Source organism: Peromyscus eremicus, chromosome 14 (assembly GCF_949786415.1).
Source record: "Peromyscus eremicus chromosome 14, PerEre_H2_v1, whole genome shotgun sequence".
Taxonomy (NCBI): Eukaryota; Metazoa; Chordata; class Mammalia; order Rodentia; family Cricetidae; genus Peromyscus; species Peromyscus eremicus.
In genome coordinates, this window is record NC_081430.1 from 62,653,796 (window position 1) to 62,725,884 (window position 72,089).

The following is a 72,089-nucleotide window of genomic DNA, read 5'->3' on the forward strand; positions in this document are numbered from 1 at the left end:
TCCCCAAAATATTGTTTAGGGTCCTAAAGATCAAATATCCTTCATCTTTACTGATAAGCCTTTCATGAACTAATATCCTATCCAGCAGCAGCAGGAATCCATTCTGGACCTTGGTGGGCTCACTATGAATTTTATTTAACAAATAACCTCTCCAGTGTTGTAGCATGGAGATCTCACATGTTAACTAAAACATGGTCTTTGAATGTAATGAGACTGGCAATGAAGTCACAGAGGCTGTTAAATCTCCAAAGTGCACATCATTATTTGTTTCTGCTGTCCTTTACTTCTTTGAGACTTGATGGATCCACAGTGCCCCCTGCTGGTTCTGAGAATGACCTTGTAAAAGCTCTCACATACATGCCCCTCACTATGATTCTTATTTCTCTTCTTTAATGTGCCTGGTGAGGCTGAGTAGATATTTCATGGACAGGTGATGAGCTGTGCCTCAAAGTTTGTCTCCATAAACCACAGTCCTTTCTCTAGGGGCTGTTAGATCTTGCTTTAGCAGTGACCACTGGTGATGAAGAGAGTTATCTGAGACGACACAAGTGATGGACAGGATTCACAATTGCTCTACAATGCAATTTCCCCCCTCCTGCAGATGCACTTGGGATAGAAACCTCACAAAGCCTGGAAGGAGAACAAATGTGTTAGTTAGAGATCAGTTCTCATCTACAGAAAGTATTTCACATTTGAGAAGTGACCAGAATTTGGGGAAATTTGTACTATGATCCAATTTGTTTACTAATTCAGCATTTATACCATGGATGGCCTTTTAAGTCATGTGTAAAGACTGAAAAGGGATTGTTTGTCCCTTTGCCATGCATCTTTCTGGATGGAAATACTGGCTGTGTTCCCAGGCAACATCTTTCTCTCTTTGGGTCTAGCTTCCCCAAGCTCAGCATCCTCCTGTTCATGCAAAGTCAAGGCTAATGATTTTCAAAGACTTGGATGTACTTTCTATAGGCTTAGTGAATCACAGCTTTGGTGCTGAATAACTGACTATCAGCTCCAAGGAATTAGTGGAAACAATATACTATACATATATATCTACATATATATGTATATGTAGATATATGTGTGTGTGTTTGTGTGTATGTCTAATGTGTTTGTTCATATGCATGCGCACATGTGCTGCGTGATAATGCTCTTGTACATTGTAAAGATTTGTCACTCAAATTGGTTTAATAAAATGATGATTGGCCAGTAGTCAGGCAGGAAGTACAGGCAAGGCTAGCAGATAAGGAGAATGCTGGGAAGAGGAAGGGCAGAGAGAGTCAGGAGTCACCAGCCTGACTCAGAGGAAGCAAGATGAGAATGTCAAACTGAGAAAAAGTACCAAGTCACGTGGCTAAACAAAGATAAAAATTATGGATTAAGTGTAAGAGCTAGTTAGTAATAAGCTTGAGCTAATGGCCGAGCAGTTATAATTAATATAAGCTTCTCTGTGGTAATTTTGGAAGTGTCTGCTGGGTATTTATAAATTGTTGATGTAACAGAAACTTTTGCCTACAATTGGTGCTCCCTGTGAGGCATTGATCCACATAGACCTGATAAAGCTTGAAAAGGATTCTTAGTTCACAGAAATGGAGCCACAGTGGGCTTCTTGGTCTCGCAGTCTCATGCCAGCAGCAGTACAGATATGTGTCTCCCAACAGCTGCCTGAAAGATGGAGCTGGGAGCCAGCTGCCATGAGCTAAGTGGTGTGACAGATTTCTGCACTCTCCTATAGGACGCAGTACAAAGAGGATTCTCCTAGCCACTGCCTACAGGCTTGAGAGCATAGTCACAGGCTTAAAAACACAGGCATGCTATTTATTACTGCTTCCCAGACTGGGAAGGTAAGCATGACTTGTTGGTACCTCTGCCATGTTGAGAAGCTGAGCTGGGTGGCACCAGCAGCCAGGGGCTGCCGCTTTGGTCCTAGCCTTGCTGCAGTTGAAAGCAATAGTCAGAAAATGATTACAGTACAAAATAAAATAGATTCAGATGGAAAAAACCTCTAAATGGTTTATGGTACATAAAAATATACATAGGCTTGATAGAGGAAAAGAAGTATAGGTAGATATATAAAGAAATAAATAGTTTTAAAAAAATAGTCTTTAAAGAGACAGTAAAAGTAATATAAAAGTTAAGCCATATAAAGACGGAAAATACACAGAGAGTCTGGATACTGTATGTTATTGTGTTGTCTTTGAATTGTTTGACAGCTGAGGAAGGAGACACAGCTGCTAAAAGATAGATATTTGATTGTAAATGTTACTGAATTAAACTAACCTATATATTTTGAAAGTGCCTTGACTTCAAAATTTAAGTCAAAAGATATGTTACTTTGAAGAAAAGGTTATGCTTTTATTTCCACAAGAAATGAGAAATTATGGATTCATTCTGTGTTAAGAAAAAACAGATTTGATTGAGGAAGAGCCCCTGAAAAATCTCCAATGCGAACAGATGGCCCAGATGATCCAGTGTCCCAGGGTGCCTCTGTTGCAGTGTCCTCTCAGTTCTGCATCCAGAAAGGCTTCAAGGCTGCTGGCTGAGATTATCCAGCCTCACAGACTACTCCAGTCAAGACTTGACCATAATCCTAAATTTTCTCACGGTCCCCATAAGATTAAAGCACCCCCAATCATCAGGAAGTAGCCTAAAAAACTATGCCCACATTCCTAAAACATTCCTGACTTTGTTTAGGTGGTTGGTTACAAATTGTTATTGGTTAGAGTCAATCTCTTTCTAAAAGAAGAAAAGGGGATATAATATAGAAATGTATGATATAGAAATGATAGGATAAAAAGGTAGATTATTAAATCTACTTTAATCCAAAAAACAACTGTTAATCTTACATATTTTATATCAGTATGGATTTTACCTTATTGACACAAATTTAAAGTTAATTTTGTTACACTGTACTATATTTCTGCTCTTGTCTATGATATTATGTTTATACAACTCATTTAAAAATGTAATATGTAATTTAATATGGATTAATAGTCATCTATAATTCCAAACTTATAGCCATGTTAGGTATGTTTTCAAGGTATACAGAGATATATTTCAGATAGATAAGCAATCTTCAAACACTTCAAAGATCTACAGAATAAGGCATTTAAGATGATTTAATAACATAAAATTATTTGTTATGACAATGAGACATGTCTGCTCCTGGCAGCACCAATCTACTTCAGAAAAGATAATGGACACAAAGAAACTCCTTATAGTGTTTACTTTATTTATGGCAAGAGTAAGCCACTAGGCAAGAAAGTGCCCCTGCCTCGACTGCTGACAGTATGCCATCCAATGGACAAGCAGGACACAAAAGAAAGAAATGCCAAACTTTGCCAGAACAAGGTAGGAAGGCCCTTCAGAATCTCCTGGTTTATAGAAAAGTCTGTCAGATATGCTAGCCCTAAAAGCTGAAGATGGAAACCCCAACATTGCAGAGGAGCTTTGGGTGAATGTCCAGGCAGTCTGATGTCCCTGTCATTAGGTAACATAATATCCTTCAGGAGTCTGATAGAGATGAAGACTAGAAAATTATAATTTTCTTTAGTTATAATAAAAGATAAGTTGGATACAAGTACTTTAGACACACCAAGATAAAATAGATAATTAAATATATTCTCAAATTTTGTCAAATGAAACTTGATTGGATATTGTTACTGTAATACTTACTTAATACTATTAAGGTTAAAACCTTCCTTGAATAAGGGGATACAAATTGGAAAGGAAGAAGTCAAACTTTCATTATTTCCAGATTATATGAGACCCAAAAAATTCTACCAAGGAACTCCTACAGCTGATAAACACCTTCAGTAATGTCACAGGATACAAGATTAACTCAAAAAATCAGTAGCCTTCCTAAATACAGATAATAAATGGGCTGATAAAGAAATTAGAGCAATATCACCCTTTTACAATAGCCACAAATAACATAAAATATCTTGGGGTAACTCTAACCAAACAAGTGAAAGATCTGTATGACAAGAACTTCAAGTCTTTGAAGAAAAAAATTAGAGAAGATATCATAAAATGGAAAGATCTCCCACGCTCTTAGATAGGTAGGATCAACATAGTAAAAATGGCAATCTTACCAAAAGCAATCTACAGATTCAATGCAATACCCATCAAAATTCCAATGCAATTCTTCACAAACCTGGAAAGAACTATACTCAACTTCATATGGAAAAACAAAAATCCCAGGATAGCCCAAACAGTTCTATACAATAAAGGAATTTTTGGAGGCATCACCATCCCCGACTTCAAGCTCTACTATAAATCTATAATAATAAAAACAGCTTGGTACTGGCATAAACAAAGACAGATTGATTAACAGAATCAAATCAAAGACACTGACATTAATCCAAACACCTATGAACACCTGATTTTTGACAAAGAAGCCAAAATTATACAATGGAAAAAAGAAAGCATCTTCAACAAATGGTGTTGACATAACTGGATAAATACATGAAGAAGAGTGCAAATAGATCCATATATATTGCTATGCACAAAACTCAAGTCCACATGGCTCAAAGACCTCAACATAAACCCAGTTACACTGAACTGCATAGAAGAGACAATGGGAAGTAGCTTTGAATGTATTGGTACAGGAAACCACTTCCTAAATATAACACCAGTAGCACAGACACTGAGGGCAAAAATTAATAAATGGGACCTCCTGAAACTGAAGAGCTTCTGTAAGGTGAACAACACTGTCATAAGACAAATAGACAGCCTACAGAATGGGAAAAGATCTTCACCAAACCTGCATCTGACAGAGGGTTGAATCTCCAAAATATATAAAGAACTCAGGAAACAGAACATCAAAATATCAAATAATCCGATTAAAATGGGCTTCAAAGCTACACAGAGACTTCTCAACAAAAGAATCTCAAATGGCTGAAAGACATTTAAGGAAATGTTTGACATCCTTAGTTATCAGAAAATTGCAAATCAAAATGACTCTGAGATACCATCTTATACCTGTCAGAATGGCTAAGATCAAAAACGCTGATGACAGCTTATGTTGGAGAGGATGGGCAGAATGGGAGAATACTCCTCCACTGTTGGTGGGAATGTAGCCTTGTACAGCCACTCTGGAAATCAGTATGGTGGTATCTCAGAAAACTTGGAATCAATCTACCTCATAACCAGCAATACCACTCTTGGGCATATACCCAAAAGATGCTCAACCACACCACAAGGACATTTGCTTAACTATGTTCATAGCAGCATTATTTGTAGTATCCAGAACCTGGAAACAACCTACATGTCCTTTGACTGGATAAGGAATGGAAAAAGAAAATGTGGTACATTTACACAATGGTGTATTATGCAGTGATAAAAAAAACAATGTCATTATGAAATTGGTAGGCAAATGGATGTAACCAGAAAAAAATCATCCTGAGTGAGGTAACCCAGACCCAGAAAGACAAACATGTTATGTACTCACTAGTAAGGGAGTTAGACCAAAAGCACAGGATAATCAGGCTACAATCTACAACCTCAGAGAGGCTAGGTAAAGAGAAGGACCCTAAGAGTGGCACACATGGATCACCCAGGAAGGGGAAAGGGTTAAGATCTCCTGGGTCAACTGGGAGGGGGTAATAAGGGGGGTGCCTGGGAACATGAGGGCTCAAGATGGCCAAGTTTGGGGAGAGTTGGGGAGGGAGAATAATGAAAGAGATATCTTGACAGAGTATACCAATAAGGGGATGGGGAGAAATCTGCAGCTAGGGAAAACCCCAGGAACTCACAAGATTGTCCCCAGCAAAGTCTTGTAGAAGTGGTGAAGAGGTGCTTGAACTAGCCTTCCCTTGCACTCATATTGTTTTCTACCCTAATTGTCATCATAGAACCTTTATCCATTGACTGACGGAAGCAGATGCAGAGGTCCACAGGAAGCACTTGGCCAAGATCCTGGCGTTCATTTGAAGAGAGAGAGGAAGGATTATAGGGGCAAGGGAGGTCAGGATCATGGTGGAAAAATCCACAGAGATAGCTGACCCAGGCTAGTGAGAGCTCAAGGACACTGGACTAACTACTGGGGAGCCTGCATGGGGTTGCACTAGGCCCTCTGAATGTGGGTGAAAGCTGTGTGGCTTGATGTACTTGTGGGTCCCCTAGCAATGGGACCAGGACTTATCCCTGGTACATGAACGGGCTTTTTAGAGCCCATTCCCTATGGTATGTTGCCTAACTCAGCCTTGATACAGGTAAGAGGGGCTAGGTCCATCCCCAACATGTCATGACAGCCTGTTTTGACTACCCAAGGAAGGCCTTACCCCCTATGAGGAGGGAATAGGGTTGGGATGAGGAGAGGTGGGTGCAGTGGGAGAAGGGGAGGGAGGGGGAACAGGGGTTTGTATCTAAAAGGAAAGAAAAAATTAAATTAAAAAAAGCCTAAAACTTTCCTTTTTAATTAAACCAAAAAGGGGAAATGCTGTAGGATAATCCCCTTGTGCACTGTAAAAATTTGTCAGTCAATTGTTTTAATAAAACACTGATTAGCCAATAGCCAGGCAAGAAGTATAGGCGAGGTGAGCAGACCAAGAGAATTCTGGGAAGAGGAAGGGCAGAGTCAGGTGTCATCAGCCAGAAGCAGAGGAAGCAGGATAAGAATATGGAACTGAGAAAAGGTACCAAGCAACGTGGCTAAACATAGATAAGAATGATGGGTTAATTTAAGTATAAGAGCTAGTTAGTAGTAAGTCTGAGCTAATGGCCTAGCAGTTATAATTAATATAAGCTTCTGTGTGGTAATTTGGGAAGTGGCTGCTGGGTACTTGAGAGTTGTTGGCAGAACAGAAACTTCTGCCTATAGACATGTGACTTTTAGGCACAAATGTTAACCGTAAAATATGCTGCATATCTGACTGTAGATGCATTTGTTGTTATGTAAGCTGCATGATCATGAGTCAAATGCATTTCACTCCCATACAACTTGGTAATATATTAAAAAGTTTCACAACTCATTCATCATTGGTATACTTTAAATTTATTTAAAAGGCTTACTACACTATAAGAACCTAAATGCTTATTAGCAATCATGTTACATATGAAAGTTTTGCACAAATAATGACATCACTGTTTCCCCTTCTATAAACTATATTCCCTCGGATAACTGACCTGATATCTCACATACTGAGGAAGAGCTACCAATCACAGTATTCCACAAATTACAGTATAGAAATGAAAGGAATTTGAAATTGGAAAGCAATGTTTCTATCTCAACATTTTAGAACTTCTCTATAAGAAATGAAAGTGATTTTGAGACAATTGCAAAGTAGACAAATAATTTTGGGAGTCTAGGTTTTGTAATTCATTAAGAGGGGACCTTAACAAAAAGAAATTTGTCTGGAGGCTGAAACAATACTTGCAAATTGGACATCAAAGTGATGCTCAGGCAATACATTGAGGCTATCATGAGGATGAAAACTGTTTCAGAAGCTGGGTAAGGATCTTGACTTTAGATATGCAAAGCCATGGTTTGCATATGGTTTGACTGTAACTCCAAGTCTTTGTGAAGGAATGCTGTATGGGGATTTTGGTCTTCATGGTGGTAGCATTGGGAGTTACTGTAACACCCAGAAGACAGTGGTGAGTTAAAGGAACATAGTGTGCTCAGAAAGAACTGGTGCATTTCTTGTGGGAGCCTGGTTAGGTCTCAAGACTGGAGGAAGGGCTTGGATTGCCTCTATCTTGGTAAACTTGATTGTCATTTTCTCTCTGGAAAAATGTGGAATTTTTTTTTACATATCAATAAAAGATCCCCCTCTTTCCTCCTCCCACCCTTCAGCCTCCCCTCACCCAACCCACCCCAAATTCCCTCCTATAAGAAGGCAAGGCCTCCCATGGGGAGGTACATTCAATAGAAGAAAGTCCAAGCCCCTCCCCATGCCTCAAGGCTGTTTGAGATGTCACATCATAGGTAGTGAGCTACAAAAAACCCGCTCATGCACCAGGGATGGATTCTGATCTTACTGCTAGGGGGCCCCTCAAGCAAATCAAGCTACATAACTGTCTTGCTATACAGAGGGCCTAGTTCAGTCCCATGCAGGCTCCACAGGTGTTGATCCAAATTTCATAAGTTCCCACTAGTTTGGATTGGTCATCTCTGTAGGATTCCCCATTATGATTTTGCTGTCCTTGCTCATAGCATCCATCTTCTCTCTCTTCAGTGGAACTCTTGGACCTCAGCATGGTATTAAATTGTGGAAAATTTTTAAAGTACTCAATGGAATTTCCTTCTAAACTTTCCATTTGCCCTATTATTTTTTAAACGCTTTTATTTATTATTTGATTTTTATTTTTATTTACTTATTTAGAGTTTTTGAGACAGGGTTTTTCTGTGTTGCCCTAATTGTTCTGGAACTCACTCTGTATATCAGTCTGGCTGTGAACTCAGAGATCTTTGTTGTCTGCTTCCAGAGTAGTGGGATTGAAGACTTGTGCCACCACCACCTGGCTTAATTCCCCTATTATTAATGTTTCTGCTTACTTCTGACACTGAAAATAAAGATGGAATGGTTGCACACAGGTTCTGCTCAGCGAGTTTTTAATACTAATTTTTACTTATCCAAACAAAATTAATTTCATATAGTCATAGAGGTCTAGTTCACACCCTTCTCTAATTAATATTGCCACTGATTCTGTATTTACAACTGTTACCATCCCCATGATACAAATCCCAAATTGATAACATTATCCAAAACTCTGGGTTTTTTTTCAGGCCCATCAAATAATGTTTCATGTCTTCACAATTCTTCATCCTCCACATGTGTGCTTATTCAGGATTTCCTGGGACATTTGAAGGTATTTTAGTCTTCCATGTGTCTTTACTTACACCTATCTAAAGGCCACTGACTGGCACGCTCTAACTTACAATTCTGCTCCATTTCTGCACCAAAATTTCAACTAACCAATAATCAGCAAAAATCCATACTTCTACAATATCCCAATTGTCTACTTTGGGTAATAAACCATTTCCCTGAGGGATTCTCCCCCACAGACAGACGAAATGATAGTTGACAAATGGATGCTACTATAATCCCAGAACTTGGCAAGCAAAACTATGTCCATGTCTTTGCAGATACTTTATCAATCACGACATGGGCAACAGCTCAACCTGAAGAGTCTGCTATTCATGTCATATCACACTTACAGGCTTGCTTTCCTTTATTGGCATTCCTGATATAATCAAATATACTAATGGCCTTGCATACATATCTCAAAAAATCCAAATTTGTTACAATATTTTCATGTTACAAATTAAACTGAGATACCATATACCTCTACAGGACAAGCCACTGTAGAAGACAAACACTGCACTATTAAATATTGAATTATTACAAGATAAAATCCTTTGTCCAGTAGAGATCCTTTATTCTAATAACTCAAGGGACTTAATGTTATTGATACCTCCTGTTTGGTGGTCTACCCTATGCTGTGCTGACTCTATTTGTTGGTTTTATTAAATATTACATAATTGGCTGTGGAATATAGGATGAATGTTTACAATATATACACATGCACACTTAAGTGTGCCGTTTGACTACCGTTTGTGCAGTGGTGAAATGTCAGACATTTATGAAGTGGCTGTGATCATGACAGCTCTGTTATCATCTCTGAAAACAAGGTCATCACTGAAGGGAATTTCCAAACCCCTTTCCTGCTATTGTCATTATGCTTCTCTGTCTTCTAATAATGGTTTTAAAAAGTCCTTCTTCTTGTCAAATAGTTGTATCATAGACTTTCTCACCTGAAGAATAATGATCCAATTCACTTCTACTCATAGTAAATCACTCACTTAAGTATTTTTAGACAGTGTAAAATGATTTATACAGTAATTTACAGAAGAGGGAAAACATTGATATAAATGAGTAAATATTGTTGCATCTCAGGACCTTTGTGACTCTTAGAAGCTGAAACAGTTTTGAACTTAGTGCTGAAACAGATCTGTGTTTCCAAGAATGTATACTGAGTGACAACTCTCCTTAGAGAAAATGAAATTAGATCAACTGTTGGAAGAGTCTGAATCTTAGAGATCTTGCTCTGGAAACGACACCAGAACTGTAGCAGATGAATGCTGTCTTGATGATGTCATGTAGATCAATGAGCAATAAGCTGATAGAAACTGAAATACCATCTTTGCTGTAAATAACAAAGACATGCCCGACTGTGTCTATGCTTAAGTATGTCTAGAGGGCAGAACTTTTCTATGATGACTGCACATGTTTTGAGAAAGCAACTAACCACTTAAATATTTAGAAAGTCCCATAGATTCCTACCTGGTTATTATCAGTGCAGGAAGACAGAAATGGTAAGAGATGGCATCAGTAGTTCAGTAGACAACTAACCAGAAATTGTTGGGAATTCTCCAACCAGGTTATTCATGTATATATCAGAAATAAAAATAAATGTTTATTTCTTTCCACAATGTCTTCCTGCATTGAATAACAATCAATACACAATGTTGGAGGGGGGATTCTAGTGTGTGTCATTTAAATTTTCTTTAATGAAAAATTTGTCTTTAAACAATACATTCTGATCATTCTTTTTATATTTCCCAACTGCTCCTAAATGCTACTCACCTCTCTACTAACCAAATACAACATGAAACATTCTCATTCTCTCTCTCCCTCCCTCCCTCCCTCCTCCCTCCCTCTCTCTCTCTCTCTCTCTCTCTCTCTCTCTCTCTCTCTCTCTCTCTCTCTCTCTCTCTCTCTCATGCACGTGCACACACTCACTCACAAAAACACAAAATCAGGAAACAAAATATATAAACATAAGACTAACAAGACAAAAATGCCTAAATAAACTTATGTAAGCCAAAAGTCTACAAAAATATCATTTCTTCAGTTTTGTATTGGTCTTAGGTATAAGACCTACTGTGAAGTGTGTTTAATACAGTCAGTGATTTTCCACTGAAGTGTCCTAATTTTTCCTTTGCATGAAGGTACCAATTGCAGATAGCTCCTTGGTTAGGTTTGAGACTCTAAGTCCATTTCCCCCTCTCAGCATTAGAATCCCATGTGACTTCCACCTGTGCAAGCCCCGTGTTTACTTCCACAGTCTAGTGAGTTTGTATGTGCATCGCTCCTGTTGTGTCTGGAAGAGACTGGTTCCTTGTACTCATTCAACACCTCTGGCTCTTACAATCATTCTATCCCTTCTTTGCATAAGTCCCTGAGTCCTGAGGAGAAAGTTTGCCTAAGACAACCTATTTATGACTGAGTGAGCCAACATCTCTCACAATCTATAGATTGTCCATTTGAGATTCTCTGAGTTACTTATCATATTCTGCAAGAAGAAGCTTCTCTAATGACAGTTATGTGAGGCACAGATTAAGGTGCATATATGGGCATATCATTAGTTATTATCTTATTGTTATATTCCCTTAGCACACTGGTCTTCAACCTTCCTATTGCTATAACCCTTTAATACAGTTCCTCATGTTGTGGTGACCCCCAACCATAAAATTATTTTGTTTGCTTCTTCATGAGTATAAGTTTTTTACTATGAGTCACAATGTAATTATCTGACATCCAGGATATCTATATGTGACCCCTGTGAAAGGGTCCTTAGACCTCTACGAAAGGATTGTTCTATCACAAAAGGGGTTGTGTCCCACAGGTTGAAAACCACTGCTTTAGCAGAACGTTCAGTTTTGCCATAAGTCCATGATCCTGTCCTGTCTCAGGTTCTAGAACATTCTAGTAGTTTCAGGCTTGGGTTACTCATAGAGTGGGCTTTATATCCAATCAAAGAAGGGTTGATTACCCTCACAGTGTCTGTGCCTCTACTACACCAGCATATCTCATATGCAGATTAACATTGGAGGTGAGAGTTTGTTAGGATGATTATTAACTTTCTCCTCTGAAAGCATGCCAAATACCCTCTACTACCATGAACCATTCAGTCAGTAGGAGTAGGGCCTCATGTTAGGCACCAACTCGAATTCTCCATGTCCAGTGAGATATGAAAATGTTGTCTTCAGCAATAGGGTATTACCATCAGTTTGTGGAGAGTAACCAATAGCCTAAGCAAAAGCCTGGGATATTTTGGGATTTCCATGGGGTCACTTTGGCCAATGATTCGGTTTATAAAGACTTATCCAGAAATACCAGTCTTCCCCATATCCAGTAGTTTACTGAAGGAGAATGTTACAATAATTTGGAATCTGCTATTCTGGGGGGATTTAAGGCCAAAACTGAATGGAGTCACAGCTCAAAACCACCATGGTTAGGGACCAGACACCCTTAATTTTTTAAAAAAAAAAAATGAGCATCCTCATTTCTGAACACTTTTTAAAGGGGCCTTGTTTGTATAACAGGAAGCCAGAGATCAGAAACTCAAAGTGAAGAGGAAACCCCAGAGGCTAGCAGGAAAACTTTGCCTGCTCCCAACCCCTGAATTGTAGAAGGAAGGCGTTGAGCTGAGAACCATCCTGAACTATTGTACAGCTGACAACCAAGGCTGTGTCCCTGTGCTCTCCGAGCACAGTAGTATGTGGCAGTATCTGTAGTGTCCACACTGGCCATCTTTAGGAATACCTGGTTGTTGGAGGTGTCCTTGGTGATTGTGAGCCGGCTCTTCAGGGATGGGTTGTAGAACTTATCATCATCCCACCAAATGTTGGCCAGCCACTCCAGACCCTTCCCTGAGGGCTGACGGATCCAGTTCACACCTATACCGGAAGTGCTCAGTGAAAACCCAGAGAAAGAGCAGGTCAGACTGAGAGTCTGGGAGGACTGCAACAGCCCAGGGCCAGACTCCCTCAGGGTAACCTGGGACAGGACATCTGTGGGGGAAAGCAAGCAGAGGGTAAGGTTGGAACAGGGTGAGCATATGGAACTTCATCCCTTAAGGAGCCTTGGCACTCACAGGCAGGGACAATCAGCAGCAGGAATGAGGAAGCAAGCCTGGCCATGGCTGCACACCAGTGAGTACCCAGGCCCAGCTTTGGCTTTTCAACCCAGGGTTGGGTGGAGCCAGGAGAGATTTGCATTTCCTCTCCAGGTGCGGGCTCTGATGTCAGACATAAGTTTTAGGTCTCAGGAGTCAGTCTGTAATGAGACACACAGGATTCCTCAGTGGAGTTCATCTCTGCTCCCCATAACAAGGAGCCTACATGGTAAGACTCAGGTCCTCAGTACACAACACGTCTGATGAGGATTGTGTGAATGCAGCAAGGAAGAGCATGTGCCATTGGCAGGCTGGCAGTTATGCCGACTGTAAGGGCATGGAAGAGAGTGATAGTTCATTGGCTTTACTAACCTGTCTATTTCCTCCCTCACATATTTGAGATTTCAATTCACTCAACATTAGTAGCTTTGTCTTTATACTGCCCTCTATTTCTGACTACTTTAAAAATAGCAGCAGAAGCCGGGCGGTGGTGGCGCACACCTTTAATCCCAGCACTCGGGAGGCAGAACCAGGTGGATCTCTGTGAGTTCGAGGCCAGCCTGGGCTACCAAGTGAGTCCCAGGAAAGGCGCAAAGCTACACAGAGAAACCCTGTCTCGAAAAACCAAAAAAAAAAAAAAATAGCAGCAGAAAACATAAAATGTAAGAAGAGACATGGTTGGTTAGCTCAGTCCTCTCAGATGCTGAGCATCCTGGAGGAGGAGACAGAAGGCCAGAGGATGCTGGAAGTCACAACACATAGGCAATAGGCATTTTCTTCTCTGGTTCAGCGATGTTAAAGCACATGTATTCTTCTTTTTTTCTTGTCACTACTGATGCTTTAAAACCTAGGAAGAAAATGACTTGCCTAACTTTAGACATGTTTCACAGTGACATTGTGATATGAACATGATTGAAAACACGGAAAGAAGCTTGAGCTAACTTCCAATTTCTATAAAGACAGCTACATCAAAAATGATCAACTCATTTTTTATGACTAAAACATCTTCTTATTTAAATGTTTAAAAGATAAAGCTATCAAGATATGTTTGAACCATGAATATGCACTTACCACAAAGTTGTAGCAGCACTGTAAAAAGAAAACAAACACACAATGCTGAGTGCAGGCTGAGGCCCTGAACCCCTGTGGTAGGATGGACAATAGGAGCTGCACTAACACTTGCTTCCTTTTCCAGGGTGTTTCAAAGTTACAATGACTTTTCATCTGTTATTAAATCATGTATCTTGAAAAAGGAATGCATCTGACATTCTCTCCATGGGATTCAAAGGTCATCACACATGTCCTCATCAAAGGCAGGCAGTAGAAAGTTTCCACAAGAAGGAAAGGACCCTGGAATGGATGATACAGGGGCAACGTTGCCAAGACTGGATGAATGTGGCAGAGGGCCAGAGATGCAAGGACTGCTGGTTCCTGAATATGAGAAAGGCAGGCAGCAGCCTCTTGTGAGAGAGAATTTCATTTCTAACCAGGAACACTGATTGCATTTCAGATGCTTTGACAATGGAGAGCATAAAAGTGTGATGTTCTGTCTTAGGTCTGTAATATGAGCTGCAGTGGAGGTAGACATTTTTCCTGAATTTTTCAGAAGTACTTGAAGTACTTCTGGTCCAAGGCTAAAAATGTGAAGGAAAATGTGGACTACATGGTACAAAAATTAAACTTCATAAAGTTAATTCAATATTTTTATAAATGTAGATACTAGACATCCTGCCAATGTGGACTAAAAATTAGAAAAAAATACTATAAATTTGGAGCAGGATAACTCATCTATTCACAACATTTCTCTGAACTGCTTTATAGGTTTCAAGATTACAAACCTCAGTTATACCCAAGTTGAGAGTTTAATTAGTGCATTTGCAATCAGTGATATAGGCGTGACTAGTTCTCCATGTTCATCACTGTGATATGTGAAAAGCACAAGAGAATAAATGTTAGATAAAATGCAACCATCAATTCATCCTTCAAAAATTGTCAAGCACCTCAATTGAAAGTGAGGATATTATTATGTGATTCATGTGAGGAGAGCATGTTACGTTTTCATGATGTGAGTAATGGGATTCCACATATGCACAGAGTAGAGTAGCAACCAGACATTCCTTTAGATGACATGTAAAGTCTGCTACCAAAGGCAGGATCTAATCTCTTAAGGTGCAATGTCATATAGCCACTAATAATTGAGTCTGGAATGAAAGAAGAGAAAGTGAATCCCTTAGGAGAAATCACCATTAATTTCAGGATTCTCCATAGTAAGCTGAAATGCTACAAATCCTACATCCAATTTGGTTCTTAACCAGATAATGAAATGTTGTAGGAGTAAATCTGAACACTAGGAAGGATGCAGTACATACACCTAGGACATCACACCAGATTGACAGACTGTCATCCTTTAAACACAGAAAGGATAGTGATAAAGCTGATCCCAGGTGAGTTCCAGAGTGCTGTGAACAGATGAAGGTAACCCCTGCATTCAGGATATCATATGAAACATTGTCAGAATTCATGTGAGAGGGGCAGTGGAATGGTGTAGGTAGGAGGATGTCTCAGCTTCTCTATCTTCAGGATCCTGAGTGTGAATGGGGATAGTCTAGATTTACTTTATTTTCTTCTAATCTCTTTTCCCAAGGTACAAACATCATAAATTAGGGCTTGGTATTACCAACTTGACTAAAAACCCTTTCTTTTAGAAAAAAATATGCACAGAAAAATGGAAAAATGAAATCCAAAATGCAGTGAAAGACAGATTATGTTATTAATCCCAGCTTCTACCTCTCTCCTTGCTCTGAGCTGAATGCTTCACAGGGCAGTGTATGATGCCTTCCAGGTCTCCTACAGCAGAGCAGCATGGGCTCAACACTGTGGATGAAACATCAAGGATCCCAAGTCACAATCATATATTCCAGCTGAGAAAATCCCTCCTGACAGGGGAAAGCAGTTACAGATAGAATTACAGATGCCGCTGATGATAGTCGTGATGGCAATGACTAGATGTTTGACACCTCATGTTTGAAATTTTGTAGCCTTCTTTTATGTATATGCAATTGATGTTTCACCTTCCAGTAAGATTCCCACTTAACAACTAAAACAGATATGTGAAAAATTACCTAACAAAGAATTTTTACTGTACTAAGTTTGGAGTCTTGTCACAGTAGCTACATCGCATGTATTATATGGTTTCTGCAGTTATTTGAGGTTAGAATGGGAAACCTTAGAGTCTCAGAGGACTCCCTCACTCTCCAGATGTTTCTTTCACCTGCTACATTTTCTTTCCTGGTGAAATTTGGATCTACAGCACCCCCTGCTGGTCCTGAACATCCTCAAAGTGTGGTTGTTACTGAGCACACAGGACCTGCTAACTGTGTCTGCTGCACAGTAATGCAAGGCTGTGTCTTCAGTGGTAGCAGGGTTCATCTTCAGGGAGAACTGCTTCTTGAATGTGTCCACTGACACACTGATGGACTTTTTAGTTACTGTACACCTTCTACAGATTTTATCTTCTTTTCTCTCATGTCATGCAGGCTCTTCCTGAAGGTGAAGAGCCAGGAGGAAGATCTCATCTCCAGAGAGCCAGGTGTTTTGTTTTGTGACCTGCTGAATTTAACCAGGGCCCTTGAAGTAACCATGGAAGTAAGACTATTTAATGGAGTCTCGTGGTTTCCTTTTGTTTCTGCACAAGACAGGGTCTCAAGTAGTCCCAAGAACCAGTTGTGCACTGAGACTAACCTTGACCTGCTAATCTTCCTTGCCTACACCTCCTAGGTGCTGGGAGTTTGACCTTCTTTCCAATAAGCTAGATTATCAGAGGAAACATTTTACTCTATTTTACTTTGCAATTCATTTTGTGTTTATGAGTGGCTGTTTTCTTCCGTGTGTGTGTGTGTGTGTGTGTGTGTGTGTGTGTGTGTGTGTGTAAAATCAGTGCACTATGTGCATGCTTGATGCTTGTGGAGGCCAGAAGAGGCTGTTGGATGCCAGGGAAGTAAAGTTACAAATAGTTTTGAGGTGATGTGTGGGTGGTGGGAACTGAACCCAAGTACTCAGGGAGAGCAGCCAATTCTCCAGGTTCCTGTATTTCCATTTAAATTAAGGTTTTAAGGAAGTACATGCAACTTTCATATGCATGTTCCTTATACTTAGGAATATATAAGGAATTCTAAGTATACGTTCCTTATACGTATACTTAGAATTACTTCTGATTTTTTCAAGAGAGAAAAATATTGTATAATTTGACTTGATTTAAAAATGCCTCACTCCACATTGTTAACATTTTCACTTTAATTGAAAATAGATTTTTTCATATAATATATCCCCATTATGATTTCCCCTTCATCTATTCATTCAAAAATTCCTTCCCACCACAACCCCTTCCATATGGATCCATCCCCTTTATGTTTCTCATTACAAAACAAACTGGATTCTAAGGGTTAATAATAAAATGAAATAAAATAAAATTAATTTAAACAAAAACACATTGTAATTGGACAAAACAAAGAGAAGGAAAACACAAAAAACAGGTATACACAAGAGACATACTCACTACACACTTGGGAATCCCATGAAAAGACATATCCAGAATCTATAATATATATGCCAAGGACTAGTATACAGACAGAGAGAGAGAAGTTGGATTTTTTTCCTGTGGTCTTAGCCAGCCCCAAGGTCCCACAGTCGCTTATAAAATAATCATTCAGAGGCTTAATACTAATTACCAATGGTATGGCCTATGGCAGGCTTCTTGCTAGCTAGCTCTTATGACTTGACGTATTTCTATTTATCTGTAAGTTGCCATGTGGCCATGGCTTACCAGTATTTTCACATCTTGCTTCTCCTGGTGGTGCTGGCATCTCTGCCCTCTGCCTTTCTTTTGCCTGTTTCCCCAGTTCGAGTGTACCGCCTAACCTTATTCTGCCTCACCATTGGCCAAACAGCTTTATTTATCAACCAATAAGAGCAACACATTTTCACAGCATACAGAGTCATCCCACAGCAAGAGAGAGAGAGAGAGAACAAAAAACAAAAAATAAATTAAATTAAGATAAAATTGAAGAAAGACAAATTGGTGACATGATATTAAAAGAGAAAGAACCTCCAAAGATGAGTTTGTTTTCTGTTGGCCATTGACTGCTGGGCATGGGATCTGCCCTTAAGAGTAGTTTGATTTCGACGGGCAGTGGTAGCGCACGCCTTTAATCCCAACACTTGGGAGGCAGAGCCAGGCGGATCTCTGTGAGTTCGAGGCCAGCCTGGGCTACCAAGTGAGTTCCAGGAAAGGCGCAAAACTACACAGAGAAACCCTGTCTGGAAAAAAAAATAGTAGTTTGATTCCCCATTGAGGCTCACTTAGAGAAAGCTAAATATTCATTTGCAAGTAGTTATGAATTGGAGAAAGCTTCTGGGGTTTAGTAGGTCATGTGTCTACTTCTCTTTTCAGTTCTAGGGCCCCAGCAGGTTCAGACCCATGCAGCCCCATTACATGCTAGCTCAGGCACTTTGAGTTCATACATGTGTCTGTGTTGAGATGGCCTTTTTCTGTGGTGTTCTCCATCCTCTCTGGCTTTTATAATCAATCCACCTCCTCTTCTGCAGTGTTTCCTAAACATTTAGGAGATGAACTGAATGGAGAAATCCTTTTTAAGGACGAGTGTCCGAAAGTTTCTCACTCTCTGCATACTATCTGATTATAGGTCTCTGTGTTTCTTTCTATTTGCTATAGGAGGAAACTTCTATGATGAGACTTAGTGAGACACTGATATATGAGTGTAGCAGAATGTCATTGTGAGTCATTTTACTGCTACATTCTTTTATAAAACTACAGTATTTGGGTTTTACCCTAAGTCCATTGGAAATCTAGTCTCCGATTCCTGGCCACCCAAGCAGCATCAAATATGGGCTCCATCTCATACAGTGGGCTGTAAGTCAAATCAGATATTGGTTGCTTACTTCCACAAACTTGTAATCCTACTTTTACACAGTAAGGTATGTTTCTTCTGTATTTCAGTATTACACACTCTGCAAAATCAGTCAGGACTGTGGACCTCATGGCCTTGCTGCAATAAGAAAAGATGAGTCTTTCCTACAAGGCGCCGGTGTCCAGCAAACTTCACACAAAACACACAGAACGTCAGATTCACTGTTGTGAAGCCTGTTTTGTGTTTTTTGGAGATCAACAAAAATGTGAGGCATCCTTTAGACAGTGTCCTCATAGTTCCTGTTTGTGTAGTTCGATCCCATATACACACATTCAGCAGTCTCCTCTAAAGAGAGTTTGATACAGTAATGAGCCTTCATTCTTAGCTTCATAGTATGGTTGATTCGTCTTCTGGGTTACATAAGGGTCAATATTCACAGCAGTGGGCTTCAACTGTCTCCTGTTTATTACTGTATATCATTGGAGTCCCTAGTAATTCCAGGTCTGGGTTCTTTATTATACTTGACCTCCATGTAATGAGAAGGTTATTCTGTGCTAATAATCATAATAGTGGGATGATCATGAGATAACCCAGGTGATGAAATCCTAGCGGAATGTTCATGAGATAATCCATTTCTGTGTCATCTTTTGCTCACATAGAATTGTGTAAATAAAATCTTTATGACATAATATTTAATTCAACAGGAGACACAGACCTCTCAGAGAGACTATCTATCTAGAATTTTTTCTGCTGGCTTGACACTCAAATGCACAGGAGTCAAATACCACAAGCACTGCAGTAAAAAAAAACTTTCTTGTTCAGATGGTCCACAGAGTGAGATCCAAACAACAGATTAGGGCACGGCTCAGATTCATGAGAACACTCCTCTGCCAGCCTAGAATGTGAATTCCCTGAGAAATAAGATCTTTTCAGTAATGATCATGCAACATGTGCCCATATTTATAGACTATGGAATTATAATTTGATTTACAAATTTAGTGCAAAATGATGTTAAGCAAAATATCCACCCTCTCCCTTTGGTTCTTTCCTAATGTACAATTAATTCCTTTAGATTCTAGTTACCTGTGGTGCTATCGAGCACTAGACTAGATATTGTATCTCATTTTACCTGTGTGGGTGTCAGCTCTCTGTCTCTGTCCTTACCACACTCCACAGCTCTATATCTACCTTTTGTGTTTACTATGTTTGCTTCCCAATAAGGATGATGAAATGGGGATTTTCTTTTCCTATGCATTAATATTGTCCTGAAGTTCCATGAATGGTGGCACAAATGACCTGTTATGGATTTTATGGCTGTATATATGTGTCTACAGATCTCAGTTCTATTTCAACATATTTACCTTTATTTCTGTAAATTAATTACTTAAACTTATTTTAGCACATACCTAGAAATATTCTTTCATCATGAACTGACAGAGATATGAGGCTTCACCCATAGCTGAAAGATCATCAGCAAATAATGGCTGTTGGGAAATAGAGAACCATTTTCCTCAGTGGTGTAGATAACACCAGGGATAGCTTGGTATAGCTAAGTGCTATGTTGACGCCACTCCCACCCACACTCAATCATGAAATTCTAATTCAATTAAATTAAATAGGTCACAAATCAAAAGAGACACAGAGATAGGAGTGGGACACGCTGAGGAAAAGGTTTTTCACAAGAGAGGGACAGGATGAGACAGGAGAGTGAGAGTGAAGGTGACTAAAATTAATTACATGGATTTATAAAGCTGTCAAATAAAAAATTGAAAATTAAAAGAAAAAAAGAAATGTATTGGCAGAAAAAAGAGTTCAGATCATCCTTGGGTTTGAGGTGCACACACACCTACACAGACTGAGCCAGGTCAGATGTGAAATTATTTTGGACTTTTAGTCACTGGGCCTAGATTGCCTGTAGACTCCTATTTGAATTCCAAAGACTGAAACAGAGAATCCCACTGATGAACTGATCAGAACAAATTCTCCAGGCTCCCTCAAGATTCCTCAGTGCCTAACCCTGGTGACAATGGCAGGGTTGTTTCTGCTCCTATAAATGACAAACTGCGTGAAAATGAGCAAGTGTACTGATAAACCAAAACAGGCATGCCCTGGACTGATTTCTATTCGGATAGGTCAACATTTACAGTTTTGTTTTGTTGTTGTTGGTGGTGGTGGTGGTGGTGGTGGTGGAGGCGTGTGTGTGTGTGTGTGTGTGTGTGTGTGTGTGTGTGTGTGTGTGTGTGTGTGTGTTTAAATGAAACTGTTATATTTGGGGAAAGCCAAAGATCCCAAAGGAAACAAACACTTAACCACCCTGTGCACCTGCTTCCTGGGCTGAGCCCGAGTTCCTGTGTGCTGTGCACCCCCTGCTGGAGATGAGCTCCAGTGCTCTTCCTGAGCACACTGCAGGGAGTTTAATGTGCCTGACACTGATGTTCCTCAATGTGTTCATCACAGTAAGACGGGGCTGTCTCTCTTCTAACACAGAAGTCAACCTTGAGGACAGCTCTTCCTTAGATGTGTTTCTGGAGGTGGAGATGAAGCTGAAGAAGAATGAGCTGTTTTCTGTGACTTCATAATAACCCCTTTCTCCCAGTAGTACAGCCTCTTTTCTGGGGCAAACCCAACACCAGTATGCATCAGAGTATGATGGAGTAACCAGGGGCAGTGCAGCTATGGACCAGATCTCTGAGGGCTTCACCAGGACAAGTGTGAACATTGGAAGTAGAGACTAGAGACAAGGAGAATTGGCCCCTATCAGTCACCAACAGTGACAAGTTCTCCAGATTTCCTAGCAATTCCTCAGGATCTAACCATGGCGACAATGGTATACTCATTTCTGATACTTTAAGTCACAATCTGCCTTGGTTAAAAAAAAAAAAATATATATGTGCTCATAAACAAAAACATACACAGAATGAATTTATAATTTAGACATGGCAATATTTAGTTCTTTTTTTAAACAGACCCATGAATGACAGACACTGATACTGAGAACTTGTCACCAAGCTCATGAATTGACCCAACAGTCTTATCTTCTAACCACACCACTGCCTTCCCCAGAGACTTTAAGCCTACATGAGCAGACTGCTGTGATCATCCATGAGTCTGCACTTTCCCCTGGAGATTAGGAGCATATTTACATGTTGGAAGCCCTGTAATTACAGGTAGGAATGGATAGAACCCAGTTCCTCCTGATGCTCCCATGGTGTCAGCTGATTTCTGTCAGGCTTACATAGGATATTTCAAGCAGCATTTTTAATTCAACATAGGATTGCAAAGATTCTACCATATAATTAACCAAGGGAAATCATACTCACCTGATGGAGTCTGCATGATTACATACTAGATTACTAGCTGATATTTAGAAGATTGACCCACCAGAAATGTGACAGAGGACAAAACTCATACCCAGGGTGGGAAGGATTGCTGCCTTTCGAATAGATGCCTGCTTCTTACTGTAAATTTCCTGTGTGATGCCATGGCCTTCACCACTGAAACAGCTTTGGCACTTTCCACAATCTTAGCAGTGATTTCTTCATTTGTTGGGCACAATAATTCCTATGTACCGATAGAAGGATGACTTCTACATACACTGTGTGATTCTGTTGAGAAAAACAAGTCACAGACTCAAATCTTTGTTCCACAGTCTGATAAACACTTAGAGGTCTGTTCTCTAAAATTATCTTTATGACAGGACAATTTGGCCAGACAAGGTGTTTATACAAAAAGATCACAAATGGGACATTCGCAGACAGGCTAAAGGACAGAATTGCAGCATTTGTTGAATCAAAGCCCCTTTTGAGATAATAAGAACAGAGTGTCCTGAAAGTACCCTCCTGTAGATAATAGGAAGCACAACTCAGCTATCCCTGCTTCTACCTCAGAAGGCTATTAACACTTTCACCTCAGTTTATTGATGCAAGATTTTAGCTTAGGAGACTAACTGCTAAATGTTTTAGCCCTGAGATCTGTGTAATTAACAGACAGACGTCATTAACTGATTGACCAGCTCCAGAAAGAGCTATTTTTCTCACATGGTCAGAGTAGGAATGAACGCCACAGATGGCCAGAGTGGTTGGAAGGCATCAGGCTCCAGATTTGTACAAAATAGTTAAAGGTCCTCTCTTTGTCTAACCACTTAGGGTAAAAGAAGTATTTTTTAAATCTGAAAGGTTCTTTATTGCCAGTTAACGTTTGGCGAATATGCTGATATGAATGAAATGCTTCATGCTCCCGGACCCCAACAGTTTGCGCAGGCTGCCATGGTTACACTGATGCTGTTTCCTTAACAGAGTTACATTCCTAGCATGCAGGAGAGAAATGGTGTTTGCTGAGCTTTGCCCTTTTTTTGCATTTTATTGATCACAGACTTTTAGTTTATGTATTTAGTCACACTTAAGAATGTATAATAGTACCTGAATTCCCTTTTCCCTTCTCAGATTTCTCTATTGATTTAGTCTCTCTTCTTTGGGACCCCTTCCCCTTTAAGAGATTGTTGGATCTTTTTACAAGCCACACCTGCCACCAGCCATAAAAATAGCTGATGAGTATTGCTTTGTATAATCCTTATCTGTTTATAACCCTGAGAGAGAAAAAAAACACATCTTGTAACCTTTCTATTGCCAAAGTCTTGCTGTTGTATGTGCATATAAACTGAAAGCTTCTGAAACTCCAACAGAGCAATGGAGACGTGACTGGAACTGCACAGCTGTGAGTTTTTCCATCAGATTAGAACTATTCTAGTTCCCTCCACTTCACTGTGGCTTCTGACCTGAACCCTGGAGGTGTTCTTAGAGAGCTGGACTCCAAGGCCACCGTTACTCACTGTGGGACATTCCTAGTAAGATGCCATCTGTACTAGTCACACACATCGGATTTGTTGTTGGAGGGGTTGTCTGCTAGAGGAACGTGAGTAGTCACTGTTCAACAAAGGAATCTCACAGATTTTACTCTATGGGGATTTCCCTCGTGGCACATTCCATCCTGGTTATGGTTCAGCAATTTATCCAAAATCAAGTGCTCTACAGGAGCAGGCTGAACCCCATGGAGATGGGCTGTGGGAGATGATGGTGTCTCAATTCAGGTCTGTGCTCTGTGAAGGGCTTGTACTGTAGACAGGTATTATGAATGGGAAGGCTGTGAATATCAGGTCAAGGATTAACTGTAAAATTCCAGATTTTACAACCTTTCAATTCCACCATTAATATGAGCCAGCTCTTCAGGTAAATTCTGTGAAATGAAAATGGAAGAGAAAATCATCTGTCCTATGGGATTATGTTTAGAAAGTATCTCTCTCAGATTTTTCTTTTCATTTTTTCTCTTGTTGAAAATAGAATTTTTTTCCATACAATATATTCTGATTACAGTCTCCCCTTCCTCCTAGTTCCTCCCACCTCCCCTCACATCCTGAGACACATCCTTTCTGTCTCTCATCAGGAAATAAACAGCCATGTAAGGATTAATAACATAAGAATGTAAGAAAAATAAAAAATGAACAAATTGGAACAGGACAAAACAACCAAACGAGCTAAAGAAAAAGCCCAAGAAACACATAGCGACGCAGAGACACACGCATTCACACCAGAGACACACGCATTCACACACTCGGGAATCCCATGAAAACCCAAAGTGGAGACCTTAGTATATACACAAAGCACCTGTATGGTGAATCAAATAAACAAACAAAACAGTGCCCTGATTCAACATTACAAACCAAAGAACCACCAAAGATGCCCATGAGTTGACTCTGTGTTGGCCATTTACTGTGTGGCATGGGACTATACTTGAGAGTGGTCTTTTTCCCCATGAGACTCCATCTGAGAAAACTAATTTTTCATTTGCAAGTGGCTATTAAAATTTCCACATGCTCAAAACATCTCTAAAATATTGAATCAGTTATGGTAGAAGAATATGCTCACATTATCATGAACATAGGAACATAGGAACATTTGTGCATTTGATGTCAATTTAAAACTGCTTACTCTTTGGGTCTTAGAGGCAGATTGACCAGAAAACTTCTGAATATAGTAACAATAAATTTTATAACCAAAGGAGCCAGGTCAGGAGCTGAGCATCCACACTCCAAGCACACAGGAAGGACACTGCCCAGAGCACACAGTGAGCCATCCCTTAGCTCCAGAAGATGGGCTGAGCTCTGAGTTTAGTGCACAGTAGTCAGAACTAGAATTATCTAATTGAACAGAGAATCAGAAGATACAATGATATAATACAGTAATGCAAAAAAGAATTTGACTTAAAATTCAATTATCACTTCTTAGCCTTTTCTTTGCAGTCCTCAAGAGGGGTTTGGGCAACTCAGAGTGATTACCTATGACTGATCCTGGCCCCAGTTCCTCTTGGGTCCCTCTGTATTACTAACACTGTTCCAATTGAGGGTCTGTTCTAACCTCAGTATGAGGGAAAAGACTATTCAAGGTTCCTGAGCTTCCCCAGAACTGATCCTGGTGACCACAGAGAATCACTTTTGCCCCCATAGATACTTTCTGCATTTTGTTCAGGTACTACTAGGTGAAATATTTGGTTTAAGAATGTTGGTCAAATCAGTATTCATTATTTTTAGAGACATGATCAATTCCTAGAGTCTATAATTGTAAAGAGGATCCCCTAGAAAAGCATCAGATGGAGAGGGCGCCCAGATAACACAGAAAAATATCATTTATGTCTGAACCTTCATCTAAACTGACATGGGCTCTGCCTGTGCTGAGCGCCCCCTGCTGGTCATGGGTACCCGGCAGGGAAGTTTTTGTCTGGGCTCACACTGAAGACTCTTCACTGTGTCTTACACAGTAATAAGTGGCTGTGTCCTCAGTTTTAAGATTGTTCATCTGCAGGTAGACCATGCTTTGGGAATCATCTCTGGAGATGGTGAATCTGTCTTTCACCGAATCAGCATAATAGGTTGCATAATTATTATTTTTGCTTCTTATGAGACCAACCCATTCGAGACCCTTCCCTGGAGCCTGGCGGACCCAGGACATTGCATAGTCACTGAAGGTGAATCCAGAGGCTGCACAGGAGAGTTTCAATGACCCCTTAGGCTGCACCAATCCTCCACCAGACTCAACCAGCTGCACCTCACAATGGACACCTGCAAACAGAGAGGATCCTGATCAAGAAACTGTCACACATGTCTACTGTCTCTCTCACTCATGTACACTCACTCAGTATCCCTTTTTTTCCATAAAATACCTTTTAAAAGAACAACCAAAAAAACCCAGTGCAGCCCCAATCCCATGTTGAATGTTCTATTTCCAGTGCTGATCACCAAATGATAAAGCAAGGCTAGATTTCTCTGCCTGAACTGCAGAGTCAGGGCAGGGCTGGTTTTCATGAGCAGAGGAAGGCCATATTTGCATATCTTCCTGCATATCTTATGCTCTGATGTGTGAGCCTTTGGGGCAGCAGTTAATTTTGCAAATGTCTGAGAGAAAATGAAGTAGTGAGGACCATGATTTCATTAAATATTATTCATTATGTGTCTGTAATAAAACTTCCACAACCATAGTTATTTTTGTGCTTTTTTTCACATGCACTCTTTACTAATTATCTTACCAAATATTAGACAATAATTTCATAAAGGTTTAAAAAATAAAAATTACAATTTGATAATTTGAGAGGAATTACTGTAAAGGTCAATGAATAGCGAAGTATACATTAAATTACAGTAACAAAACTGGGCTGGGGACAGCGTGGTGGGAAAGTTTAACATGCATAAGGACCTAAGTTTTATCCTCGTTATAGAATACATACATACTGATATATAAAATCTCAGCAGAGGAATCTCAAATGGTGGTGAAGCACCTTAAAAAATGTTCAACATCCTTAGCCATTAAAATGATCTGAGATTCCATCTTACACCTACCTGTCAGCATGGTTAAGATCAAAAATACAAGTAACAGTTCATGCTGTTGAGGATGTGGTGCAAGGGGAACACCCTTCCACTGCTGGTGAGAGTGAAAAACATGTACAGCCACTTCAGAAATCAATATGGCAGTTTCTCAAAAAATTGGAAATCAATCTACCTCAAGACCCAGCTCGACACTCCTGGGCATATACACAAAGGACACTCCACCCTACCATAAGGACACTTTCACAACTATGTTCATAGCAGATTTATTCCTATCAGCCAGAAACTGGAAACAAACTAGATGCCCCTCAACCGAAGAATTGTTAAAGAAATTGTGGTACATATACACAATGGAGTATTGCTCAGCTATTAAAAACAATGACATCATGGAATTTCCAGGCAAAAGGATGGAACTTGAAAAATCATTCTGAATGAGGTAACCCAGACCTAGAAAGACAACCATGGTATGTACTCACTCATGAGTGAATATGATCTGTAAAGGATAACCATGCTACAATCCACAGACTCATAGATGCTAAGGGAAGCTAAAGGGGGATCATATAGGGGAAATAAAATAATCATCATGGTGGAGGTGGGGGTTAAGTGGGACATGAACAGGATGTATCAAGCATGGGAAGGATGGAGGGAGAGAGTACTGGGAGAAACAACTGGAATTGATGGGGCATCTCAGGGATAAGCTAGAAACCTAGCACAATGGAAATTCCCAGAAATTATGAAGCTGACCCCTAGCTGAAACTCCTAACAATGAGGGATGGAGAGCTTGAACTGACAATCTCCTGTAACCAGGTAAGATTTTAAGTGAAGGGATTGAGTCATCAACACATCCACAAAACCTTCCACCTACAATTTGTCCTGTCTATAAGACGTGCTAGGGTATAGGTGGCACAGCAACTGAGGGAGGATAGAACAATGATTGGTGCAGCTCGAGACCCCATGCCAGAAGAGGGAGCCCACCCTTGACACTGCTTAGAGGGCCAGGACACAGAGGGTGGATAGCCCGAAGCCTAGAATAGAGCCAAACAGGACTGGCAAAAAAAAAATCAATGAAATGATTTCTAATGGTATTATGCTATATTCATAGATTGATGCCTAACCCAGATGTCATCAGAGAGAATTCTTCCAGCAGCTGATGGAAACAGATGAAGAGACACACAGTCAATCATTAGGCAAATTAGGTGATCCTTCAGAAAAGGGGGAGGAAGGATTGTAGGTGCCAGAGGGATCAAGGCCACCATTAAAAAAAACACAGAATCAACTAACCTGGCATCATAGATGCTCACAGAGACTTAACAGACAACCAGAGAGCCAGCATCGGACTTATCTAGACCCTATGCATAATTTACAGTTGTGTATGTAGCTTGGTCTTCTTGTGGAAATTCTAAAATTAGGAGCAAGGGCTGTCTCTGACTCTTTTGCTGGCTTTTGGGATCATTTTCCTCATACTAACTTGCCTCATCAACTTGATATGCCATGTTTTGTTGATATCTATGGGAGAGGCCTGCTCTCCTCTAAATAGAAATGGAGGAGTGAATGGTAAACAAAGGGAGATGGGGGTAGGGATTGGGCGGAGAGGAACAAGGGGAGACAGCAGTCGGTTTGTTAAATAAATGAATATATATACATATATATGTATATATATATATTAAAAAGCCATATTGAAATTAGGATCATGAAAGGTAAATAAACATATATCTGTAAATAATATAGAATCCATATGGCATAACAAATCAAAGTAGAGATACTGGGAGTGAACAACGTGGACTATGGAGTAAGGGAAACATAAATTATGCTATTTCTATAACAAAAAGTCTGGAAATAATGAACAGTTCATAGTTTCCTGGTTTTGTATTTGATATTTTCTTTTGTTGATGGAAAAATTTTGTGTTCAAATTTTGGTGTGCTTTTATGGATCTGCTGTTACAGTACTGTTATCAAAAATAACAAATTTAAGAAAATTGTAGGAAAAATTAGTGAGATGTAGATAAACTTGTCATTTCGTTGTTAGTATATTCTCAGTGGTTGTTCTGGTTATGCTCTACAGTTATGTGAGATATGTGCTTTCAGAAAGCTGCGTCAAAAGCACATGGATAAGATTTGTATTTTCTCTTGACTTGTGAGTCTTTGGACAGAAGCACCTGCATGTGTGGACAGTGCTGCCCACAGAGGATATGAATTGTTAACGGAACACCACTGTGCTGGGCACATGATAACTCCCTATGGTGTCATGGTCAAAGAGGCCCAACAGGTGCTGAGAACAGTGTGAGGCATTGCCATTGCTCCTGGTGGTCCACAATAGCTTCATAGATAGTTCTTACTTCTGAGAAAGAATTTTAGAACTGAATAGATTGTAAGAGCCAGAAGGGGTGGATGACTCCAAGGGAGCAGTGTCTTCTAGACACAACAGGACTGATGGAAGCACACGTGAACTCAGAGACTGACAGCATGCAGAGGGCCTGAACCAAGTCAAGCCAGGCGGGTCCCAGTGTTGACAGAGGGACATGAACACAGGCTCTCACCCCCAATGATAAAGCTTCTACAATTGACACTTGCTTGCAAAGAGAAACTATTGTTCACCAACAGAGTCTCCTTGGGCATATTGTGTCCACTTAAGAGTAGACACAAGTCCAGCAAAAATTATTATGTAGATAGTCAACAAGAATGATCTCTATGGTACTTCCCCACCCCCCAGGCCAATCTGTTTTCTTTTTTCTTTTTTCTTTCTTATTATTATTAAGAGATTTTCTATTCATTTTACATACCAACCACAGATTCCCCTCACCTCCCTCCTCCGGCCCCCCAGCCTTCCCCTTCAACCCACACCCCTCATTCACACCCCCTCCAAGGCAAGGTCTCCCTTGGGGAATCAGCAGAGCCTGGTACATTCAGTTGAGGCAGGTCCAATCCCCTCCTCCCTGCACCAAGGCTGTGAAAAGTGTCCCACCATAGATAGGCACTGAGCTCCAAAAAGCTGGCTCATGCGTCAGGGATGGGTTGGATCCCACTGCCTATCTGGAGACCCCCTAAACAGTTCAAGCTAAACAACTGTCTCGTCTATCCAAAGGGCCTAGTACAGTACCATGGGGGCTCCTCAGCTATTGGTTCACAGTTCTTACATTTCCACTAGTTTGTCTGGCTATCTCTGTACATTTTCCCACCATGATCTTCCTCCTCTCTCTCTCTCTCTCTCTCTCTCTCTCTCTCTCTCTCTCTCTCTCTCTCTCTCTCTCTCTCTTTAATTGGACTCCTGGAGCTCAGCCTGGCTTCCAGCTGTGGATCTCTGCATCTGCTTCCATCAGTCACTGGATGAGGGCTCTATGATGACAGTTAGGGTATTCAGCCATCTGATTACCGGAGTAGGCCAGTTCAAGCACCCTCTTGACTATTGCCAGTAGTCTAAGGTGGAGTCATTCTTGGGGATTCCTGGGAACCTCCCTAGCACTCTATTTCTCCCTATTCCCATGATGTCTTCATTTATCAGGGTATCTCTTTCCTTGCTCTCCCACTCTGTCTCTGTTCCCCTATGTTCTCATCCCCCATCCCTTGCCTTCCATTACCCTTCCTCACCCTCAGTTTGCTCATGTAGATCTCATAAATGTTTCCTTTGCTGGGCAATCCCTGTGTCCTTCCTAGGGTCCTCCCTGCTAGCTCACTTCCCTGGAGCTGTGAGTTGCAGTCTGCGGTACTTTTGTAGATCTTTTACTCAGATCACATTGTCCGTGCATTTTCTTTTAGTCTTACTGCTCTTTTGCCTATACATCATGGTTTCATAGCTGTGTGTTTTTATCGGTTTTCTGGGCATGTGTTTCTTTTTTTCTTCTTTTTTAATGTCTTTTATTTTAAGCTTCCTTGTTTGCCTAGTTGTTTGATTTCTACAGAGAAAGAAACAGTGTGGTGTTGGGTGGATAGGGAGGTAGGAAGGATCTAGAAGGAGTTGGAGAAAAGCAATCCATGATCAGAATACATTGTGTGAGTTTTCTTTAAAAGAATTACAAAAAGTAAATTAAAAAATGTATTAAAATAAACAAGAATATACAAACCTGTGAAGAGTTTAACAAAAAAAAATCTGTACTGTGTCTGAACATGGAAACATCACACTTCAATCACAACAGGTGCAGGTCAGCTAATAGACTTTAAGAAAGGAAATCAGACAGGATACAAAGTCCCCTCCACACCCTGCCTCTTCTCTCTTCTGGGGATTCTTGGCTCCATTGTGCCCCCTGCTGGTCATGAGCTCCCCTGCAGGTTGGTTTGTCATGGCTTACCTGAAGCTGCACTGTCTGTCTTGAGCAGTAGCACATCCCTGCAACTTCAGTGCTCACAAAGCTCAGCTGCAGGGATAAATGGCTTTGTTTACTGGGACATGCTGACTGCATGTTTCAGAGACTGTTTTTATGTTGTGCTATTATTGCGACCAATGTCCCTGCCAAAGCCAGGGTCCTCCCAGACGTCAGTTGTATCCAGCTCTGGCAGTTCCCATTGTAATTACATGACAACAGGAATAACAGGGTCTTTTCTGCCTTCATCAGGCTATACCTGGGGCAGAGTACCTGAAGTCAGAGAATCAAAGAGTCTTCTGCTCAGTTGTAGCCTCCTGAATCCACGTTTGAATTCCTGGCACACTCAGATACAGGAGTCAACAAAAAGAGGAGGCACTACCTTGGTACTCACAGATCAATTAGCAACTCTAAAAAATGTATTACATTGAGACAGAAGTAGAAATCAAGCAAATTTACACTGTAAATCAATCTATTCCCTGTATTCCAGTTGAGGGAGTAGAGGACATCAGGACATCACATTGACAAGGATCTTCATGGATGGAGGTATATGTCCTTAGACAGCTTTATCTCTCTCTGTCTACCTTTTCAAGTTCAAGGTGCTCTTATTCTTAGACAGGGAATATGTTAGTAAAGCTTTTCAGAAGCTGAATGTTTTCACTCCTGAAGGATGAATTTGGAAGGTGTTTCCAGGAATGAGAGAAGCTAATAGAACTATGTACAATTTTGTTTGCATGTCAGTATAAATATCTGAATTGTAGCTACACATATTAAAACAAAAATATACGCTACAGAGAGTCAGCGTACTCCTTTTTGTTTTGCTCTAACATCAAGATCATGAATCAGATTCATCTAATGTTGCAGGAGAGAAGCAGCTGGAACTAGTCAGTTGTATGGCTTCTCTTCTGTCACTGGACAGAATTAATATAATATTCTGTGAACTATGAATCCACAGGAAAACACCCTCAAAGCAACACATGTTTCTCTTTACAGATGAAAACTTAACCCAAAAATGCAAGGTAGTGGATGGGCTTATCTTGGCCGTTCAGCTTCACTATTGTGCTGGGTAATATCTATAAACCTGCACTTCATAGTCCAGTACGGTGGGATGTTGATGGCTCTCATGGGTGATAATAGAGGAGTGCTTGCCTGATTAAGCAGTATAGATTCACAGAGATATCCTCTTCTCATAAGGGAATTCATTCACAAAATTCTGGACTCTGTGAGATTTGTGGAGAGATGATGTGAGCAGCTTCTCCTAAGGTACACTAATATGAATATCAATATGCAGCAGGCTTGTGATTTTGAGTAAGTCTTCAGGTTACTCTTCCCTGTCCTCTCAGACCCAAGGAAGCTTCCTGCTCCTTCACCTCAGATGTGGACAGTAACATTGTGTCTTATACAGTAAAAATGGCAGAGTCCTCAGATTTCAGGATGCTGAGCTCCATGCAGAATGTGTTGGACATTATGTCTGCATCCAGTGTGGCTCAAACTTCTCTCCATAGTGTGTTCTGTCAATGCTTAGGAGTATCCATTCTATCCATTCAAGCCCATGTCCACGCTTCTGCAACACACAATGGGGAAGCTATCTGAGTGAAAATCCTTATAAGACACCTTTAATGTACTCCCAGATCTCCTCAGTTTAGCTACAGACTGCTGAAGCTAAACCTGGGAGTGGGCACTTGTGGAGAGGATGACACTGTCACTTCAGCCTCTGGCTTCTCACCAAGCCTGATTGTAGGAATGCACTTACCTGTAACTGCTGCAACCAGGTAGAGTATGATACAACTCCAGTCCATGCTGAGAACCTGTGTGCTCAGTGACAATGGACAAGAGAATATTAATGGGGTGCTGTGTGGTATGTGGACGTCAGTGTTTTTACAAACACAACCTTTGTAATTTGCATATGAATAAGGAAGGGTATTCCTAAGGTCAAAACAGGAATCTCTTTGAAACAGACTAGGTAAAGGTTTTCTCTGTTCGTCAGTGGGATGCTGAGTTCCAAGTCCTAAACCTATCTGGGAAAATGCATTCTCAGTTCCATACTGGCACCTGTACAGACAGAGCTCTCCCATCCCACTACTTGTTAATGTGACCACAAGTCAATGGTTCATAGGCCCTCTGATCCTCCTCAGAATCAAACCTAACAGTGATGCTGAGAAGGGGCATTGACCATCCTGCCCCAATCAGACATTTAGCACAGAACTTTGGAGACTGCTGTTGTCTATTCCATACCAGTGATCAGCAGGACTATGGACACCCCTGTGGTATCAACTGGTGGTTCATGACCTAGTTTCCTGTCCACTGCCAATAGGATTCCAATTTGGGTCATATATTCCAGTTTGACCTCATATATCAATTTTATTAAACAAAGAAGCTCTCAAGTATTGTAACACATAGATCTCACCTTTCAAGTACACCACAGTCTCTGAATGTAATGATATTGGTGATAAAATCCACAGAGGAATCCCCTCAGTGCACATTTTTCTTATCAGCTTCTGCTACTGTTTACTTCTTAGGGATTGGCGATCTATAATGCTGCCTGGTGGTTCTGAGAATCCACTAACAGAAGTTTGTCGATGGGCACATACACAGTGCTAAACTGTGGCTCTCCCATCTGTATTCATTGTGTATGGTAATGTTGAGTAGATATTTCAAGGATAAATGGTGAGCTATGCCTCAGATGATTTCCAGATCTCCATGAAACCCAGTCTTTTCTTTAGGTGTTGTTGGATCTAGCTATATCAGTGACCGCTGATGTGGAAGCAAGTTGATATACAGCACAACTGATAGACAATGTCTACAAGCACTCTACCAGGCAAAAATCCAAACACACTGTAGAGCAAAGGTGACCGACCACCAGGTATCCAAAGGACTGTGACAGTTGATGCTTGATCAGTATAGGTTCATGTTCTGTAAATGCTTGAGACTGTAGGGCAGGTTATTGAGCCTAGGAATGAAGTAAATAAGGGAAATAATATATGATCTCAGAACCTACTTTGATTAACATGTACATACATTGATTTGATTAATGATTTTTGTGAAAAGTAATTAATAATACACTTGACCAACTTACAGGAGTTATACTTATGTGGCAGTGCATGTCTTACATTCTAAGAGACTGGAACTTCTTCAGGATCACACAGCCTGAGTTAACTATACACCTGAGGTCATATAACATTAAAGACTATGATATGAAAGGAAATTTCTTTGCCCATTGATTTAGACATTACTGGTCAAATTTGTATTTTATTTTATTTTATTAAAAGCTACCCAAACAAAGTTCACAGATAGAAAACAGAGACTTTTTTATCATAATGCATAACCACAGTTTATACCTTTTCTTGTTTTATTAAGGAAGAAACATATCAACAGAGGTGGTCACTGGTAAAGAGATTGTCAAGGTATGATGTCCTAAATCAGCATCACTTTATCACAATTATAATTTGGAAAAGTTGGCAAAGACCTTGTAGGACTGCATGAAGTGACAGGCAAAGGATACAGTGTACTCTAGGGGCATCATGAATCAACATTACTTTACTCCCAGTATTTTCCCTTTTGAAAAGTTGACAAAGACCCTATAAGACTGAAATGACAGGCAAAGGGACACTCAGAATGATTATTTTTGAGGGAGATTCCAGGCTAATCTTCTCTGTCATCTCAGTCCCAGGGCAGCTTCCTGCTCCTCCAGGGTTTCTGACACACTCAGGATGTGGGTTTGAACACTGTGTCTCTTGCACAGTAATAGTCCTGAGAGGTCAGGCTGCTGAGCTCCATGTAGGCTGTCCTGGAGGATTTGTCTTCAGTCACTATGGCCTTGCCCTGGAACTTCTGATTGTAGATAGTACCACCACTTCCAGGAACAATCTGTCCAATTCACTCCAGGCCCTTTCCAGGCCTCTGCTTCACCCAGTTCATAGCATAGCTAGTGAAAGTGTAGCCAGAAGCCTTGCAGGACAACTTCACTGAGGACCCAGGTTTCACCAGCTCAGGACCAGACTGTTGCAGCTGGACCTGGGAGTGGACACCTGTGGAGAGAAAGGCAGAGTGGCTGTCATTGTCACCTCAGTCCCTGTTCCCTCTTCATGTTTGAAACAAGAAAGCCCCTTACCTGTAGTTACTGACATGAGGAAGAGAACGGTCCAGCTCCATCCCATGGTGAGGACCTGTGTCTTCTGTATCTATGGAGAGGACACTAATCATGTGTTGTTCTGAGGTGTGACTTCCTTGTATTTACCACCACAGATTCAAGTAATTTGCATATTCACGAGCAGGGTACTTCTTAGATAAAGACCTAGACTAGCTGCAGAAGGAGGTAGAGGACTCTTGGGTCAGGCAACAGGATGCTAAGGTCCAAGTCCTAATCTATTTGAGTAAATACATTCTATACCCCTTCCTTCAGCACCATGAAGAAGCTGTTGTTGTAACAGCAGGGCCTAAGCTCTCAACAGATTTCTGCTTGAGGCAATTGCTCCACTATGTGACAAACTGTCAGATTGATTTACAGGTGGTGATTGTGTTGATGATAGTGGCGAGAGGAAATTTCAAAATCTGCTAAATTTTGAGAATTTACAATTTCCTTTCAGATATATACAACTAATATTTGCCATCCCAGAAGGTTATGTCCAAAAACTCAATGAAATGACACAAAGGAAACATACCTCAGAAATATTTGTACATGTTTATTGCAGCACTGTCTAAAATAATTTCTGGAAATAAACATCACATCTGTCGGCAGATGGTTGCATCAAGAAGACATGGTTTACATGCAACACAACAGGAATATTTTATCTGAAAGGATAAGGAACTTGTATCACCTTTAGGAAAATCAATGTAACTGGGGATAACTGTATTAATTAAGATTAACTCTGAAACACAGACATTATATGAGATTCTAAGTAGTTTTTAGATGTTGAATAGGTGCACAGTAGTATGTATGCAAATACATAACATATAAATGAAATTGTCTAGCAGAATACAGGAAAAACACGAGTGTCAAGAAAAGAAAGGGTAAAAGTTATGGGGGAAATATACACATGTACAATATGCAGTATGAAAATCTGAAACACATATAAAATTGTTATTTTCATTATTCAAAGTAAATTTGCTTATTCTTTGAAATGTTCATTTATGTATGAAATATATTATGATCATATGTATCCCCAACTATGTCCTTCTGACTCCCCTTGAGACCTTCCAATAAGTCTCTCTCCTTAACTTCTTGACCTCTTTTGTTTCATAATAACACAGTAAGTCCAATCAGTGCTATCTATATACACATAGATGTGTCATTCACTAGTGCACAAGGAACTTCTATAAACCTTTCAAAAATAGTGATTGTATTTTCCTCATCAGTCATCAAATGCTATAGCTAGAGTTTTCCTGCCTGGCCCACAGTCAAGACAAATCTCTCTCACCTGCCAGTCCCACAGCCACTCAAACCCGACCAAGTAAACACAGAGACTTACATTGGTTACAAACTGTATGACCATGGCAGGCTTCTTGTTAACTTTTTCTTACAGCTTAAATTAATCCATTTCTATAAATCTATATCTTGCCACATGGCTCGTGGCTTAGCGGCATCTTCACATGCTGTTTGTCATCCTGGCAGCTGGCAGTGTCTCTCTGACTCAGCCTTCCACTTCCTAGCTTTATTCTCCTCCTTGTTCCGCCTATACTTCCTGCCTGGTCAATGGCCAATCAGTGATTTATTTATTGACCAATCAGCAACACACTTGACATACAGACCATCCTACAGCAAAATGCCAATAGACTCAAAGCCTGGTATGAATCTCCAGGAGTCCCTCCTCATCATGTTGTAATGATTTTAATTCGTCATTCATTTATCACATTCTGAGCACAGTTTCCCCTCTCTGAAGTCTCTCGATCATACTTCCTCTCTCCCACAGATGCAATCTCCCTCCCCTCAGAAAAGAACAGGCATCCCAGGGACATCCATCAAACACACCACACAAGCTACAGTAAGACCAGGCACATGCCATCACCTCAAGGCTGGATAAAGCAACCCAACAGGAGGAAAAGGGTCCTGCAAGTAGGCGAAAGAGTCAGAGACAGCACCCACTCCCAGTTATTAATCTCAAAAGCATGCCAAACTACTCAGCCATAACATATACGCAGAGGACCTAAGTCAGTCCCCAATAGGATCCCTAATTTGTGAGCCCCCATGAGTTCAGTCAGTTGATTCTCTGGGCCATGATCTCATGGTGTCCTTGACCCCTCTGGTTTCTCCAGTCCTTCCTTTTCCTCCTCCACAGGACTCCATGAACTCCACCTAATGTTTGTCTAAGGCACCCTATATCTGCTCCCATCAGCTGCTGGATAGTCTCTCTGGTCTCTGTGATGATGATTCTGCTAGGCTCCAGCCCCTGAACACTCTCCAAGCAGGAAAAACTAACTGCACTTTGAAGGTTTTGTGGCTGGGTTGGTGTCCCAATCCCTCCACTTGACGCCTTGCATGGTTACAGAAGCTGTCCAGCTCAGGATCCCTAGTACAATGGAAAATTGATGCAATTTATGAGGTTAACCCTAGCAAAGACTCCTAGGAATGGGGACATAGACCCTGAACTGGCCATGTGGTAATTTTTTTTTAATTGTTACATTTTGTTTATTGGTGAAAGCAAGGCACAGATGCACCAAGATGCAGGTAAGAATCTTGAAGAACAACTCGCAAAATTCAATTCTCATTTCTACCAATTAGATCCAAGAAATGAAAATAACATTGCTAAGCTTGACTGGCTTGGTTTGTTCAGGTCCTGTGGTAGTAACTATAGCTGATGTGAGTCCGTAAGTACAATGGCCATGTCAGGTCCTGGGGATAGCATTTCATATTTATCAACTCGATATTCTGGATCTTAAATTCTTTCCAATCTTTTTTGGGATGGGCCCTTGAGTTTGGGGTGGAAAACAGATACAAATGACTCATCTGTGGATGAATATTCAGTCATTCATTCTTAGCACTTAGGTATGAATGTATGCATTAATCATTACAGACTAAACACAGAAGTTTCTGTGATCAAGGTTGAGAGCAGGACTAATCTATCGGGTATAAACATAATTATTTATAAAGCAGTTTAACAACATGACTATTACCAATACTACTAGAGTAAGGTCTACTATATCCTATGTAATCCCAAGCCATGGGATTTTGAACATGTTTAGCTGGGAAAAAGTCTTTCCTATGTGTAGATGAATTTCTAAATGGTCTTACTAATAAAAACAAACACAGAACCAGGTATTGGGGTGAACGCTGAAAGATCAGAGAAACAGAACAAGCCACATCCAACCTCACCTTGCCAACTTCTCAGCTGATCTTGTTTCCTCAGACTGAAAGCCTCTGAGTCCTCATCCAAATGGATCTCAGCTGTACTGCTGCTAAAAAGCCTAAAAGTTTAAAAGCTTCTAGTTCCTGGTCCTCACGCCTTAATATACCTTTCTGTTTCCTGCCATAACTTCCTGGGATTAAAGGCATGTATCTTTCTCAAGCAAGACATGAGATCTCAAGTGCTGGGAATAAAGGTGTGTGTCACCATGCCTGGTTGTTTCCAGTGTGACTTTGAACTCAGAGATCCGAATGGATCCAGAAGGCTAGGGTTAAAGGCATGTGTTACCACTTCCTGACCTCTATGTTTAATCTAGTGGCTGTTCTGTTCTCTGACCCCCAGATAAGTTTATTAGGGTGCACAATATATTGGGGGACACAGTATCACCACACCTATGAATCAGGGAATGAATACAATTAAAAAGCAGTTGATCACTATATTGCAGTCACTCACTAGTGGGTACATCTTACCTGAAGGCTGATTTTGCAGACTGCAAGTTCTGGGACAGTGTAAGATCACTGATATCCTTTCTCACCCTGCAGACTGCATAGCACCTTCCAACACCAGGAAACCTAGCCAGCAGGTTGAATTCCCATTCAGATTATGGTTAGTTTCTCTATGGTGTGCAAATAAAGTTCTTAGCTCACAGTGAAATGCAGATTAAAACAACTTTAATGTTCCATTTTTACCTCAGTTAGAATGACTATAAACAAGAAAATGAATGTTGTGTAGCTTGATCTGCTTGGGAGGACCCCTGGCAGTAGGATCAGAATCCATCTCTGATACATGAGCAGGCTTTGTGGAGCCAACTACCTATGATGGGACAACTTTTGCAGCCTTGAGGCAGGGGGAGGTGTAGCATGAATCTTAAAGAGTCTTGTTAATAAAACCAAACCTGAAGCCAGGTGTTGGAGTGAATTCTGGAAGATCAGAGAAGCAGAACAAGCCACAGCTTCCTCACCTTACCAGTTCCTCAGCTGATCCTGTTTCCTCAGACTGGAAGCCTCTGAGTCCTCATCTGGAATGAATCTCAGCTGAACTATGCTGCTTAAAGCCTAAAAGCTTAACCAGCTAAAAGCTTCTAGTTTCTGGTCTTCATGCCTTATATACCTTTCTGCTTTCTACCATCACTCCCTGGGATTAAAGGCTCACTTTGTGGGATTAAAGGCGTGGGTCACGATGCCTGGCTGTTTCCAATGTGGCCTTGAACTCACAGAGATTTAGATGGATTTCTGCCTCTGGAATGGTAGGATTAAAGGCATGAGTGCCACCATTTTCTAGCCTCTGTATCTAGTGGTTGTTCTGTTCTATGACCCCAGATAAGTTTATTAGGGTGTACAATATTTTGGGGAACACAATACCACCACAGGGAGGGGCTTAGACTTGCCTCTGCTGAATGTGCCTCCTCTTGGGAGGACTTGCCTTCTTGTGGGTGGGAAGGGGGGGTGTTGGGAGGGAGAGCCTGGGGGGTAGGAGGGAAGAGGGGGATCTTTGGTGTGTAAAATGAATGAAAATTTTTTCTTAATAAAAAAGGGAAAAAATATTGTAAGTAGTAAATAAAAGCTGAGTAAAATAAACATGAAAATTTGAACCTGTGAAAAGTTTAACAAAGAATCTTTACTGTGCTTGAGCATGGAAACATCGCTTGTCAATCACAGCAGGTGCGGGTCAGCTAATAATTTAAGAAAGGAAACCACAGAGGATACAGAGTTCCCCCCACACCAACCTCATCTCTCTACTGGTGATTCTTGGCTCCATTGTGCCCCCTGCTGGTTCTGAGCTGCCAGAAAGGTTGGTTTCTCTTGGATTACGCCAAAGTTGCATTGTCTCACTGGAGCAGCAATGTATCCCTGCCATCTTCAGTGCTCACAGAGCTCAGCTGCAGGGATGAATGGCTCTTGTTTTCCAGGAGATTCTGACTGGATGTTTCAGAGACTGATTTTAAATTGTGCCTATGTGATCATCAATGTCCCTCTCAATCCCAGGCTCCTCTCTGGTGGATCCAGTTCCAGCCATTCCCACAGGTAATAAGGTGACAAGAGGAGAGAATGGGGTCTTTGCAGCTTTCATCTGGCTACAACTGGGTCAGAGCACCTGAACTCAGAAAAGCACAATGAATCTTGAGCTCAGATGCAGCCGCCCCCCCCCCATTTATCCATCTATGAATTCCAGAGACACTCAAATACAGGAATCAACAGAAAGAGGAGGCACCATTGTGGTAATCACAGACCAGTTAACAACTCAAGAAACATATATTCACATAGAGAAGATGAAAGTCAAGCCAGTTTAAATTATGACTCAATATATTTCCCATAATGCATTTGCATTAATTAAGGGAATGAAAGGAAAGAGAAGATATCTCTGACAAGGATCCTCATGGGTAGAGGTTCTGTCTCCTTAGACAGCTTTATCTCTCTGTCTACTTCTCCAAGATCAGGATCCTCTTATTTCTGGACAAAGAATGTGTTAGTAAAGCTTTTCAGGTTCTGAATGTTTTCACAATGAAGGATGAAGTTGGAATGTGCTTACACGAATTAGAAAAGCCAAGGGCACTACACAGGATTTTGTGTGTATGTCTGTTTAGATATCTGAAATGTAACTCCACATATTAACACAAAAATTCATGCTACAGAAAGCCAATCTATTCCTGTATGTCCTTTGCTAACTTCAGGATCATGTAAAAGTTGTGTCTAATATTATGGGAGAGAGGAGCTTCTGGAACCAGACAGTTGCATGGCTTCTCTTCTACTACTGGTCAGAAATGGTATGATGTCCTGGGGACTTCAGTTCATAGAGCAGCACCATCAGGGCAATACGTTGATTTAGAGGAATACTTACATATCCAAGTCAGGGTGCCGGGTGGGCTTATCTTGGCATTGCAGCTTCTTCTGCTCTGGTCTGGGTAGTGTCTATAATAATGACGGACTTCATATTCCGTTATGGTGCAATGCTGATGCTATCATGGGTGACAATGGACAGGAGACTTTGCCTGCTTGAAGAGTATGGATTCACGAAGACATCCTCCTCTTACAATGGAATTCATTCACAAAAGTCTGGACTGACTCTGTGAGATGGTGTAGAGATGGTGTGAGCATCTTCTCCTAAGGTAGACTAATGTGTCACAATATGTGCTGAGTTGTGGGAATGTATGTGAAACTGTGTAGGGGTTTTCATTAAAAACATGCACACATTGATTTCTAGCATTCTCATTCAACCTCTATGGATCATTTCATGCTTCTCTGCCTCAGCCCTCTTTCATTAATCATAATGCCCATCAGTTCCTTCTGTCACTGGGATATATTTGATGATTCTGAACACTACTGAAGGGCCTGAGCACTACTGGCACTATTCCTGAATCCCTTAGCAAGGAGGATTATGTCTGGAAACTGGATCATGTCTTCTCATTCTGATTCTCTCACAGATGGAAACACTGTGCTTTCCTCAGCAGTCTGATATCTCAGCTGAAATAAGAACCAGTTTAGATGTGTTTCTGGAGATGACTGGAGTGTCTACTCTGCAAGTTATGTGTGGAGGAGGTTACAGATAACTTCTGCAGTTCATTCCTCATGAATCAGTATTTGGAAATACTTTTGATGAATCGCCTAGACAGTTCAAATCAAGGAGAATATCTGAGAAGGTTTATTGGACTTGAACCCAATCCTTCAGTTATTATGGATGATCTGGTAACAAAATTCGATCACTGAATAGGATTTTTAAAAATCCCATACCAACAATATGGAATCATATGAGAATACTGATGAGAAAGTGTTGCCACACTGATGGACATCTACAAAAATTAAATTAATTGCTTATGAACCTTTGTGGTTCCAGAAAAACAGAATCAAGTATAGGTTGTGGATATTGCCTGTCTACTGCCAAGAGTTTTAACTCAAACAAGAAGTCATATGTTTTGCTTATGGGAGGCATATGAATTGAAAAAAGTATTTGATCAAATTCTAAGCTTCAGCATGTAAAGAAGTAACCAGACATTTCTTCACTGAAAGTGAGCTCTGTTCAGAAATCTCAAACACTTCATGTTCTTGGAAAGACCAGTGTCATCACAGAAGGAAGACAATAATAAGGTATATATGAACTCTGGTGCCATGAGAATTCCCCATTGGTAATGACATGTCTCACCAAGCCTTACTCAAAAATGTCTTCATATGCACCCATAATCATCACTAGCTTGGAAGCCTGAGGTCCCTTGCATGCAGTATAAGATGATGGGGCTCTTTCAGTCCAACTCTCCAACAGCTATCTGAATAGTCCTTCAGTTAAAGTCTTGTAACTGCTCCATCACTGTATTCACAGAATCTATTCGGTTCTCAGTGAGGAACTTCAAAATTCTTCAACATGTTGATCAATCCTCACTTTGTAGTTGAAGGAAGATAGGAGTGTGCTTAGTAAACTCACTTATTTCATGCACCACTTTTAGTTCATCATACAGTTGCATAGGATCTAATTAGAATTGGAGACGAGGATTCACAGTTACAAAAAGGTGTTGCTCAGATGATACTATCCATCAATTCATAGCATTCAGATTTCTCATGGAGAGGAACTCTGTGCTGGAGGAACATGCAGAACAAGTCACTGGTCTCAGCTACACTTCTCAATGACAAACCCCAGAGATCACCGGTGCCACACGTCTCCGTGTTCCTCATTGCTTATTTATTCAAATTGAAGAGCCTTCAATAAAAGCATTGATACCTGTGGCAACCATGTATTTCAAACACTGTAGGAGATGGTCTTATGTCACTGTGGGTCAGGGTTCTGCAACAGGCTGTGATTATAGCACAGGATGTTTGGATAGCAGAAGACTGAGTGTGGAATCAGTGATCAATGGTTAATCTCTGAAACTACCCCTCATATCTCATGAATTACAACTTGGCTGATAAATTTATTTTCTTATTAGTAATTCTACATGAATTATGGTCATATCCTGAGAACTAGACATTGATTTAATAGGTGATCATACACTTCTGCTCCAAGATATTGACCCAATTATAGTAGAAACATGTGCTCACATTGACATCAGCATGGGGATTTAAAAATTCCTTCTCTCTGATTCTTACATGGATGGTGATTAGGAAATTTCTTATGCAAAGAGAATTCATTCTTAGTCCTGTTTTTCCTTTCCTCAACACTTAACCACAATTTGAGTAAGTCTTCAGGTTACTCTTGTGTGTAGTCTTAGCCCCAAGGCAGTTCCTCTTTCTTAGGCTTTTTTGACACACTCCAGATGTGGGCTGTGACACTGTGTCTCTTGCACAGTAATAGACGGCAGAGTCCTCAGATGTCAGGCTTCTGAGCTCCATGTAGGCTGTGTTGGATATTGTGTCTGCATCCAGTGTGGCTCTGTCCTCAAACTTCTGTTCATAGTTTGTTCTACCAATGCTTGGGAGTATGTTTCCAATCCATTCAAGCCCATGTCCAGGCTTCTGCCTCACCCAATTCATATAGGAAATGGGGAAGCTATCTGAGTCAAAATCCTTGCAGGTCACCTTTACTGAAGCTCCAGGAAGCCTCAGTTCAGATCCAGACTGCTGCAGCTGAGCCTGAGAGTGGACACCTGTAGAGGGGAAACAGAGTGGATGCCACTGTCACTTCACACTCTCTCCCAACCTCATGCCTAAAACTAAAGATCCACCTACCTATTCCTGCTGCCACAAAGTAGAGCATGATCCAGCTCCAAGCCATCCTGAGAACCTGTGAGCTCAGGTACTAGGGACAAGAGGGTAATAACGTGCTGCTGTTGGGTGAGTGGACATCCCTGTATTTACAACCACAAACTCTGCAATTTACATATTCATGAGGGAGGGCTTTTATTAGATCAAGACCTAATTCTCTTTGGGACAAAACAGGAAGAGGATTTCTGTGTTAGGCAGCAAGATAGTGACGTCTGAGCCTTAAATCTATCTGAGGAAATGTGTTTCTTGCTTGATCCTGTCACTTGTGCACATAGAATTCTTCCATCCCACTGAGAATAAAGTTACCACCTACAGGTTCATTAATGTGAACCACCCTTTAATAGTTCAAGAGATGCCTGAACCTCCTTAGGGTCAACCATATACTTAAAGCTGAGAAGTCCATTGAGAATATCCTGGCCCAATAAGACACTAGAACAGAACATTGGAGACTGATGTCCATGTCACTCTATTGATCAAGATTATGGACACCTCTGATATCAGCTATGAAGCCTTAGAACATTTTTTTCCAAAATGTTTTGCAAGGTCCTGAGGCCCAAATATCCTTAAGTGGTTCATACTTATACAATGGCAATCGGTAGTAATCCAATGTGGCATTTGATGGGTTCACATATTAGTTCTACTTAACAAAGAATATCTCCAGTGTTGTAGCATCAAGATCTCACATGTCAACTACACCGTGGTTTCTGAATATAATGATGTTGACAATGAAATTCACAGAGGCTGTTGAAGTCTCAATGCACAACTTCCTGTTCTACTTCTGCTGCCCTTTACTTCTAAGGAATTGTTGGATCTACAGTGCCCCCTGCTTGTTTGTGTAAATTTGTCTGTGGTCTCAAAGACAGTTCTCTCATAATGGCTTCTCTTCTTCATTGTCTACTAGGAAGTGTTGACTAGATATTTCAAGGACAGATGGTGAGCTGTACCTAAATTGTTTTCTGGGTCTCCATAAACCCCAGTCTTTTCCTTAGGTGTTGTTGGGTCTAGCTATACCATCAGTAATCCCTGATGATGAAGTTAATTAACATCACAATTGATGGACAGTGTTTACAACTGCTGTACCAGGCCAATACTGGACCTGGAACTGAATTGGGGACACAACACTTATAACACCAGGAAAAGGAGGAATCATAGTCTGATATGTACAGATCAGTTTACACCTCTAGAAAATATTTTCACATTTGAGAAGGAACCAGAATTTAAGAAAATTTCCACTGTGATTCAAATGCTTTTCTAATTTATTATTTCTATCATCAAAGCTGTATGTTTGCATGTAAAGACTTAAAAAGGTTGGAGTGGTCCCTTTGCCAGAAACTTTTCTGAATGGAAGATGCAGTCTGTGTCCTCAGGCAGTTCTCTTCTCTTTCTGGCTCACCCTCCTTTTACTCAGATGCAGGTCATGGCTTCTAAAGGTTTTCAAAGCCTTGGATGTATTTGCTATAAGATTACTGAATGATAATTGTGTAGTAGAATAAATGACTATCATTTCCAAGGATTAATTCCTGAAGGAAGAACAAATTGCCTTCAACAAATGGATATTACCATAGTCAAGCAAAATTTGTCAAGCAAAAAATATGAACATGTCTCTGTAGCTACCTTCTCAAATATGACACGGGCAACATCCCAACCTGAAGAGTGTGCCATTCATGTCATACACTCTTGCAGGCTTGCTTTGTTTCTATGGACAATCTTAAGAAAATTAAAACTGATAAAGGCCTTGCATACATATCTCATAAGGTATAAGATTTTTTATAATAGTTCAGTATTACTCACAAAAGCAGTTTATCATATAACTCTACAAGACAAGCCTAACACTAACATTTGTACAACATTAACACTGTATCATTAAATCTGGAATTATTACAGGATAATGACCTTTTTCCAATAGAGTTTTGCTATTCTAATTACACAAAGGACCCATTGTCATTGAAACTCCTATTTGGTGCTGTACCCTCAGTTCTCAAGACCAGGGAAAATGGTCCTGTTAAGCTATAGTGTAAATGTCCTTTGAGAAGCAGGAAATACCTTTGGTAAACGTAGTGGTTTAAATAAGAATGCCCCCCAGAGATGTATATTTTTATTAATAACCAGGAGGTGAAAACATTTCAAAGGATTAGAAGAATTAGGAGGTGTGGACTTGTTGGATAAAAGAAGACACCGGGAATGGCTTTGAGGTTTCAAGACCTGTGCCAGGCTCAGTGTCTCCCTCTGCCTGCGAATCAGGATGAAACTCTCAGCTCCTGCACAAGCTTCAGTAGCCACCATGTTACCCACTATGAGGACGAGGACTACCATCTAAAAATGCAAACAAGTCCCCAGTGACGTGTTTTATCTTATAAAAGTGGCCTGGGTCATGGGGCATTTTCACAGCAATAGAACACTAAGACTGCATTCAGGTTTTTCACAGCAATCGCCCTACTTCTTAGCACTGATTTTCTGTGTTAGTCACTACCTGCATTTCAGGGACAAATTATATGACAATAGCAACTCAAGGAAGGCAGACATATGTTCACAGTTTAAAGTACAGTCCATTGTGACAGAAAAGTCATGGACTCAGAGCTTGATGTAGCAAGTCACACAGCATCCACATGTAGAAGCAGAAAGAGATAAATGTTTATACTTACTTTGCTATCTAATTTATGTTCATGCCAGGACCCCAGTCCACAGCAATAGTGTTGCCAAGACTTAGGGTGGGTCTTCCTAACTCAATTTATACAATCTAGAACTTCTCTCACAGGAATGTCCAGAGCCAAATCGAATCTAAAGACTCCATCAAAGGCATGTCCAAGACTCATTTCCAAGGTAATTCTAGGTCCAATATATTTGACAATCTATATAAAAATAGAACACGAAGTTGCAAAATTGTTTTTACTTGAACAAAGTGAAGTGGATAGTGTGAGACTGGTCCAAGAGTGAGGAAGTGCTCCTGCTAAAAGTCAAATTGGTCTTATCTGAGCCTGGAAGGGTCCTCATGAAGAGAAAGGGAGATTTTAGATTTGTAAGGACTCTTGAGTCCAAAAGCTTGGTCCTGCCTTTCTCTTGGTTTCTCCTAAATCTCAAAAACTATCTTAGCCAGGAAATCCCACTGAAGTTCTACCTGGCATCAACAGAAAGTTCTATGCTTTTCTGAACTTCCTAAGGATTTGATATTCCACATTTTTTGTATTTTAGCAAAATTAAAAAATAATTTTATATTAATAGACATAACAGAATCATACACACCATAAATTTAGAGTATCATTCTGTAAAATAATTGTTAGATAGAAAGGCGATTGCAAACACACATGGAGACAGTTACTATGTCTCACCTGCTCCTAGGCTAACTATGAGCTTATGGATGCTGAACACCCCTTGCTGGTATTCATCACCCCACAAAGAGAGGTATATTTTCAGAATCCCTAAGGTGACTACTCATGGTGTTTCTCACACAGAAGTAAATGGCAATTTACTCAGCACAAACTGCTCATTTGAATATCCAGCTTGTTCTTAGAATTGTTTCTGGATATGGTAAATCTACCTTTAATAAAATCCATGTAGTTTTTGCTGTAGCATCAGGTTGCTGTGAATAGAAAAGATATGTTGGTTGAAATCCTTACTGTAATTTAGGTATGGTGTTTACACAAAGAGACCCAAAAGAGCAAGTTTCTGTTGCCTGGATCAGTGGGTTATCTTAAATATTACAAAATCCGCATTAGCTATGGGATTAATCTCTCTCTCTCTCTCTCTCTCTCTCTCTCTCTCTCTCTCTCTCTCTCTCTCTCTCTCACACACACACACACACACACACACACACATACACACACACCTATGAGCCATTTGACTAACATTTGCACAGTGGTGGAAGGTGGGACCTTTAGGAAGTGTCTGTGATCGTGGTAGCTCTAATGTCACCTCTAAGATCAAGGTCACCAAGGACAGGAGTTTCCAACCCCTTCTCCCACTATTGTCATTATGAATGTCTGTCATATAAAGATGGCAAGAGAAAGCCTTTGTTCCTGTCAAATAGTGACAACTTGGACATTCTCATCTGAACCTGAAAAGTCAATTCCCCTCTGCTCATGTAAATCACCCACTCTGCATTGTTTTATAAATGCAGTAGAAGGATCTGGACAGTAATTGCACAGACGAATGAGATTGTTGGTGTAAATGATTGAATATTGAAGGAGTTCAGGACCTGGATGACTCTTAAAAGCTGAAACAACTCTAAACTTAGTGCTAAAACAGGCCTGTATTTCCAAGAATGAATAATGAGTGACAGCACTCCTTAGAGGAAATGAAAATGGTTAAACTGTAAAAAGAGTCTGAATCTTAGAGATATGACCTGGAAATGACAGCAGAATTATGCAGAGATATGGTCATGAATCCTGTCTTGTTGATATCATATAGAACAAAGAGAAATAAGTGAATGGAAACTGAATTATCATCTTAGCTGTTAGTAACAAAGATTTGTCTAAGTGTGTCTATGCTTAAGTATGTCTGGAAGGGAGCACTTTTCTAAGATGACTCTGCACATATTTTGAGAAAATATCTAAGCAATGACTTTCAGAATGCTTGAGAGATTACTACCTGATTATTGTCAATGCAGGAAGACACAAATGATAAGGGATGATATCAATAGTGCAGTAGGCAATTGACCAGAAATTATTGGGAATTCTGCAACAAGGTTGTGCATGTACATGTCAGAACTATAAAGAAATGCTGTGGGATGGTCTGTATGTCAAGTGTGTTGCTGATTGGTCAATAAATAAATCACAGATTGGCCAGTGGCCAGGCAAGAAGTATAGGCGGGACAAGGAGGAGAATAAAGCTGGAAGTGGAAGGCTGAGTCAGAGAGACACTGCCAGCCGCCACCATGACAAGCCGCATGTGAAGATCCCGGTAAGCCACGAGCCATGTGGCAAGGTATAGATTTATGAAAATGGATTAATTTAAGCTGTAAGAACAGTTAACAAGAAGCCTGCCATGGCCATACAGTTTGTAACCAATATAAGTCTCTGTGTTTACTTTGTCGGGTCTGAGCGGCTGTGGGACTGGTGGGTGAGAGAGATTTATCCTGACTGTGGGCCAGGCAGGAAAACTTTAGCTACAAAGAAACATGTTTTTTCTATCCACACTGTCCTCAGTTACTGAATATCAATGAACATACAATTTTACGTGTGTAGGATGAGAAGAACTAGTGTGCTTTTTCCCACATCTAGAAAAAAATGTTCATAAGCAATACACTCTGATCCAACTTCTCCTCTTTTCCACATCCTCACAGATCCTCCTCACTTCCCTTGCAACCCAATCCATGGCCTTTCTCTCAGTCTTTACAGAACACAAAAGAAAAAATGAAAGAAACGTGGATTGATCTCTTTCTCTCTAACTTCTCTCTCTCTCTCTCTCTCTCTCTCTCTCTCTCTCTCTCTCTCTCTCTCTCTCTCACACACACACACACACACACACACACACACACCCAAAAAAAAATTGGGGGGCAGTTTTATAAATACATACATATTTTTCTTTTAGGTTTGGGTTACTTCCCTTTGATAGTTTTGTAATTCCATCCATTTATCCTTTGTATTGAAAACAGATTTTTTTTCTCATACAATATATCCTGTTTAAATTTTTCCCTTCCTCTACTACTCCCAGTTCTACCCAAACACACCTGTATGAATCCACTCTCTTTGTGTCTTCCTAGAAAAGAACAGAGTTCTAAGAGATAATATTAGAACAAAACATATTTTAAAAATTTAAAAATATTTTAAAAAAACCATTACATTGAATTTGGACAAGTCAAATCAATAAAACATGTGTTGCTCTGATTGGTTGATAAATACAATGCTGATTGTGCAGTAGTCAGGCAGGAAGTATAGGTGGGCAAGTAGACAAGGGGAATTCTGGGAAGACGAAGGATAGAGTCAGAAGATGCTGCTAGCTGCCACCAGGAGAAGCAATATAGTACCAGTAAGCCACAAGCTATGTGGCAAGGTATGGATTTAGAGAAATGGGTTAATTTAAGATATAAGTGCTAGCTAGCAAGAAGCTTGCCATGGCCGTAGTTTGAAAATAATATAAGCCTCTGTGTGTTTACTTGGGGGACGTGAGTGGGAGACATTTGTCCCGACCTCCTGCAGGCCAGGACACAGGAAAACTTCCCACTACAACCAATAGTATTATAGCATTAGTTATGGTTTCTATTGCTTGAAGATACAAGATGACCACAGAAACTCTACTAAACAAAAAGGTTTAATTGCAGATAACTTATAGTTTCTGAGGTTTCGACTATTATCATCTTCAGATAGAAATGTTACTAGGGAAGGGGCTGAGAGTTCTATATCTTGATCAGCAGGCAATGAAGTGAACTATGACACTGGGCATATCTTGAGTATAGGAGTTCTCAATGTCAATGACCACAGTGACACACTTCCTCAATGAATGCCACACAAACTACAACATGGCCACACCTCCTAATAGAGCCACTTCCTTTGGGGACCATTTTCTTTCAAACCACCACTATTATCCTCTAGACCAAATCTTCCCTTCTCTAGGTACCTCGGCCCTGTGTGAGCAGAGACTTGTGCACTCCCCTCCACTGAGGATGCAATTTTTCCTCTGGAGATTAGAAGTATATTTGAGTTTTGAGACTTCAATATTGACAAGTAAAGATGCCAGAGCTCAGGTTCTCCTGGGTCTTCCATGAGGTCTGCTAAAAATTTCTTCTTAAACTCACATAGAGTATAAGTCTGTGATAGGATATCATTTGCCCTATGGTACATAAAATTATCCCAGATAATGCTACTGATAACTAGATAACTAAATGAAAGATTGAAAAGGAGATACTTTTATAGCACACAATAAGTTTATGTTATTGCTTAAAAGCAAACAAGAAAATGAAATTTACGTTTCTTCCTTGAATCCCCAATACAAAGTACTTCAAATATATTTTTAGGGAATACTGCAATTTACATAGTTCCTATGGGTGGTAACTATGCAAAATTAGCTCTCATAGGTTTGGTATAAAATTGAAATGAATCATTTGATTCTTCTGGGCAGAAGGAAATGTATAATAAATTTTCCACAGGATATCTCAGTCTTAAGGATTCACTTTTTGATCTTTTAGACATTCAGGACCCTCTCCAGAGAGCTCTCCCACATATGGTATGAATTTACTGTGTATTTTAAAATGACTTGTCCAACCAGTGTTAGAAAAGCCCTTGGATCAGATCAGTTTCTTATACCCACATCACAGATGCCTTCCCAGTACATTATAGAGTCCCATTCAATACAGAGCCCTGAAATGGAAGATTACCCTGGTCAACCCCTGCTTTCCAGTTGGAGGAAGATAGGAGGATATATTATAAAATCACTGGTATTTCAAACAATATTTTAAACTCAATATAGGTTTGCATAATCTTTAACATAGAATTAGCCTAGGGGATTCATGCCTCCCACAATGTATTCCCCATATGGCTGCATACACAATTAAGCACGTGACATTGATATTTGTCACGGGCAGAATGTACTAGAGGAGCATGAAATGTTATTGTTCTGAGCTGAAGAGTCTTTATATTGAATCAATCCTTGAGATTATCAGGTACCACATGTCTCCATGCTGGATGTTATTCATACTGTGTTCAAAACCCCATGCTCTATAGAAGTATGACCTCCAGCTACCCAATGGACTGTGCAAGAAGATGCTCTATGAGTGTTGGTACATATTCTGTAAAGACTTTACATTGTAGGTCAGAGTACTGAGACTGGGAAGGCAGTAAATATGAGACTAGAGAATACTGCATAATGTATAATTTCAGAACTATTGACAATTAACATGTACATACATTGTGTCAATCAATGAGTTATGTGAAAAATGTTTTAATAGTACTTTTAACCAGCTTTTAGAAAGTATAATTTGTGGTAATGCATTATAATAAAAATACCCATTACACTCTAGGAGACTGAAACTTTTGCTGGACTACAGAGTCAGAGTGAACAATATACTTTGAATTTTTTCAGACTGTGATCCTACTGTGCACTCAGTCTGTTTAACCTGCCTTTAAGAGAATATTGTAACACCCAACTTTACTTGCCTAGGATTTCCCATATAATCAGATTTTGCACAATAAGATAATGCGTAGCTCTAACCTTATTTTGTGTGTTCTTCCATGTTCCTGATTGAAGACTAATGCATGTGTGTTTGCATGTATGTTATAATAACCATTTGCTAAAAACACATAATATAGGTTTCGATAAATTTTATAAAATGAGTGTCCAGAATTGCTGAAAACAATATACAGATATTGTTTGATTTTTGAAAAGATGATTGTAGAAGTGTTTATTATTTGAGTCAGCTAGAAAAGTTACTTATCCCTGCTAAAACTCTGTTAAAGATTTCTGTCAAATATCCCTTATTCTTTTCCCATGTGATACATTCTGTGCTGTTAAAAAATATATAGCAAAAGTCTTTGTTAAGAATAGAGAGGGAGAAGGAGAGACAGACCAACAGACAGAAACACACACACAGAGAGAAACAGAAATACAGAGAGAGATGGAGTCATAGGGAAACACAGAGAGAGATGCAGAACAAGAGATAGAGAGATTCAGACTCCTCCTACAACAGAGACATCAGAAGACAACACAGGCAATGTAGAGTAGGGAATCAAATCTGGGCTTGCTCTTGGTTAAATGACTTCAAGGGAAATGTTTGATTTATTTCATTAATGTGATGTAGAAACACGATTGATGGATCTGAGTTTATTATCAAACTGTTCAAACCAACTACAAAACTTACATTAATGAATTGGAACCAAAGCAAAATCAAGATAAATTCATCAACTATTGACTGATACTAAGAAACATCCATGAGGTCACAACCGTGAGACTCCTTCAGAATCTTGAGGAAAAAATGGTGATAAGTTGTGGAACCAGCTTAGGATAACTGGTTAGTCTCACCAAAGGAAAAGGAAGTCTCAGAAAATAATATTTTCCTACTAAACATCTTGCATCTTCTCTTCATATGTCCCTTCAGGATGTCAATATATTAATTGATCCTTACCCACGAAAGGCCTTAAAATGTACCAAGCAGGACAATTACTGACTGTGTTTCCAGCCATTAGAAAAGCATGAGATATCCTGCCCATGAACCAATCCTCCACTCTCCATATAGAAAGATTTCAAAAATAATGTTACAGAAAATGGGGTTGAGAGTCATTTTCCTACAGGAATAATAGATGTTTTCACAAATATTTATGAAATAATTCCCTTAGCCTGACAAACTCTTGTGAAAAAATTCTCACCACCCCTCAGTTTAGCTTGTGTCTTCAGTAATGGAGGGACGAATGCCTGTCCACTGCTGCTCATAACCAAAGGCAGGGACCACTATAAACATGACTTATCATCAAATTATCAGAAAAGGAAACTTCCAAAAAGTGGCCCAAGTGTTTGCAAGTCCTCAAGCTGCTAAAAGCCAAAGCAGCCACACTGCTATAACGGCTTGGAATAAAGCTCTTGGCATCAGTACTCCCACAGGCATATTTCCCACGATACACAGAAATATACAGAGCCATTTATGACTTTGTCCCTCATCTGCAACAAGCTACAGAGCAGCAGGCAGATAGTAAAAAAGCTGCTTCTACCTTATCTCTTCAGTCTGCTTATTAAATGCAAATTTTAACTGTAAAAATCTTCATTCTATAGTTGCTAATACCTTTCATACTATTGCTGATTTAATAAAAACATGCCAAAATGACTGCACAGAAGAACTCAGATTCTGACTGTGTCCATGTCGCCTCCTATATGTTTCAAATGGGGAAGGAAAAGGTCGTTTTTACAAAAATAATACAAACTAAAACTTGCTAATTATCATTAATATAGTAAACCTCCATCTATAACACCGGCACATTGTAAGATGCATTTTCACTGGTCCAGTCTGTGTGGATAGGGGTGACAAAGAGAATCCAATTTCAGGAAAGAGGAAAATGAGCACCCAGGGCTGCTGATGACAGGATCAGGTCTCTACATTTCCAGCTTGTAATCCATTGCTCTTTCCCCAGAGCTATCTGTGCAGGAGCCCAGCTTGTTGCCAAAGTAGCAGACTCCACACCCTGGGGACTCCACAACATAACACTCAGCTCCAACCCTGAACCTAAAACAATAAGAGATTTGATTATTACTGCCAAATGCAATTCATGATCAGATGTATCAATAACTAAAGGCTTTAAATTAGATTTAATAGAAAACGTTAAAGCAACTACCCCAAAACTATGGGGACCCCTTCCAACAAACTGCCTGTGCTTGTTTTAGGGAAACCAAATTGGACTATGATAGGGGCTTTGTTTGTGCACATGCTGTTGATTTGTCTTTTACTGGCCTGACTCATATTATAGCTTATTGCCAGCTACTCCATCAACAGTTCCAGTCCCATAAAATATATATATATACATATATATATATCATGATGAGTTGCTACAGTTTGTTTTATTTTAGTTTCTTAAAAAATAATCATGTCTTATATTTTTAGTTGTGAGCCTATCCTTTAACAGCTGAGCCATCTCTCCAGTCGGCCAGGCAGTGGTGGCGCACTCCTTTAATCCCAGCACTCGGGAGGCAGAGCCAGGCAGATCTCTGTGAGTTTGAGACCAGCCTGGGCTACCAAGTGAGTTCCAGGAAAGGTGCAAAGCTACACAGAGAAACCCTGTCTCGAAAAACCAAAAAAAAAAAAAGAAAGTCAGTGGAGGTGGTCACTGGTAAACAGCTGGTCAAGGTATGGTGTATTCTAAGGGCATCCTGAATCAGGACCACTTTATTCCCAGCAGTCCTTTTTAAAAAGTTGACAAAGATCCTATAAGACTGTGAAATGACAGACAAAATTTTGGACAGTCAAAGTGATTATTTTTGAGCAAGTCTCCAGGCTAATCTTCTCTGTCATCTCAGTCCCAGGGCAGCTTCCTGCTTCTCCAGGGTTTCTGACACACTCAGGATGTGGTTGCAACACTGTGTCTCGTGCACAGTAATAGACCGCAGAGTCCTCAGATGTCAGGCTGCTGAGCTCCATGTAGGCTGTGCTGGAGGATTTATCTGCAGTCAGTTTGGCCTTGCCCTGGAACTTCTGATTGTAGCCAATATTACCATTTCCAGGATAAAAATATCCAATCCACTCCAGGCCCTGTCCAGGACTCTGCTTCACCCAGTGCATAGTATAGCTAGTGAAAGTGTAGCCAGAAGCCTTGCAGGACAACTTCACTGAGGCCCCAGGTTTCACCAGCTCAGCCCCAGACTGCTGCAGCTGGACCTGGGAGTGGACACCTGTGGAGAGAAAGGCAGAGTGGATTTCATTGTCACCTCAGTCCCTGTTCCTTCTTCAGGTTTGGAACTGGAAAGCCCTTTACCTGTAGTTACTGACAGGAGGAAGAGGATGATCCAGCTCCATCCCATGGTGAGGACCTGTGTTCTCAGTGACTGTGGAGAAGACACTGATTGTATGTTGATCTGGGTTGTGGACATCCCTGTATTTACCACCATAGATTCAAGTAATTTGCATATTCATGAGCAGAGAACTTCTTAGATAAGTACCTAGTTTTGCTGGAGAAGAAAGAGGCAGAGCATACCTGGGTCAACAGCAGGATGTCCTAATTCTCTCTGAGGAAATGTATACCATAATCCTTCCCTGAAGCCTGTGCAGATGCTGAGGAAGTAACATCAGGACCTGAGCTCTCAATAGACTGCAGGCCTGAGGCAGTTGGTCTACTTTGTGATCAGGTTATCAGATTGATTGATGGTGGTTGTGATGATGATGATAGTGATGGGAAGTTTAAAACCTGCTAAGTTTGAAATTTACAACTGCCTTTCAGATATATGCAGCTTATATTTGCCTTTCCAACAGATTATATAGTAAGAAACTTATCCAAGTGTCCAAAAGTAAATATACTTGAGATATATTTGCACAATGATTATTGTAGCAACATCACAATAGCTAAACTATAGACATAAACTATGTATCTGTCTACAGAGGATTATATCAAGAATACATGTTTATATAAACAACACAACAGAAGTTTTTCATCTGCAAGGAATATGGAAACTACATCAGTTAAGGAAAATGGATGCAACTAGAGATAAACGTATTAATTAAGATGATCTCAGAAACACAGGCAATAAATGAGACTCTCATTAGTAGTTCTTAGATATTTCATACTTACACACAACTATGAATACAAATGTATGATGATGTATAAGTGAAATTGTCATGTAGAATAAAGATAAAGTAGGAGGGGAAGGAAAATGAAGGGTAGAGATTATGGGGGAAATATACGCAGTGTACAAAATACATGTGCATGAAAATTTTAAGCATATGGAAATTTGTTATTTTTACATTTAATAATTTGTATGCTCTGAAATTTTAGCCCATGTATAAAATATAGTATGATCATATTTACACCCACTATGCCCCACATGTTCCTCTTGGGACCTTCCAATAAATCTCTCTCTCAAATTCCTGACCTCTTTTCTTTCATTAACTAATAACACAATGGGTCTAATTAGTGCTATCTATATACACATAGGTGGGGTCATTCACTAGTACATAGGAAACCTCCAGTAATCTTCCAAAGAAAATTTATTATATTTTCCTTATCCATTATAAACACCAATAGATCCAGCTTGGTGTGGATCCTAGGAGTTTCTCTCCATCCATATTATAGTTTTAAAAATTGTTATACTATCTTTAGTGGTGAGAACAGTGCAGGAGAGGACATAGGAAAGATCTGGGAGTCCCTGCCACACCAACCTCGTCTCTCTACTGAGGATTCTTGGTTCCATTGTGCCCCCTGCTGGTCAGGAGCTCCCCTGCAGGTTGGTTTGTCATGGTTTACACAGAAGTTGCACTGTCTTTTATTTTAATTCACTTTGCATAACAATCACAGATCCCCCCCCCCCATTCCTCCTCCAGACAGCAAAGCCTGGTACAGCTGAGGCAGGACCGAGACCCTCTCTCCTTTATCAGGGGTGAGCAAGGAGTCAGGCCATATGGAATGGGATCCAGAAAGCCAGCGCATGCACCAGGGATAGATCCTGATCATACTACCCGGGGCCCATCAACAGACCCAGCTGCACAACTATCTCCCATATACAGAGAGTCTAGTCTGGTCCCATGCAGGTTCCACAGCTGTCGGCCTAAAGTTCATGAGTTCCTTTGACTTGGTTCAGTTGTCTCTGTAGATCTCCCCATCATGATCTTGACTCCCTCCCCTTGCTCATATAATCCCTCTTCCCTCTTTTCGACTTGATTCCTGGAGCTTGGCCTGGTGCTTGGTTGTGGATCTCTGCATCTTCTTCCATCAGTTACTGGATGAAGGCTCTAAGATGACTATTAGTGTATTCACCAATCTGATTACCAGGGTAGGCCAGTTCAGGAATCCTCACCACTATTATTAGTAGTCTAATCTGGGGTGATCCCTGTGGATTCCTGGGAATTTCTCTAGCACCAGGTTTCTCCCTTGCCCCATAATGTCTCCCTCTATCAAGATATCTCTTTCAAGAGGACCCTAAGAAAGACACAGGGATCTCCAAACAACAGAGAAATGGATGAGATCTACATGAGCAAACTGGGGGTGGGGGTAATGGAGGGCAAGGGTCAGGGGAAAGAGAGCTTAGGGGAGCGGGAGATCCCAGCTGAATCAGGAGCAGAGTGGGAGAACGGAGAGGGAGATACCATGATGAATGAAGACCCCAGGGGAATAGGAAGAAGCAGAGTGCTAGGGAGGTCCCCAGAAATCCACAAAGATACCTCCACTGTAGACTACTGGCAATGGTCGAGAGTGTGCCTGAGCTGACCTGCTCTGGTGATCAGGTGGCTGAACATCAGAACTCTCATCCAGTGTCTGATGGAAGCAGATGCAGAGATCCACAGCTGAGCCCCAGGTGGATCTCTGGGAGTCCAATCAGCAAGAGAGAGGAGGGATTGTATGAGGGAGAATTGTTGAGACCATGATTGGAAAAAGCACAGGGACAAATAGCCAAATTAGTGGAAACGCATAAACTGTGAATCAGTAGCTGAGGAGCCCCCAACAGGATCAGGCCCTCTGGATAAGTGAGACAGTTGATTAGCTTGAACTGTTTGGGAGGCTCCCAGGCAGTGGAGCCCAGACCTGTCCTTGGTGCATGAGTTGGCTTTTTGGAACCTAGGGCCTATGCTGGGACACTTTGCTCAGCCTTGGTTTAGGGAGGAGGCGACTAGACCTGCCTTGGCTGAGTCTACCAAGCTGGGCTGACTCCCCAGGGGAGACCTTGCCTTGGAGGAGGTGGGAATGGGGGGTGAATTGGGGGGCAGAACTGAAAAAAAAGATATCTCTTTCATTGCTCTCCCACTCCATCCCTCCCCCAACTCAACTATCCTGTTCACTCATGTTCTTATCCCACATCCCCTACCCTCTATTGCTCCCCCTCATGCCCAGTTTACTCATTGGGAACTCCTCTATTTCCCCTTCCCAAGGTGATCCATTCATCCCTCTTAGGGTCCTCCTTGTTTCCTAGCTTCTCTGGAACTGTGGGTTATAATCTGATTATCCTGAAAAAGAAATCAGAGAACCATCACCCTTTCCAATAGCCAAAAATAATATAAAATACCTTGGGGTAACTCTAACCAAACAAGTAAAAGACTTGTAAGATAAGAACTTAAGTCCATTGTGGGAGCCTGTTCTCGGGTTCCTCGTGGCTTTACCCAGCAGATCCGCATAGAGGATGATTAGGACCACGGGCCTGAGTGCAGGTGTCTGAGATGGTCTGCACTTGGCTGTGCTGGGGGAGAAGGTCTTTTGCTCCACCCCTTGGCGTCTCTATAAAAACCCTGGGGCAGAGACAGTCAAGGCCCATTGGAATAGGTTCCAGGCCCTCTCGAGGCTATCCTTTATTTTCTATCTGTTTATCTCCGCAAGACTCTCCGCAATAAATCCTTCTATCTAATATTTCCTGCTGCTCACACTCAAGAAAACTCTGGGGAACTGTGGGGGTGGATGGGTAAATGCCCACAGTCCATAAAAAAATAAACTGAAGAAGATGTCAGATAATGGAAAGATCTCCCATGCTCATGGATAGGTAGAACAAACATAATAAAACTTGCAATCTTACCAAAAGCAATCCACAGATTCAATGCAAACCCCATCAAAATCCCAACACAATTCTTCACAGACCTCAAAAGAATACTCAACTTCATATGGAAAAACATAAAACTTAGGATATCTAAGTTGCTTCATTTGTACAACGAAGCAACTCCTAGAGGCATCACCATCCCTGACTTCAAGCTCTGCTATAGAACTGTAGTAATAAACACAGCTTGGTAATGGCATAAAAACCAACATGTGGACCAAAGGAATTGAACTGAAGATCCTGACATTAATCCACACACCCATGAACACTTGATTTTGAAAAAGAAGCCAAAAATGTACAATGGAAAAAAGAAAGCATCTTCAGCAAATGGTGCTGGCATAAATGAATGTCAACATGTAGAAGATTGCAAATAGATCCGTTTTCTACCACCATGCAAAAAACTCAAATCCAAGTAGATCAAAGACCTCAACATAAGTAAATCCAGCTACACTGAACCTGATAGAAGAGAAAGTAAGAAGTAACCTAGAAAGCATTGTCACAGGAAACCACTTCCTAAATATAACACCAGTAGCACAGACACTAAGAGCAACAATTAATAAATTGGACCTTCTGAAAACAAGAAGCTTCTGAGAGGCAAAGGACATGGTAAACAAGACAAAATGACAGACTATAGAATGGGAAAAGACCTTTACCAACCCAACAGCTGACAGAGGGCTGATCTCCAAAATATATAAAGAACTCAAAAAGCTAGACATCAAAATACCAAACAATACAATTAAAAAATGGGCTACAGAGCTTAACAGAATTCTCAACAGAAGAATCTCAAATGGCTGAAAGACATTTAAGGAATTGCTCAACATCCTTAGTCATCAGGGAAATGCAATTCAAAACGACTGAGATACTACCTTACGCCTGTCAGAATGGCTAAGATCAAAAACACTGATGACAGCTTATGTTGGAGAGGATGTGGAGCAAGGGGAACACTCCTCCACTGTTGCTGGGAGTGCAAACTTGTATAGCACTGTCTTTCTTGAGCAGTAACACATTCCTACTACTTCAGTTATCACAGAGCTTAGCTTCAGAGAGAAATGGTTATTGTTAATCTGGAGGAGCTGACTGGATACATGAGAGATTGATGTTAAGATGTTTCTATACTATCATCAATGCCCCTCTCAATGTCAGGATCCTCCCTGGTGACAGTTGGATCCTGCTCTAGCAGTTCTCACTTGTAGTAAGGTGACCACAGGAGAGAACAAAGTCTTGCCTATCTTTATCAGATTATACCTGGGTCAGAGCACCTGATGTCAGAGAAACATGATGAGTCTAAAGCTCAGAATGAGCCTCCCATGTATCCGTTTATGAATTTCTGAGACATGCAGATAAAGAGGTCAACAGAAAGAAGATGAATCACTGTGGTATTCACGGGAAAGTTAACAATTACAGAAAATACACTCACATTAAGAAGGAACTAGAAATGAATCAAATATATGCTGTGACTCAATCTGTTTCCCTCACTGTATTTGCACACAGTTAAAGGAATTAGGGGAGAGAGGAGATCTCCTTGACAAGGATCCTCATGGGTGCAGGATATGTGTACTTACACAGTTTTATCTCTCCATGTCTACCTTTCCACGTTCACAGTCCTCTTATTCTTGGACAGGGCATGTGTTATTAAGCTATTCAGAATCTGAATATTTTCATTGATTTGGAATATACTCCCAGGAATGGGACAATCCAAGAGCAATATGTAGGGTTATATGTACATGTGTGTTTAAATGTCTGAAGTATAGCTATAGTATTAAAACAAAAAATGCATGCTACATAAATTCAGGCTATTCATGTATATTTTCCTCTAATTTTTAGGTCATGAGTTACATGCACCTAATGTTGCAAGATAGAAAGATCTGGGACCAGTCTGATGCACATCTTCTCTTTTACCACTGGTCAGAATTGATATGATGTCTTGCTGACTGTAAGTTCACAGAGTAACACCCTCTTCTCATTATAAAAGAAAACTTATCCCTACAATTCATGGTACTGGATGGTTTTATCTTGGTATTTTTGAATCTCTTTTGGGTTAAGTAATGTCTATAAAGCCGCATTTCATACTAGAGTACATGGGATGCTGATGACTATCATAGTTTACAATGGACATGAGTACATGTCTATTTAATAGTGAGGAGATTTTCTCCTCTTACAATCTAATCCATTCACAAAATTCTGGGCCCTGTGAGAATATAAATAGGTACTATTAGCTTATTCTCCTAAATTAAAGTAATATTGGGATTATTATATGTGCAGATCTGTTGCAACAAATATGAAAAGCAGGATTTCTCCTTCAATACATCACATATTGATTTCTAGCTTTTTTATGATTCTCCTTTACTCTGTGGATTATTTACACTTCTCTTCTGGCTGGTCCCTGTTTGCATTGATCATTAACCCCTAGACATCCCTACTGTAACTATGCTGTATTTTACTCTTCTAAACACTACTTAAGAACCTGAGCACCACTTGTACAATTCCCGAGGTCCACCACAGGGAGGATTGTGTCTGGAAACAGGCTCACATCTCCTCAATCTGATTTTCAGGGATTGATGCACATGGTTTCCTCAGTGGCCAGATATCTAATATACAGGAAGATCCAGTTCTGAGATGTTTCTGGACATCTCTGTGGTGTCCCACTCTGTAACTTACCTCTGAATGTAGTTACAGACAACATCTGCAACCCATTCCTCTGGGAAAATGTCATGAATCAGCAACTCTAACTACTAAATAGTCTTCAGCAAAGCACCATGGATGACTGTGAAACCCATGTATCCCAAAGACTGGAGTGTCTTGTGTCACTGTGTTCAGTGTTCTCTAACAGGCTGTGATTACAGGGAAGGGTATTGAGACTGGGGAAGACTATGAATGTGGAATCAGTGACCAATGCTTAATCTCAGAGCCTTTACCTAAAAGCTCATGAATGTAAAATGGCTTGATGAATAAAACTTGAAAATAAATATTCAACAGCAACATTGGTCATGTAGGAATTAGACACTGATGTGAAATATGATCAAACATTTTTAGTCCAAAGTATTGATTCAATTATGGTAGACACATGCTCACATTGATATCAACAAGAGAATGAGTGGATCAAGTTCACTAATTTAAAACTCCTGCTCTCTGAATCTTGCATGCAGGGTGACTAGGAAATTCTTCATGTAATAGAATTAATCCTTAGTCTGTTGTTCCTTTCCTGGGTACTTAACCACAAGTTTTGAGAAAGTCTTCAGGTTACTCTTCCCTGTTCTCTCAAGCCCAAAGCAGCTTCCTGCACCTTCAGGGATTCTGACACACCTCAGATGTGTGCTATGCCACTGATCCTTGCACAGTATTATATGTCAGAGTCCTCAGATCTCAGGCTGTTGAGCTCAGTGTAGACTGTGTTAGATATTGTGTCTGCATCTAGTGTGGTTCTGTCCTGAGACTTCTGTCTGTAGTTTGTTGGACCAACACTTGGGAGTATCCATCCAGTCTTTTCAAGCTCAGGTCTAAGTTCTGCCTTACCCAGTTCATATAGGAAATGGGGAGCTATCTAAATCAAAATCTTTGCAGGAAAACTTTGCTGAATCTCCAGGACTTCTCAGTCCAACTACAGACTGCTGCAACTGAACCTTGGAATGGACATCACATGTAGAAAGGATGACATGATCACTTCACTCTCTGGCTCCCCATCAGCCCTGTTCCTGTTAATGCACTTATTTATAGCTGCTGCCAGCAGGTAGAGAATGATCTGACTTCAGTCTGCAGTGAGAACCTGTGTGCTCAGGGACTGTAGCCAAAGAGCACTAATGTGTTACTGTTGCTTTTGTGAATATCCCTGTATTTACAAGCACAAACTCTAATTTATGTAATCATGAGGAATGGTTTTTCTTAGAGCCAGACCTGCTCCTTTTTGAGACAGAAGAGGAAGAGTTTTTCTACATTAGTCAGTTGGATGGTGATGTTCAAGTCCTAAACCTGTCTGGAAAATGTATTCCTTACTTCATCCTACTTCGTTCTGACACCTGTGCAGGCAGAGTTCTTCCATCCCAGTGAGAATCTAGTTCACTACACCCATGTTCATTAAAGTGAACCACAATTCAAGGGTTCAAGGATCACCTGAACCTCTTTAGGGTCAATAGTATTTGTGATGCTGAGAAGTTGCATTGGCCATCCTGCCCCCATGAGACACTGTCACAAATCTTTGGACACTGCTGTCCATCCCACACCAGTGATCCTCAGGAATACTCACACCACTGATATCAGCTGGGAACTCCTGGGACACTATTTTACAAAATGTTGCTTAGGGTCCTAAAGCACAAATATCCTTAACCTTTATGATAACTCTTTCATGAACTAATATCCTATGCAATAGTAGCAGAAATCCTAGATATTGGTGACCTCACTATGGGTTTTATTTAAGAAATAACCTCTCCAGTATTGTAACATGGAGATCTCACTTGTCAACTACACCCTGGTTTCTGAATGGAATGGGACTGAAATCATCAGAGGTTTTTAAAATTTCTTCAATGCATGACATCATTACCTGCTTCTGCTACCCTTTATTTCTTATGAATTGGTGAATCCATAGTGACCCCTGTTGGTTCTGAGAACCAACTTGTATAAATTCTCAGACACAGACCTCTCACTATGACTCATTTTTCTCTTCTTTGTCATGTACCTGGTTAGGTTAAGTAGATATTTCAAAAATGGATGATGAGCTGTACCTCCAAGGTTGTCTCCATGAACCCCAGTCTTTTCTCTAGGGGCTGTTAGATCTAGTGTTAGCAGTGACCTCTGGTGCTGAAGTGAGTTACCAGAGACAGCACAAGTGATGGGTTGGATTTACAATTGCTCTACAATGCAAAATCCCCACTTCTGCAGCTGTACGTGGGAAAGAAAATCACAACACTAGGCAGACTATCAAATTTTGTACTTACAGATCAATTCCCACCTACAGAAAATATTTTCACATTTGAGAAGTAATCAGAATTTAGACAAATTTGGATTGTGATTCAATCTGCTAATTCAGGATTTGTATCATGGATGGGTTGTAGATTTGTATATAAAGATTTAAAAGCGATTGTTCACCTGTTTTTCATGGATCTTCTGGGTGGAAAATGCAGTTTGTGCCCTTAGGCATCTCTCTTTTCTCTTTGGATGTAGCTTCCGAGCTCAACATCCTCTTATTTTTGTATGGTCATGACTAATGATTTTCAGAGACTTAGATGTATTTGCCATGAACTTAGTGAATGGCAGCTGTGGAACTGAATGACTACCAGCTCCAAGGAATTAACAGAGCCAATACCAATGTATATGACCCATGTGTGTCCCTGTGCGCGAATACAAAGACATGTAAGCACACATGCTAACCCCTAAAAAGTGCTGCGTATCAGAGTGTAGATACATTTGTTTGGATGTAAGCAGCATGATCGTGATTCAAGTGCATTTCACTCCATACAAGTTTGTCCTGGATTGAAAGGTTTAAAATGTCTCTTTTGTGGTACTTGATTTTGCATTTCTATATGTAAGTTCCTTAACTGCCTTCGCTCACATGAATAATAAATATTATATATTGGATATGATTTTGTTTCCATGATATTTCTTCCTAGCATTGCTAAAATAGGCTCCTGCTGTTGCGTCTTCCTAAAGAAAGCTGAACATTTACAATACAACCTGGGACTGTAGATTCTCCTCTTATTGAAGAACTTTGAGGAACATTAACCTGTTTCTGGGGGAAAAATGTCTGGTTAGAGGTCCTTAGTGCGGTGATAAGATGCAATGAGAAATGAGTACTAGCTACAAACTCTTATATCTCATTGATCACAATTCTTGTTCACCATTGGTATATTTTAAATTCATTTGAAAGATGTACTACATTAGAAGAAGAACTGAAATGCTTATTAGCAAACATGTTGCATACTGAATGTTTCTCACAAGCAATGGCATCACTGTCAGCAAATGTTTTCCAATTTAAGATCAGGCAGTTTTTCATACTGATTTGTGCTCAGCCCAACCAAATAAATTTTATACAGTCACAAAGGTCTAGAGAATCAGCCTTCTCTAGTTAATATTGTCACTGATTCTGTCTTTACAACCATTACCATCCCTATGTTACAAAAAGGCTATACACCACAAATTGATAACGTTATCCAAAACTCCTTTGTTCAGGCTCATCAATTAATTTTTCAGGTCTTCACAACTCTTCATCATCCACATGTATACTTATTCAGGATTTCCTGGGACCTTGGAAGATACTTTATTCTTCCCTCTGTCTTTATTCACATCTGTCACAATACTGCTCCATTTCTGCATCAACAGTTCAGCAAACCAAGAATCATCATAAAAACCGTATCTCTACAATATCCTGAATGTTCTAATTTGTGTGCTAAACCATTTCCCTCAGTGAGTCTCCTGCAGACAGACCAAATGACATTTGGCAAGTGGATCCTACTATAATCCCAGAATCTGGAAAGCAACAATATGTCCACATCTCTGCAGATACTTTATCAATCATGGCATGGGCAAGAGCTCAACCTGAAGAGTGTGTTATTCATATCATATCAAACTTACAGGCTTGCTTTGCCTTTAAGGGCATTCCTAAGATGATCAAAGCTGATAATAGCCTTGCATTCATATTTCATGAAATCTAATTGGTTGGACATTTTATTGTTACTCACAAAACTAGAATACCATATAACTTTATAGGACAAGCCATTAAGAACACATACGTTATACCTTTAAATTTTGAATTATTACAAGATAATGACCTTTGTCCAGTAGAGATTCACTATTTTAAAGATCCAAAGGGCCCAATGTCATGGGCCCTTGATGTCTCCTGTTTTGTAGTGTAGCCTAAGCTCTCAAGATTGGAAATGTGTCACGTTAAGGTATAGAGTATGGGAAAATCGATTTTCAATAAAGGGGAAAATATCTCAAAAAATAAGGGAAATATTTTTTAAGTGTACAGGGTAAAGGTTTTGTGGATTTTCAGAAGTTGGAAACACCTTTCATCACATGTGGTGGTTTTAATAAGAACGGCCTCGAGAGTTTCACAAGTAGCATGATTATTCATCAGAGATTAGAACTCTTTGATAGAATTAGAAGAATAAGCGTGTTCTTGTTGGAGAAAATGTATCACTGGGGCTGGCCTTTGAAGATCCATATCCTTGGTATGCCCACTCTTTCTCTTTCTTCCTGTGATCATGATGTATCTCTCAACTTCTGCACAAATGTCAGATATGCCACAATGTTCCCTACCATGATGATAACAGACTAACATTCTGAAGCTGTAAACAAGTCCACAATTAAATGTCTTCTCTAATAAGGGTGGCTGTGGTTATGATGTCTCTTCACAGTAATCGAATACTGACTAAGACCGCATTCAGGTTTATTACAGCAATAGCCTTACTTCTCAATACTGATGTTCTCTGTTAGTTACTACCTGAATTTCAGGAGCAAACTATATGACAACAGCAGCTCAAGGAAGATAGGACTTTTTTATTAGTTTGAGATTCAGTCCATCATGTCAGGGAATTCATGGAGTCAGGATCTTGATGTAGCAAGTCACGTTGTATCAACACTCAAAAGCAGAAATTGACAAATGCTTATACTTATGATCTTATCCCATTTGTATCTGGTCCAGGACCACAGCCTATAAGAATAGTGCTGCCAACACATAGGGTGGGTCTTCCTAACTCCGTTTTCCTCATCTAGAATTTCTCTCACAGTGGTTCTCAAACTTCCTGCTGCTGCAGTCCTTTAATACAAGTACCTCATGTTGTGGTGACTCCACCCCTAAAATTATTCAGTTGCCACTTCAGAGCTGTAATTTCCTGCTATGAATTGTAATATAAATGTCTGACAATTGGGATATTTGATATGTGACCCCTGTGAAAGGGTTGTTCGACTACCAAAGTATTTGCAACCCACAGGTTGAGAACCACTGTTTTAGCCCATGGCCTATCTGCTCTCAGGTTCTGGAACACTCTAGTAGTTTCAGGCATGGGTTACATTCACAGAGTGGACTTTACATCCAATCAGTGAGTGGTTGATTACCCCCACAACATTTCTCGCAGGCAGTCACCATCGTAGGTCACGCAGCTTGTAGTTAGGTTGATCATTACCTCTCTGCTCTGAGAACATGAAAAACAGCTTCTACTACTGTGAAGAGCAGTCAGCAGGTGTGAGGACTCCAGTAAGTCAGTTCAAATGCTCTACGTTCAAGGAGATGCATGAGGCTTGTTTTCATCAGTAAGGTATTACCATCAGTTTGTGGAGAGCTCTCAATACTCTTGACAATAGCCTGAGTTACTTTTAAAGTTTCCATGGGGCCCCTTTGGCCAATGACTTAATTTAGGAATGCTTGTCCAGAAATGCCAATCTTCCCAATATTCAGTTGTTTATTGAACATGAATGTTACAATTTGGAATCTGAAGATGTAGAGATTTGATGCCAAAGATTGAGTAGAACCACAGTTCTGAAGCAAGTGGGTTAGGAACCAGACACCCTTAAACTTAAAAAAAAAAAAAAATCTGAAAAAAAAAATGAAAAGGCACCTTATCTGTATAGAAGTAAGCCAAGGCTCTGAAACTCAGAGTGAAGAGGAAACTGTGGCGGTATTATGTTCCCCAAAATATTGTGCACCCTAACAAACTTATCTGGGGTCAAAGAACAGAACAGCCACTAGATACAGAGGCTAGAAAATGGTGGCACTCACACCTTTAATCCTAGCATTCCAGAGGCAGAAATCCATCTGGATCTCTGTGAGTTCAAGGACACATTGGAAACAGCCAGGCATGGTGACACACACCTTTAATCCCAAGAAGTGAGCCTTTAATCCCAAGAAGTGAGCCTTTAATCCCAAGAAGTGAGCCTTTAATCCCAGGGAGTGATGGCAGATAGCAGAAAGGTATATAAGGTGTGAAGGCCAGGAACTAGAAGCTTCTAGCTGGTTAAGCTTTTAGGCTTTGAGCAGCACAGTTCAGCTGAGATCCATTCAGATGAGGATTCAGAGGCTTCCAAACTGAGGAAATAGGATCAGCTGAGGAATTGGTGAGGTGAGGAAGCTGTGGCTTGTCCTGCTTCTCTGATCTTCCAGAATTCATTCCAATGACTGGCCTCAGGTTTGATTTTATTAATAAGACTTTTTAAGATTCCTGCTATAGGAAACCCCAGGGTCTAGCAGGAAATGTGTGCCCCACTCACCACCACTCAGTCCTGTATTAGGAAGAAATGGAGCTGAGAACCATCCTGAAATATTGTACAGCTGTCAACTGAGGCTGCATCAATGTGCTATCCGAGCACAGTAGTATGTGGCAGTATCTGCAGTGTCCACACTGGTGATCTTGAGGGATACGCAGTTGTTGGAGGTGTCCTTAGGGACTGTGAGCTGCTTCTTCGGGGATGGGTTGTAGTACTTATCATCATCCCAGTAAATGTTTGCCAGCCATTACAAACTCTTTCCAGAGTGCTGAAGTATCCAGCCCACACCTACACCATAAGTGCTCAGTGAAAACCCAGAGAAAGAGCAGGTCAGACTGAGAGTCTGGGAGGGCTGCAACAGCCCAGGCCCAGACTCCATCAGGGTAACCTGGGACAGGACATCTGTGGGGAAAAGAAAGCAGAGGGTAAGGTTGGAACAGGGTGAGCGTATGGAAGTTCCTCCCTTAGAGCCTTGGCACTCACATGCAGGGACAATCAGCAGCAGGAATGAGGAAGCAAGCCTGGCCATGGCTGCACACCAGTGAGTACCCAGGCCCAGCTTTGACTTTTCAACCCAGAGTTGAGTGGAGTCTGGAGAGATTTGCATTCCCTCACCAGGTGCTGACTCTGATGGTGAGTTTATGTTTTAGGTCACAGGAGGAGACAGTCTGTTATGGGGCACTCAGGAGTCCTCAGGGGAGTTCACCTCTGCTCCCCATATGGAGTAGTCCATGTAGTAAGCCCCAGGTCCTCAGTACACAACACATCTGATGAGTGCTATGTGAATGCAGCAAGAAAAAGGATGTGCCATGAAAAGGCTGGCAGTTATGAAGTCTAAAATTGCATGGAAGGGAGTGATATTTCATTGATTTTACTAATCTGTCAATTTCCTGATTCTCATACTAAAACTTCAATTTATTCAACATCAGTAATTTCATCTTTATACTTCCCTCTCTTTCTGACGGCTTTGCAAACAACAACAGAAAATATAAGCTGTAGTCAAAGACATAGTTAGTTGTCTCATTCTCCCAGATGCTAAGGATCCAGCATGAGGATGCAGAAGGGCGGAGGACTCTGGAAGTCATGGCTCATCTTGCCTGGGGATGTTATTCACTGCTCCAGAAATGGTAAAGCACAATGCATTCTTCTTTGTCCTTGTCACTCCCGATGTTTTGTCTAACTTTGAACAACTTGCCCAGTGGCTTGTTGGAATGAACGCGACTGAATAAATAGAAAGAAGCTTGAGTGAACAGCTGATTTCTTTAAAGAAAGCTTCATCAAAAATGATCAGCTAGTTTTTACCAATAAAACATCTTCAAAAAATCTTCATATTTTAAAATATTTATAAGATAAATCTATGAAGATGTGTCTAAACTATGAATATGCACTCACCAAAAAAATTGTAGCAACACTAAAAAGAAACCAAACCAAGATGCTGAGTGCAGGCTGAGGCACTGAAACCCTCAGGGTAGGATGAGCAATAAGAGTTGCACTAACACTTGGATTATTTTTCCAGGTTGTCAACAATACAGTGACTTTACATCTATGGTTAAATTATGAGCCTTGAAATAGGAGAATATGTGACATTCTTTTTGTGAGATCATCACACACATCCTCATCAAAGGTAGGCAGTAGGAGAGTTCCAGAAGGAAAAGATCCTGGAATGGATGATACAGAGATGAAGTTGCCAAGTTTAGACAAAGGGGCCAGAGATGCAAGGACTGCTGGTTCCTAAGTATGGGAAAGGTAGGCACCAGACCTTTCTGAAAAAGAACTTCATTTCTAACAGGAACACTAATTGCATTTCAGATGTTTTGGCAATGCAGGGAATAAAAGTGTGATGTTCTGTCTTAAGTCTGTGATATGAGATGCAGTGTACATAGACAATTCTTTTCTGAATTTTTCAGATGTACTCAAAGTACTTTTTTGTCCACACCTCAAAACTGTGAAAACAAGTATGGACTATGCGGTGCAAAAAAGAAAATTGTTAAGTTTCAAACAACAAAATGTTATATAAATGTAGATGCTAAGAACCCTGTCTTTGAGGACTCAAAAATAGAAACTATTGCTGTAAATATGGAGCAGGATAACTCATCTTTTCAGAACATTTCACTGAACTGCTTTATACTCTTCAAAATTTCAGAGCTCAGATATACACAAGTTGAGAGCCTATTTCCCATTAGCGCTGTAGGCATGTCTGGGTCTCCCCATTCATCACAGTGACACATGAGATGGGAAGCAGTGCAGAGGGAACAACTGTTAGATATAATACAACCATCAATTTTCATCCTTCGGATATTCTCAAGCACCTGGATTTTAAATGATGGTACTCTTTTTGATCTATGTGAAGGAGCATGTTATATGTTGATGCTGTGAGTAATAGGATTTAAGATATGCATGGAGTAGAGCAGCAACCAGATTACTTTCAAATGACATGGAAAATCTCTTTCTGGAGGCAGGGTGTAATCTCACAAGATGCAAATGCCATGCAGCCATTAATATTTGAATCGTTGAAAGAAGGGAAAGAAAGTGAATCTCTTATGAAAAATTATCATTGATCCTAGGAATTTCCCCAGTAAGCTGAAATCCTACAAACCCCACATTGGAGTTGGTTCTTAACCAGATAACTAAATGTTCTGGGAGTAAACCTGAACACTAGGATGAATGCAATACATACACCGGAGACATCACACAAGACTGAAGGACTCACATCCCTTAAATACAAGACTGGACAGTGATGAAGCTGATCTCAGGTGAGTTCCATAGTGCTGTGAACAGATGAAGTTTGCCTTGACATCCAGGGTTTCACAGGAAACATTGTCTAAATTCACATATGGGGCAGTGATATGCTATAAGTGTAAGTCACCTCCTCTCTACCTTCCGAATCCTGAATATGCAAAGGAACAGTCTCTATTTTATTTACTTTCTTCTAATCTCTTTTCCCAAGTCACAAAGATCATATATTAGGGATCATTATGGCCAATTTGACTAAAACACTTGAAGAGGAAAATACGCTCAATGAAACGTGTGATGAAATCCAAAATGCAATAAAGAACAGATGATGTGATTATGTCTAGCTTTCCCTCCTTCCTTCCCCTGAGTGGAGGGCTTTGCAGAGCAGTGGATGACATCTTGGGACAATGTTTCCTATGGTTGCCCTGCAGAGCTGCATTTGCTCAATACAGTGGATGCAACATCAAGAACTGAGATCCCAAGTCACAATCATATATTCCAACTGAGAAAATCCCTCCTGCACCTGGAAAGAAGTTACAGATAGATTTACAGATGCTGGTGCTAGTGATGACTGCATGTCTGACACCTCATGTTTGAAAGACTGTAGCCTTTTTATATGACATGTAATTGATGTTTGTCCTTCTAATACGGTTCAGAGGTAATGAATAAAACATGTGTACAATATTATTTAATGAGTAATTTTTTCTGTACTCACTTTGGAGTCTTGTCATAGTAACTACATCATGTGTATTATAGGGTATCTGAATTTATATGAAGTTGGGATGAGAAAACTTAGAGTCTCAGAGGACACACTCATTCTTCAGATGTTTCTCTTATCTATTACATTTTATTTTTCTGATGAAACCTGGACATACATCACTCATGCTGGTCCTGAGATCCTCAAAGGGGAGACTGTTTCTTAGTACACAAGGAACCTACTCATTGTATCTGCTTCCCAGTAATATTAGGCTGGGTCTTCACTCCTAGCAGAGCTCAGCTTCAGG

The 72,089-nt window shown here is 40.4% G+C and overlaps 2 pseudogenes and 3 gene segments (V, D, J or C); all 5 read right to left on the reverse strand.

Moving 5' to 3' along the window:
• Nucleotides 1-12,350: 12,350 nt before the first annotated feature.
• LOC131923975 (immunoglobulin heavy variable 2-5-like) lies at nt 12,351-12,928 on the reverse strand. The segment is given in 2 exon segments: nt 12,351-12,799; nt 12,883-12,928. Coding segments are annotated over 2 exon segments (495 nt in total).
• A 12,599-nt stretch (nt 12,929-25,527) lies between these two features.
• On the reverse strand, nt 25,528-26,088 carry LOC131923976 (immunoglobulin heavy variable 3-73-like; annotated as a pseudogene).
• An 8,612-nt stretch (nt 26,089-34,700) lies between these two features.
• On the reverse strand, nt 34,701-35,152 carry LOC131923977 (Ig heavy chain V region VH558 A1/A4-like; annotated as a pseudogene).
• An 8,327-nt stretch (nt 35,153-43,479) lies between these two features.
• LOC131923978 (Ig heavy chain V region 3-like) lies at nt 43,480-44,032 on the reverse strand. The segment is given in 2 exon segments: nt 43,480-43,904; nt 43,987-44,032. Coding segments are annotated over 2 exon segments (471 nt in total).
• Nucleotides 44,033-54,033: 10,001 nt separating this feature from the next.
• On the reverse strand, nt 54,034-55,487 carry LOC131923979 (Ig heavy chain V region 108A-like). The segment is given in 3 exon segments: nt 54,034-54,163; nt 54,993-55,323; nt 55,407-55,487. Coding segments are annotated over 3 exon segments (507 nt in total).
• Nucleotides 55,488-72,089: the final 16,602 nt, after the last annotated feature.